The sequence below is a fragment of the Euprymna scolopes genome, chromosome 46 (genome assembly GCF_053919585.1).
Source record: "Euprymna scolopes isolate OS-2025 chromosome 46, ASM5391958v1, whole genome shotgun sequence".
In the NCBI taxonomy this organism is placed as follows: Eukaryota; Metazoa; Mollusca; class Cephalopoda; order Sepiida; family Sepiolidae; genus Euprymna; species Euprymna scolopes.
In genome coordinates this window covers 37,265,212-37,337,300 of record NC_136527.1, presented here as the reverse complement: position 1 = coordinate 37,337,300, position 72,089 = coordinate 37,265,212, and the positions used below count along the sequence as shown (strand labels likewise).

The 72,089-nt window shown below is 31.4% G+C and overlaps 1 long non-coding RNA gene across 1 annotated transcript; it reads right to left on the bottom strand.

The window, feature by feature from the left end:
* Positions 1 to 12,550: 12,550 nt before the first annotated feature.
* Positions 12,551 to 31,076, bottom strand: LOC145270519 (uncharacterized). Its single transcript, XR_013865412.1, has 2 exons — positions 30,998 to 31,076; positions 12,551 to 15,723 (listed from the first exon to the last, which is right to left on the bottom strand). It is a non-coding gene; the product is annotated as an uncharacterized LOC145270519 (long non-coding RNA).
* Positions 31,077 to 72,089: the final 41,013 nt, after the last annotated feature.

The following is a 72,089-nucleotide window of genomic DNA, read 5'->3' as shown; positions in this document are numbered from 1 at the left end:
AAACTTGTTTCCTTTATAATGAACATACATTAATAGTAAACTTTTTCCTTTATGATGAATATACATTAATAGTAAACTTATTTCCTTTATAATGAATATACATTAATAGTAAATTTATTTACTATATAAGTAATATGAATTATTAGTTAACTTATTTCCTTTATAATAAATATACATTAGTAGTAAACTTATGTACTTTATAATGAATATACATTAATAGTAAACTTATTTCCTTTATAATGAGTATAGATTAATAGAAAACTTATTTCCTTTATAATGAATATACTTAATTAGTAAATTTATGTCCCTTATAATAAATATGCATAAATAGTGAATTTTTTCCTTATTAATGAATATACCTTACTAATAAACTAATTTCCTTTATAATAAATATACATTACTAGTAAAGTTATTTCCTTTATAATGAATATGCATTAATAGCAAACTCATTTCCTTTATAATGAATATGAATTCATAGTAAACTTATTTAGTTTATAATCAATATGCATTTATATTAAACTTATTTCCTTTAAAATGCATATACATTAAAGTAAACTTACTTCCTTTACAATGAATATACATTTATAGTAAACTCATTTCCTTTAAAATGAATATGCAATAATAGGAAACTTTTTTTTTTTATAATGAATATACATTTATAGTAAACTAATTTCCTTTAAAATGAATATGCATTAATAGTAAACTTATTTCCTTTATAATGAATATACATTAATAGTAAACTCATTTCTTTAAAATGAATATACATTAAGAGTAAACTTATTTCCTTTATAATGAATATACATTAATAGTAAACTTATTTCCTTTATAATGAATATACATTAATAGTAAACTCATTTCCTTTAAAATGAATATACATTAAGAGTAAACTTATTTCCTTTATAATGAATATACATTTATATTAAACTTATTTCCTTTATAATGAATATGAATTAATAGTAAATTAATTTCCTTTATAATCAATATACATTAATAGTAAACTCATTTCCTTTAAAATGAATATGAATTAATAGTAAACTTATTTCCTTTATAATGAATATGCATTTATAGTAAACTTATTTCCTTCATAATGAATATGAATTTATAATAAACGTATTTCCTTTATAATGAATATACATTAATAGTAAACTTATTTCCTGTATAATGACTTTGCATTAATAGTAAACTAATATCCTTTATAATCAATATACATTAATATTACCTTATTTCCTTTCTAATAATTAGATATAATTAGTAAACTTATTTCTTTTATAATGAATAGTTATAATTAGTAAACTTATTTCCTTTATAATTAATATACATTAATAGTAAACTTATTTCCTTTATAATGAATATGCATTAATAGTAAACTTATTTCCTTTATAATGAATATGAATTAATTGTAAATTTATTTCGTTAATAATGAATATGAATTAATAATTTCCTTTATAAAGATTAAGAAGAAATAATGAATTTATTTCTTTTATAATGAATATAACTTATTTCGTTTATGATGAATATACATTAATAGTTAACTTATTTCCTTTATAATAAATATGAATTAATAGTAACTTTATTTCATTTATAATGAATATGAGTTATTAATAAACTTATTTCCTTTATAATGCATATACATTAATAGTAAACTTATTTCCTTTATGATGAATATACATTAATAGTAAACATTTTTCCTATATAATAGAATATACATTTATAGTAAACTTATTTCCTTTTTAATGAATATGAGTTAATAGTAAACTTTTTCCTTTATAATGAATATGCATTAATCGTAAACTTACTTGCTGTATCATGACTTTGAATTAATAGCAAACTTATATCCTTTCTAATGAATATACATCAATAGTAAACTTATTTCCTTTATAATGAATATGCATCAATAGTAAACTTATTTCCTTTATAATAAATATACATTAATAGTAAATTTATTTCCTTAATAATGAATATACATTACTAGTAAACTTATTTTCTTTATAATGAATATGAATTAATGGTAAAGTTATTTTCTTTTTAATTAATATAAATTAATAGTAATTTTCTTTCCTTTATAATGAATATAAATTAATAGTAAATTCATTTCCTTTATAATAAATAATAATTAATAGTAAATTTATTTCCTTCATAATGAATATACATTAATAGTAAATTTTTTTCCTTTGTAATGAATATAAATTTATAGAAAATTGTTTCCTTTATAATGAATATGAATTAATATTAAATTTATTTTGTTTATAATTAATATACATTAATAGTAAACTAATTTCCTTTATAATGAATAATTATTAATATTTAATTCTTTTCCTGTATAATAAATATACATTAATAGTAAACTTATTTCCTTTATAAGGAATATACATTAATAGTAAATTTATTTCCTTTATAATGAATATGAATTAATAGTACATTTATTTCATTTATAATGAATAATAATTAATAGTAAATGTATTTCATTCATAATGAATAATAATTAATTGTAAATGTATTTGATTTATAATGAATAATAATTAATAGTAAGTTTATTTCCTTTATAATGAATATACATTAATAGTAAACTTCTTTCCTTTACAATGAATATACATTAATAGTAAATTTATTTTCTTTATAATGAATATACATTCATAGTAAACTTATTTCCTTTATAATAAATATGAATTAATAGTAAATTTATTTTCTTTGTAATGAATATACATTAATAGTAAATTTATTTCCTTTATAATGAATAATAATTAATAGTTAATTTGTTTACTTTATAATGAATAATAATTAATAGTAAATTTATTTCCTTTATAATGAATATACATTAATAGTAAACTTATTTCCTTTATAATAAATATACATTAATAGTAAATTTATTTCCTTTATAATAAATATACATTAATAGTAAATTTATTTCCTTTATATGAATATACATTAATAGTAAACTTATTTCCTTTATAATGAATATGAATTAATAGAAAATTTATTTCCTTTATATGAATATACATTAATAGTAAATTTATTTCCTTTATATGAATATACATTAATAGTAAATTTATTTCCTTTATAATGAATATGAATTAATAGTAAATTTATTTCCTTTATAATGAATATACATTAATAGTAAATTTATTTCCTTTATAATGAATATGAATTAATAGTAAATTTATTTCCTTTATAATGAATATGAATTAACAGTAAATCTTTTTCCTTTATAATGAATATACATTAATAGTAAACTTATTTCTTTTATAATCAATATACATTCATAGTAAATTTATTTCCTTTATAATAAATATACATTAATAGTAAATTTATTTCCTTTATAATGAATATGAATTAATAGTAAATTTATTTTCTGTATAATGAATAATAATTAATACTAAACTTGCTCCTTTATAATGAATATGCATTAATAGTAATTTTTTATCCTTTATAATGAATATAAATTAATAGTAAATTTATTTCCCATATAATGAATAATAATAGTATTTTTTTTCCTTTATAATGAATATAAATTAATAGTGAATTTATTTCCTTTATTAATAATGATAATAAATAGTAAATAAATTTCATTTATAATGAATATACATTAATAGTAAACTTATTTCTTTCATATGAATTAATGGTAAAGTTATTTTCTTTTTGATGAATATAAATTAATACTAAATTTATTTCCTTTGTAATGAATAATAATTAATAGTAAATTTATTTCCTTTATAATGAATATACATTAATAGTAATTTTTTTTCCTTTAAAATGAATAATTAATAGTAAACTCATTTCCTTTATAATGAATATACATTAATAGTAAACTTATTTCCTTTATAATTAATATACATTAATAGTAAACTTATTGCCTTTATGATTAATATACATTAATAGTAAACTTCTTTCCTTTGTATTGAATAATAATTTATTGTAAATTCATTTCCTTTATAATGAATATGAATTAATAGTAAATTTATTTCGTTTATAATGAATATACAGTAATGGTAAAGTTATTTTCTTTTATAATGAATATGAATTAATGGTAAAGTTATTTTCTTTTTGCTGAATATAAATTAATAGTAAATTTATTTCCTTTATAATGAATATGAATTAATAGTAAATTTATTTCCTTTATAATGAATAATAATAGTAAATTTATTTCCTTTATAATGCATATACATTCATAGTAAACTTATTTCCTTTATAATGAGTATACATTAATAGTAAATTTATTTCCTTTATAATGAGTATACATTAATAGTAAACTTCTTTTCTTTGAAAATAATATACATTAATAGTAAACTTATTTCCTTTATAATGAATATAAATTAATAGTAAATTTATTTCCTGTATAATGAATAATAATTAATAGTAAATTCTTTTCCTTTATAATGAATATAAATTAATAGTAAATTTATTTCCTTTATTATGAATATGAATTAATGGTAAAGTTTTTTTTCTATTTAATGAATATACATTTATAGTATATTCATTTCTTTTATAATGAATATGAATTAATTGTAAATGTATTTCCTTTATAATAATAGTAAATTTATTTCCTTTATAATGTATATACATTATTAGTAATTTATTTCCTTTATAATAAATATACATTAATAGTAAATTCATTTCCTTTATAATGAATAATAATTAATCGTAAACTCATTTTCTTTATAATGAATTTACATTAATAGTTAACTTCTTTTTTCTTTATAATGAATATACATTAATAGTAGATTTATTTCCTTTATAATGAATATACATTAATAGTAAATTAATTTCCTTTATAATAAATTATAATTAATAATTTCCTTTATAAGGAATAATAATTAATATTTCCTTTATAATGAATATGAATTAATAGTAAACTTATTTCCTTTATAATGAAGATACATTAATAGTAAACTTATTCCCTTTATAATGAATATACCTTAATAGTGAACTTATTTCCTTTATAACGTTTGCCAGGTCATGTCTCATGTCCATTCTGTTCATAGAAGAATGTGAACATGACGTTGCCAACAACTCCTGAAAATTTTACTTAAGCGATTTGGCAGTTGCTTCATGAATGTCAGACGGTCTGCTGCGGCAGATGTTATAAAATATTGAAATTAACAAATCCAAAGTTTTACAAGAATCATATGATATTACATTTTTTCTTGGCATGTTTTTGTTTCTGGAAAGTTGTAAGCAACCTAGGAATCCATCAGATAATTTTAACAGACTCTGCACTAATCATGACCGATTTGGTGAATAGTCGAGCATGAATAGTATAGCATTTTGTGGTTTTGCATTTAAGATCATCAGATATTGTTTCCTGTATGTGTTGATTTCTTTGCAAAAGCAGAACCACATACTTCCGAATAAAGTGCTTGTCTTCCAACTTATTAACATGAATGTGGTTTGTCTCCCAAATTTTTTTCATAGGAGGTAACAAAATTACCTTCTGTGCAAAAGAAAAACCACATATTTCCCAAAAATGTAGTTACTCTCACGAATGTGTTTTTATATGACTCAACAAAGTTGATTTATCTGCAAAAGAAGAACCATATAGTTCATAAGAATATGGTTTCTCTCCTGTATGTGTTTTCATAACTCAATAATTTTACTTCCACGAAAATCTGATTGCTCTGTTTATGTTTTATTTTACTTCAGTCGAAGTTCTCCAAAATCTAAGGGCCCATTACTTGGGGCTAACACTTGGACTGTATATGAGATACATAGATATTCGAATGCTCCCTTAAATTTCTTTATCTCTCATCTCTGCTGTATGTGTTTTCATATGATTCAACAAATTTGACTTCCATGAAAAAGAAGAACCACATACTTTACAAGAATGTGGTTTGATTCCCGTGTGAGTTTTCATATGACTCAACAAATTTGACTTCCATGCAAAAGAAGAACCACATACTTCACAAGAATATGGTTTCTCTCCCGTATGTGTTTTGATATGACTCAACAAATGTGACTTCCATGCAAAAGAAGACCCACATATTTCACAGGAATGTGGTTTGTCTCCCGTGTGTTTTTTCATATGACTCAATAAATTTGACTTCAATGCAAAAGTAGAACCACATACTTCACAACAATGTGGTTTCTTTCCCGTATGTGTTTTCATATGACGCAGGAAATGACACTTCCATACAAAAGAAGAACTACATACTTCACATGTATGCGGTTTGTCTCTTGTGTGCGTTTTCCTATGAGTCAACAAATTTGGCTTCCAAGCAAAAGAAGCACCACATAAGTCACAAGAATATGGTTTTTCTCCCGTATGTGTTTTCATATGATCTGACAAAGTTGACTTTCGTGCAAAGGCAGAACCACATACTTCACAACAATGTGGTTTCTCTCCTGTGTGTGTTAGCATATGCCGCACCAAATTTGACTTCTCTGCAAAAGTATAACCACATACTTCACAAAAATGTGGTTTGTCTCCCGTATGTGTTTTTATATGACTCAACAAACTTGACCTTATTGCAAAAGAAGAACCACATATTTCACAAGAATGTGGTTTTTTTTCCTTTATGTTTTTTCATATGATGCAACAAATTTGAAGTCTTTGCAAAAAAAGAACCACATACTTCACAAGAATGTTGTTTGTCTCCCATGTTTGCTTGCATCTAATTTCACAAAAAGTTTATGCAATTACGTGTATAATGATACACACACTGATAATTTTTAACTTTGGAAAAATTTATATGAAAAAAATTGATAATTATTTTGAACCTTTTTAAATCATCAATGAAGGGAGGTCCTTTTTATCCATTAATGAGTTTCTTCTTATTTTCGTAAAATCTGGAAATAAAATAAATTTGAAAAAATACATTACATTTGGTAAAATTGCATTATGTTGATTTTTATTAAAAATATTTAAAACATTGATTATTAATGAAATTTAAAATAAAATGAGTATAATTCTTTAAATAATTATTAGTTAACAAATTACCTTGTAATTTGAAATTCTATTTACAATGTCACTGAGGATTGAAATCTCACCTTCCAGGAGTATGTAACTTACAATTGTATTTTACCAAGTACTCTAACAATAGTACCAGAGATCGTAGAAGACAATCCTAGTATTAATGAAAGGAACTATCACTATTTATTACATTATATATGTATGAGTATATAAAGTCTAAAGATGCTTTGAGTAAAAAAATATATAAAAAATGCAGTTTAAATTCCTGGAAAAAACTAAAATTACCCTATCGCAGATTTAGCTAGACTCAGCAATATAGGAAATGATGAGGGAAATTGATTGATTCGCCCATGGAGTTTTCTGATAATTTTAATAGGAAAGAAGGACAGTACTAAATGATTTTGTGTAGATTTTAAATAAAGTCAGGACGAATATGCTGGTTGAATGCATTGAAGTTTGAGTTTTTAGGAGAGGAGTACAGTCAATGCGGTTACAATTATATAGCCAGACATGGACAAAGTCAGATCTATAAAATCGATTTAAACTCAAACTACTGTGAGACAACTCAGAGCTTTTATCAGTATAATGTCATATTATTGGCGATTTATAAAAAAAAAATCTGATATCGCCGAGCCATTAGTCTGCATGATGAGGAAATATGTGAGGTTCCGATGGGATGACAAATGTCATTCTGCTTTTGATAGCCTAAAAATGAAGCTCGCAGATATTGTAATAAAGGCTCATCCAGATCCTGAGAAAGACTACAGACTGTACACGGATGCCTACAATCATCTAATTGGGGCATGTCTGTCACAAATCATATATCGGGTTTAGACTTAATTATGGAACAAGAGGTAGATAAGAAAATTTTAGATTCAAAGATGCGGATGAAGAATGGTAAATTCTCCCAAAAAAAAGGAATAGGTAGAGAACAGATAGTGTATTATTTGTCCCAACCCGACGACAAACTATTGATAAGATTATTTGTACTGTCGTATATTAAAAAAAAGAGTGTTAGTATAGTACCATATCAATAAAGGTCACATGGGCAGGAAAAAGACAAATGTCATGCAATTAAGCAAAACTATTTCTGGCCATGTTTATTTAAGGAGGTGAATGAGTACACAAGCAAATGTATTCCGTACCAAACTAGAAACCTGAGGAAGCAACAACCTCAAATGCAGGAGTTCGATCTCCCTCTTTTTTCGTTTACTAAACTGGTATTGGATATTTCTGGGCCCTAGCCTACACATTTCCGTAACCAGTAGATAGTGACGTTCATCGATATGTATAGTGGTTGGCTGGAAGCTTTTGCTGTCCTAATAAGAAAGCAACAACGGTAGTACATCTATTGTTGGATGAAAATTACCATAGATTCCAGTTGTAAACAGACAACGAACCTAAAAATATTAACAAAGTGATGAAGAACGCATTGGAAGACGTCAACGTACATCATGCGACCACATCATTTTATCATCCCCAAAGTAATGAGAAAGTAGAAAGATTTCATGATGTTATAGTGGAAAAGGTCAATGAACAGTCATTGGATGTTGCTATTTAACAAAACAAAAAATTCTTGGAAAGAAAAATTATTAATAATAAAACTGCATTCTTCTACTGATTTTAAATGTTGTACAATGTTTATTTTGTGTTAAAATTGTGTTTTGTTAATTTGAAAAATATATCGATATATGATAAACATATAAAAATATATAATAAACAAAGGAACTGTGGACTCGTAACATGTTTTTATACCGATTTTGATTGTTGGACACCTTCATTATTGTATTTGTTTTTTTTTTTAATTATATTTTAGCCCAAAACAAGGCACATTGCCACTTTGCTGTAGGGGGCTACTATCAGGGGCAACAACTACTGGGGTACTATGTTGGGATTTGGGCAGCAAGATGTCGGTTCACGTTACACTTGAACTTCTGCATGTCAGTACAGTTGGGGAAGCAGGAGCCTGGAATGGAATTCCAGAGTTCAGCGGTTTGGGGGAAGAAACTACTGGAGTAGAAAGATATTTTACATCTAGGGATCTCTACTGTGTGGGGGTGAGATTTAGCTGCCTGTCGGGTTTGTCGAGGGTGTCTACGTCGTGGGGGGCATAAGTGTCTGCAGTTCACCAGAGCATTCACCATTAAAATACTTGTAGAACAGGCAGAGGGATGCAACATTTCGTCGATGGGACAGGGGCTGAAGCTTAGATGCCAGTTCAGGGCCTATCAGATTGGCGACTCTCTTTTGAACCTTGTCTAGGAGCGAGAGACGGGGCAGATATACCAGCTCAAATGTGACAGCAATATTGCATACATGGGCGAATGGTGGCCTTATAGAGGTACAGGATACTTTCGGGTGTTAGTAGTTTTCTAGCATGGTAGAGAGAGCCTACCTTCTTCGCAGCGGCCTTGGCAACGCTTTCAATGTAATTGTTCCAACTCATGCTTCCTGTGAATGTTAGGCCAAGCAGTTTGAAAGATGTACTCTCAGATAGAAAGTCACTGGCCATTGCTATTGGTGGCAGAAAAGGTTTCTTGTAATTATTGAATGAAACCAGTTTAGTCTTGGCAGCATTGAATGTGGCCATCCATTTTTGTCCCCATTTCACTACAGATTGGCGGTCATCCTCTAGTGTTTTTGCCATTTCTTTAGCTATATGTTCATTTGTTTTCCTGGCATGCCTGTTATAGAGTGTAGTGTCATCAGCATATATACCCATCTCAAGGGCAATTTTGTCTAGGAGGTCATTAATGAATATTAGGAACAATGGAGATCCAAGGATAGCCCCCTGATGCACTCCCGCATTTATATCATATTGTTTAGATGTACACCCGTCGAGAACAACCTGGATTTTTCTCTTATCTAAGAATTTAATTATTACAAGTATTCTACCAGTGATACCGTATGATTTAATTTTCCTGAGGAGACCCTTATGCCATACCCTGTCCAAAAGCCTTAGATATATCTAGAGATACCGCTATGCCCTCCTCCGCTTTGTCCAGTGAATGGTATATACGTTCAGAGATTACAGTGAGGATGTCTGCTGTGGAACGGGCTTATCTAAATCCATATTGTTTGTCAGTCAGAAGTTTAGCATCTATAAGGTGATAGACTAGAGCATTGTTAATTATGGTCTCAAATATTTTGGCGAAAAGGGGGAAGAGGCTAATGGGGCGGAATTTGATGGGTCAGTTCTTTCGCCAGAATTCTTGAATACTGGTACCATAGAAGCAGTTTTCTAACAGCCCGGAAAGCAAGATTTATTAAGGCATTTGCTGTAGAGTTTGGAGAGAAATGGAGCTACTTCGGCCGAGCACTTTTTAATAGCGCAGCTGATATGAGATCGGGTCCACATGCTTTTGAAGTGTCAAGGTTGTTTTATGATAGCATGCACCTGAGCAGAGGTGATTTGTAGATCGTCCAGCGTGGCGTCTGTCTGCAAAGGAAAGTCAGGCAGGAGGTGGTTGGAAGGGTCCAGTGTGGATTTTGAGGCAAACCGACTAGCAAGCATATTAACTTTTATTAAGATGTATTAAATTTTATTGAGATGTATTAAATTTTATTGATATGTATTAAATTTTATTGAGATTTATAAAATTTTATTGAGATGAATTAAATTTTATTGAGATGAATTAAATTTTATTGAGATGTATCAAATTTAATTGAGATATATTACATTTTATTGAGATGGATTAAATTTTTTGATATGTATTAAATTTTATTGAGATGTATTAAATTTTATTGATATGTATTAAATTTTATTGAGATTTATAAAATTTTATTGAGATGCATTAAATTTTATTGAGATGTATCAAATTTAATTGAGATATATTAAATTTTATTGACATATATAAAATTTAATGGATATGTATAACATTTTATTGAAATGTATTAAATTTTATTGAGATGTATTAAATTTTAGATATGTATCATATTTAATTGAGATGTATTAAAATTTTATTGACATATATAAAATTTAATGGATATGTATAAAATTTTATTGAGATTTATAAAATTTTATTGAGATATATTAAATTTTATTGAGATGTATTAAATTTTATTGTTATGTATCAAATTTTATTGAGATGTATTCAATTTTATTGAGATTTATCAAATTTTATTGAGATGTATTCAATTTTATTGAGATTTATCAAATTTTATTGAGATGTATTAAATTTTATTGAGATGTATTAAATTTTATTATGATTTATCAACTTTTATTGAGATGTATTAAATTTTATTGAGATGTATTAAATTTTATTGAGATGTATTAAATTTTATTGAGATATATTAAATTTTATTGTGATTTATCAACTTTTATTGAGATGTATCAAATTTTATTGGGATGTATACAATTTTATTGAGATGTATCAAATTTTATTGAGATGTATCAAATTTTATTGTGATTTATCAACTTTTATTGAGATGTATTAAATTTTATTGAGATATATCAACTTTTATTGAGATGTATAAAATTTTATTGAGATGTATCAAATTTTATTGTTATTTATCAACTTTTATTGAGATGTATTAAATTTTATTATGATTTATCAAATTTTATTGAGATATATCAACTTTTATTGAGATGCATTAAATTTTATTGAGATGCATTAAATTTTATTATGATTTATTAACTTTTATTGAGATGTATTAAATTTTATTATGATTTATCAAATTTTATTGAGATGTATCAAATTTCATTGAGATGTATCAACTTTTATTGAGATGTATCAAATTTTATTGAGATGTATTAAATTTTATTATGATTTATCAAATTTTATTAAGATGTATCAACTTTTATTGAGATGTATTCAATTTTATTGAGATGTATCAACTTTTATTGAGATGTATTCAATTTTATTGAGATGTATAAACTTTTATTGAGATGTATCAACTTTTATTGAGATGTATTAAATTTTATTGAGATGTATCAAATTTCATTGAGATGTATTCAATTTTATTGAGATTTATCAAATTTTATTGAGATGTATCAACTTTTATTGAGATGTATCAACTTTTATTGAGATGTATTAAATTTTATGTAGATGTATTAAATTTTATTGAGATTTATCAAATTTTATTGAGATGTATCAAATTTTATTGAGATGTATTCAATTTTATTGAGATGTATCAACTTTTATTGAGATGTATCAAATTTTATTGAGATGTATCAAATTTTATTGAGATGTATTAAATTTCATTGAGATGTATTAAATTTTATTGAGATATATTAAATTTTATTGAGATGTATTAAATTTTATTGAGATGTATTAAATTTCATTGAGATGTATTAAATTTCATTGAGATGTATCAACTTTTATTGAGATGTATTAAATTTTATTGAGATGTATCAAATTTTATTGAGATTTATCAAATTTTATTGAGATTTATCAAATTTTATTGAGTTTTTTTCTAAATTTTATTGAGTTTTTTCCAAATTTTATTGAAATGTATTAAATTTTATTTAGATTTATTATATTTTATTGAAATGTTTTAAATTTTATTTAGATTCATTAAATTTTATTGAAGTGTATTTAATTTTATTTAGATTTATTAAATTAAAAAAATATTCAAATAGAATTATTAACATAATCAAAGAATCATATTATTTCTCTCATCAGACCAACATACATTACAAAAATATGATTTTTTAGTTTTTATTTTACTTTGAAGGCAAGATCGAAACTTACTTAGCTAACATGTGTTTAATGAGTTGATCGTGTTACAAAAATTGAAAGCATAAAATGGTTAAAGTCAATTGGTTTCATGGGTAACGGTCATGACAGCAATGCAGAATGTCGCCATTTCTATGCAAAAAAAGAAACAGATGAATTAAAAAAGACGTGTACAGAATAGAGGACGAGTTAAAGGAAAATGTGCTACGTATGTAGGCATGTGTAAGTGAACTTGAAAAGTGTCGAGTTTTGGAGTTGGACGTTTTGACAACAGAATGTCGAGTTGTAAAGTTAATAGTTTTGACAACAGAATGTTGGGTTTTGGAGTTAATAGGTTTCACAACAGGCTGTCTTGTGGATTTGGACGTTTTGAAAACAAAGTGTAAGTTTTTGAGTTGCAGGTTTTAACAGCAGAATGTTGAATTTTGGAATTGGAAGTTTTAAAAATATCGAATTAATCTGATAATTCGAAGTTCTCAGAAATCAGAGGGCTCCTTATCTGGGGTCAGACTAAAACTCTATATGAGATACATAGATATTTGTACGTTCTATTAAAGTTCTTTTGTATTCAGTATATTTTTGCATATGACACAACAAATGTTCCTTCTCAACAAATCTTAGTGGAATACAGATTTTCTAAGAATTACAGTTTCTTTTCTATGTCGTACATAAAAACCTGGTATTTCGTTGTATTTTTGTCACTATGTTTAACCAAATAATATTGGGGACATTATTTTCTAACGTTGATTCTTTCTCTTACTTGTCACATTTTATTATGTGAGCTTTAATAGCTCCATTTTCTAAGCATGTAGCTGTAGGAATCGTAGAGTCATAGTCGATGGTGTATGATATGTCCAACTGTTGTTCCCAGGACTTCCAACAGCATTCAATATTCAACATTTTATAGATGATGCGGATATATTTACACAATCCATTGTATTTCATTATATAGTAGCCATCCTCTAGCAAATGTCAACCCACTCAAACTAACTTCTCTGTTGCACAAACTACACTTGTCATGCTGAGATCCTTCATCTTATTAGAAGCATTTGGAACAAAATTTTGATCGTGAGCAGCCATAATAATTATGTCCTGATAATAGTGGCGCTATCATCTTTTAAGCCAGTCTATAAAACCTTCCTTATTTAAAAATTCTTAGGTAAATAAATCGAGAAAATATTTGTCATGTTATTGTTTGGCTCATGTGTCCAATTTTCTCTCATGAAAGTTCTCGAGTATTTTCAAAGATTTTTTTTGGTGATTTCTATAGTAGACTTGTTTTCTGATTCTGACATATTTATAAAACGGTCTTGTGCAAAATAGTTGGCTGACTATGTAATAGAGGTTGTCCTCCTGGCTCTCGCTTCAAGATACTTGTATACGATTTTGAGGTATGGATTTTGGAAGATCATCAGATATTGTTTCCGATATGTGTTAGCTTATGACACAATAAATCTGATTTCTGTCCAGAGGAACCACGTACTTCAAAAGAATGAGGTTTGTCGCTTTTTGTTTTCAGTTTTCGTATTACTTTGTTTTTCCTGGAGATGGGGCATTCTAGCGGATGCCAAACATTCTCCCATTAGTTAAATTACTCCAACTGAGAGATATTTTTAAGATTCTAACCGTTCCTTTAATTGCTATTATTTATATTTCTTTTGCACTTGGTTCATCAGGTATATTCGCAAGATAGTTTTTAAAATTCTTCTTCATTAGCCCGGTTGTTTCTATAATAGACGCTTACTTCCACTAGGGTTTCCATATTCTCTTTCTTGCCCCATAACACTATGTCAGGCTTTCGAATGTGTTTTCACATGACTTAAAAAATTTGACTTATGTGCAAAAGAAGAACCACATAGTTCACAGAGATGTGGTTTCTCTCCCGTATGTGTTTTCATATGACTCAACAAAGTTGACTTTCGTGCAAAAGAAGAACCACATACTTCACAAGAATGTGGTTTGTCTCCCGTATGTGTTTTCATATGAGACAACAAATTTGATTTCCATACAAAAGAAGAACCACATACTTCACATGAATGTGGTTTGTCTCCCGTATGTGTTTTCATATGATACAACAAATTTGATTTCCATGCAAAAGAAGAATCACATACTTCACAAGAATGTGGTTTCTCTTCTGTATGTGTTTTCATATGACTCAACAAAGTTGACTTTGTTGCAAAAGAAGAACCACATACTTCACAAAAATGTGGTGTCTCTCCCGTATGCGTTTTCATATGACTAAACAAATTTGACTTTCGTGCAAAAGAAGAACCACATACTTCACAAGAATGTGGTTTTTCTCCTGTATGTGTTGTTATATGACGCCACAAAGTTGACTTTAGTGAAAAAGAAGAACCACATACTTCACAAGAATGTAGTTTCTCTCCCGTATGTGTTTTCATATGAGACAACAAATTTGATTTCCATGCAAAAGAAGAACCACATACTTCACAAGAATGTGGCTTGTCTCCCGTATGTGTTTTCATATGAGACAACAAATTTGATTTCCATGCAAAAGAAGAACCACATACTTCACAAGAATGTGGTTTCTCTCCTGTATGTGTTTTCATATGACTCAACAAAGTTGACTTTCGTGCAAAAGAAGAACCACATACTTCACAAAAATGTGGTGTCTCTCCCGTATGTGTCTTCATATGACTAACCAAATTTGACTTTCGTGCAAAGGAAGAACCACATACTTCACAAGAATGTGGTTTTTCTCCTGTATGTGTTTTCATATGACACAGCAAAGTTGACTTCTCTGCAAAAGACGAAGCACATACTTTACAAGAATATGGTTTCTCTCCCGTATGTGTTCTCATATGACGCAACAAAGTTGACTTTTGTGCAAAGGAAGAATGGGGTTTGTCTCCCATATGTGTTTTCATATGACGCAACAAATGTGATTTCCATGGAAATGAATAATCACATACTTTACAAGAATGAGGTTTGTCTCCCATATTTGCCCGAATATAATTCCACAAAAATTATACACAATGGATAGTATGATGAAATATGCTAATAAATTTTGACTTTATAAAATTTATATGAAGAAATTTGATTGTTATAAACTTATTGAAATAAGAAATGACGAAAGGTCCTTTTGATGCATTAACGGAGTTCTTTTCCTTGTTGCAAATTCTGGAAATATAAAATAAATTTGAAAAAATACATTAGTAAAATTGAATTATATAAATTTATTATTAATTAAATATAAAATAAAATGATTATAGATTTAATCAATACTTCTTTGTTTACAAATTAATTTGTTTCTGTTTTCAAATATTTAACTAAAATATTTATATTCATTCGTTGTAGAGATGAGAATTGATTATTCATATTATTTGGATTCTTCAGAATACTGTTCTCATCTTGGGTGTTATTTTCACAACGTTTCTATGTTATCTTCGATCTTATTCAGGTGTATTTTGTCGAACTTGGAATCTTTCTATTGAACAGAAATCTATACAAAATTTTGATGCTTGTTTGATACTTTAACCAGCATATCGACATTCTTTGGATCATTTAATGCTGTATGTAAGGATTAAAAATTTTTATACTTTCTGAGTCGATTTGGGTATATTCAGATTTTTCACTCGGATGTTTTGGAACAGTTTATTTGATAGCATTTATTTTTATAGTAAACGTTTGCTCTTTGTAGGAAATTAAGAGTAGTTTTAGGGTTTTCTTTTTCAAAGAGTTCTTTACAGTTTCTTGTAGTAGTGTTGACGGATTTGTATGAGGTCATAGCAGTCAAGTAAAAGGTTTTTAACTGTATAAGGTTTGTGACATAGTATACATTTAGGAAGTTCTTCACTTTTTAGTATGTAGGAGTGAGTTATGTATGTGTGTTCTATCCGAATGCGTAATAAGACTACTTCTTCTTTGCATGATTTTCTAGGATTTAGTAGTTTAAAAGTATAGATTGGGAAGAGCTTGTTGCTTTGGCACTTGGTCCAGTCATCACTAACAACACAAGAGCATGATACTCTCATGTACTAAACAAAGGGTTCCATTCAAAAGTCCTACATACATTGAAATCCTATTTTCAATCTCACTGATGATTGAAAGTTCAACGTTCAGTTCAGGAGTATATAACTTATAACTGAATTTTACCAAGTACTCAAACCACACGTTCTAGCAGACAATCGCAGGAGGAATTTTAGGAATTTATTTATTTTTAGATGTTATCACTATTTATTACAACATATTATTCACTGTTCTTCTCCATCTATAATTGTTACTTTATCCCATAAAGGTAGATGGTTTCCCTTTTCCATCAATATAAATTCTGCCATAACTGATTTTTAAATCTTTCCACATATTACAGCTTTTCAATGTTTTTCTAATTTTACTGGAAGTGAATGGCATGGTCCATATTTGTATAATTTTCCATGGAATCTCTTTGTCATGAATTTTTCCATAAGTGGCTTTACATGCACAGCATGTTCTGGAGAGTCGAATCACTCTTGAATACTATCTTGACGTTTTACAGATTACAGATTCTTTCATTTTTTTCTGACAAGTTCGTCATGTATGGTGTACAAACTGTTATCCACATAACATGACAGTAACATTCAGGAGCGATTTTTGATATGTATTGTTATTAGTACATATTGCTTTTGTTCAGTATGAAACAGATTGTTACTTTCTTTACATGATATACATTGTGAGAATTGAAAGTTTGATACTGACTACATATTTAAAGATATTATATATTATTATTGTTGTGTTATGAGAGTCTTGTAATGATGTTAACCCTATGTGGCATCACATGACTTGGAAAGTAAAATCAACAAGAGTTTAATTCCTTTGTGTCACACGCATGATAGCTGGTAGCAAATGCACTGAACGATGGGGTCAGGTTGTTAGAATTAGTATTGTCACTGGTTGAAGATCAACTTTTCTGAGAATGTTTTCATGAGAATGTTTTAATGATGTTAACCCTATGAGTCAAGGTGTCAGAATTGGTGCTGTTAAAGGTAAATGACCCTGCAAAATGAAATTGAAAGGAAGCAACATTTTCCTCCTGTAGCACGTTTCATATATAGATTCAATCCAAAACCTCATCACTAGGACCAATCATGCAGCTACCAGGATATTAAGTACGTAACTCGATTAAGAATTTTACCTATGCAGTAGAGAAGAGAAGGACTTTTGATACTGATTACAAATTTAAAGGTATTATATATTATTATTGTTGTTGTATTATGAGTCTTTTAATGATGTTAACCCTATGTGGCATCACATGACTTGGAAAGTAAAATTGACAAGAGTTTAATTCCTTTGTGTCACATGTTGAAGGTGCACACACGCATGACAGCCGGTAGTAAATGCACTGAACGATGAGATCAGGTTGTCAGACTTGATATTGTCACTGGTTAAAGATCAACTTTTCTTACATGCGTAGCTGTTAAAGGTAAGCGAACCTGCAAATGCAGGTCACATGTATAGCCGAGAGAAAAAGGCAAAAGACAAGAGAGGTCTATAATCAGCCGTCAAACAAAATATCACAAGCATGGCTCAATCTATTTTACTAGTTATTCTAACAAAGAATAAAGAAGCCTATACGTAACTGTGCATACAAAATATCACAAGCATGGCTCAATCTATCCACCGTCTGGTCCACACTCTTCATCTTTAGCAGGGCGCACACATATTACGCAATAAATAAACAGAAAAAAAGGTGTGAAAATTTTATACAAAATGAAGTGTACATTTTGTTTTCTGGCTGACGAAAAATCCACTGCACAATAGCTTCATTTGGTGCCGTTTTTTTACTAGTTATTCTAACAAAGAATAAAGAAGCCTATACGTAACTGTGCATACATAATAAAGAAATGTCATGTTCAGTTAAGCTTATTTTTTCTCTTCTTTTTGTTTCTTAACAAATATTGATTTTGACTTGTATAGTGGTCGGCAGTTTTTTCTGATTATTTATTTTTTTAATTTATTGCCTGGGCGTTTGATTAAGCGATAAAAACAAACATTGTTGAAATGGAAGCAGACGACATTCGAATTGTAAAAAAGTAAATAAACAAAAAGCTAACACATTTAGTTTTCAACTCGCCAAACAGAAAAAGGGAGACACAGAAAAAAATATATGAATGTTAGAAAAAGAAATGAAAACACAAATGCATGTTGTCAGGAAAACCTGCCATCAAAACATCATCCGTTTAAGCTGAGCATTGTTCAATTATTGAAACACTAAATCGACTTTTTCATTTGTTTATGTTTTTAGTATTTTTTCGATGATGTTAAGAGGTCGACAGTTTTGCTAATTATTTTTTAATTCATTGGCTGGGCATTTGATTAGCCGATAAAAAGCGATTTCGAATTAGAAGAAAGTGAATAAACAAAAAAAGCTAACAAGTAAATTTAGTTTCAAAATTTTAAAACACAAAAAGGCAGACGCTGAAATAAATCTATGCATGTTAGAAAAAGAAGTGAAAACACCAATGCTTGTTGTCAGGAGAAGAAACTGCCATCAAAACAAATGCAAAAAAGATTGTGTATTAAGGTTGTGTATTAAGTGCAGAAAATGGATCTCCTTGTGCAGAAAATGATCGAATGTAGTTTCACATCACACTTACACTGGAAGAACATACAGTTTTTTCTTTAACAATTTTTTAGTATTCCTCATTGTTCCATTGCTCAAGATCAGAGGAAAGAGAATCGGAGAGAACTTGGTCGTTTATGGTCTCACATGTGCTAGCATAGATAGTAGTGCAATATAAATGCCTTTGAATGATGTAAGGATGTGATTTGAAAGATCATTAATGTAGATCAGGAAAAGAGTTGGGCCCAGGATGAGCCCCTGAGGGACTAATACTGAGAGCTACTGATTTCTGCCCATCAACCACTACTCTTATGAACCTATCAGAGAGAAATGATTTAATAATTGAGAAGACATTTCCAGATATACTGTAGCTGGAGATCTTGTGAAGTAAACCTTTATGTACTCTATCAAAGGCTTTTGATATGTCAAGAGCAATTGCCCTAGAAAGGTAACCTCCATCGAGAGATTCGTGTAAGCACATCTGCTGTAGATCTAGCAGAACGGAAACCATATTGTGTGTCACTAAGAATGTTATTTTTGCTAAGATTACTTCTTTATTTAACACAGATTCCAGCAACTTACACATGACGCACAGGAGACTTATTGGCCTGTACTGAGAATCACCTGAATTCCTAAATACAGGGTATACTGATGAGATTTTCCAGGGCGATGGGAAGCAATTCTCCTTAAGACAACGTTTAAATAGTTTTGTAAGGATGGACGCTAGTTCTGGTCGAAGTTTTTTGAGTACTATAATTGGAATACTGCCACAGCCAGTTGCTTTACTGAAATCAAGGTTTTTGATTAGCTTGGAAACATCATGTACAGATATTTGTATATCACATAGCGTGTTTTCTGATACAGAAAGAAATATTGGAGGTTGGCGGCCTTGGTCACATAGGGTACAATTAGCTGTAAAGTTCTTGGCAAATTGACTTTGTCTGATGCTGACGAGATTACCTCAGATCCATTTATGATAGTTGGGATAGAACACACGCTTCTGTTCAGAAATCTGTTTGCTATTTTCCAAAACTGGTGGGAACCAAGCTGCAGCTCAGCTACTTTGGACTTGACAGACTGAGCATAAAACTCTCTGGCGGTCTTTATTACTTTTTTACATTGGTTGCTGGCAGTCTTGAAAGTAGCTTTAATCTCAGTACATCTATTATGTTGGAAGCAATGGAAAAAGTGATTTCTGTGCGCAATGGCAGCAGCACATTCTGGAGAGAACCACGGCTGGCTGTTAGGTTTTGCTGGAATTTTTTCGAGGGTATGAAATGGTCTATACCTACAATTAACCATTCTGTCAGGTCTGATACTATAGAGGACACATCCTTTTTAAACATGGAACGCATAGGAAGATCTGATATAAATGTACAGAAGCTATCCCAGTGAGTCATAGAGTAACGATATACTGTACGATGGAGAGGTACATCTTAGGACTTATTACATTTCATTTTTATCTTAACTGATACAACAGAGTGGTCGGAAGATTCAAGTGGAGACAGAATGGAAGCTGAACACAGTTAAGGTCAAGTTGTGAGAAAAAGATCTAGGAGACTTGCATACTGGCTGTCAGTATCGGGCACACAGGTGGGTTCGTGAACAATCTGAGTGAGATCATAAGCAATGGAGAAGTTATGAAAGAGCTTCCCCTCATCATCGGTCTTGTTTGAGTGAGTTAACCATTCCACATTGTAAACACTGAAGTCTCCACAAACATGAATATTAGCTGAAGGATAAACAGATAGGACGTGTTCAATTTTCTCAAATATGCTTTTAAAGATAGTAACTGCGCTGTTGGACGGGTGGTAGAGAGCAAATATAAATGCAGTAGTTTGAGCAAGTGCAACCCAGAAGCACATATAGGGTAAGTTAGGATCTTCTTTGGAGATATCCCTACCACATGGAAAGCCATCTTTTATATAGGCACATATTCCATGCCCATGGCGATCTTGGGGATCAGATTTGGAAGTTTAATTAGAGTATCCTTTAATTACGAACTCACTTAGGGAAATAGTCTGTTCAATGCCAGTTTCGCTAAGAAATATGTCTGCTTTAGTCTCCTGTAATTAGGTTTCAACCTCTGGAAGGTTAGAACATAGACCCTTGATGTTCGAGAATGAGACATGTTAGTGGGGGTCTACGTTAGAAGTAAGAGATCCGGGTTTAACTGTGTATTTTTTATTGAAACTTTTCATGATAGAGTTTTGGGATTTGTGGACTAGGTCGACAGACTTGCTTGAAGCAGGGTAGAAAGGGAAAGTAAGAGAGAAATAGAAATGAAGAAATATTTTTTGTAGCACATGAAAAGGTAAAGCCGTAACAATTAGCCACTAATATGGCATCGAGAGGCCCCACCAGAAGCTACTGCATGGTCCAGAATCCAAATGGCAGACCCAGTACTTGCTGATAGGACAGCCTCCTTAGTGGTTAATCCAAGGCTTGGGTCCCTGACTATCAGGCGGATAACGTCAGCCCAGATGAAACGTTTTCCTCCAGCACCCTTACTAGTGACATGGCTACAAGGATAGACATAGAAACAGAAATTTTCCGACATCTCTGGCGGCTGTTCATGCAAAATACTGCCAACCTAGAATACAGCTTTTTCTTCTACCTTTGTCAGAAAAACCACTCATTAAAATATGAGGACTGAGTGACAAATAAAGAGAAGTGATAGTAATGGGAGCTACCGATAATGCATCTACAATGCATTGTCTACTCTCCATTAAAAAAATATATATATTAAAAGTCCATTTGGCGTGTTTAAGGGAAGGTATGGTGAAAGATTCCCCTCTCACTAAGTGAAAATGAATATAATTGCCTAATCTGTTTATGCTATCAACTTGGAAAATACGAACAACATTTATGGACAAGAAAAATCTATTATAAAAAATAAAACGATATATATTCCAAATGACCTTCCAGATAGAATCCGCACATTTTTCCATGAGAAAACCATTTACACAATCAATAAAACAATGAAATAAAGATAAAGATTAAAAATTGAAATAAATATATTAGCACTTGCATCTATAAAAGAAAAATATTACAACTTCATAACGTAACTGCTATAACACATCCTTCGTGACTGCAAATAAGAGTTGATTTTGCTTGAAATAAACTTCAGTCTTTTCATTTTTGAAAAGAAAACGATCATCACGTGATATAGCTTGCAACTTGGACAAGCATGTTCTTTTATAAGTAGTAACGTTTAAATGGGAGGGGGTAAGAGAACAGCATTTTCAGATCTATTTATGCTCTATTTCAAATGAATTTGCCAGATAGAATCGGAACATTTTTTTCACGAGAAAACCATTTATACAATAAATAAAACAATGAAATAAAGATTAAAAACTGAAATAAATAAATGCACTTGCATCTAGAAAAGAAAAATAACATTTTTAACTTTTACTGCTTTCGCGCCCCAACACCACCTCGCACCCTGCCTCCTTCGCCAATATAAACAGTAAAATATCCGAAAAATGTTAAATGGTGTTCTTATTGGTAAATGTCGGTGCGTTACTTACTTGTTTGCAGCAAATTTAAATGCGATATTTGTTTTCAGCATACCATAAAACCTATGGAAGTTGTAAGGTTAAAGATGATCGTTAAGGAGGAAAGTAAATAACAATTTACCAAAACGGCTTTCAGGCAGCCCAACAAAACATAAAAAAATTATCACCATGTGGCCAGAAAGTGGGTGCTTATTTTACATTAAATTTATATAGAAAACTGATCCCCATTTTTTGAAAAAGTAATTTACTCATATCATGAAAAATAATTCTCTGTGCTACTTTTGAAGTATATATTTGTTTTTAGCACACCCGAAAAACTATAAAATAATCCAGAGAAAAAAATGAGAAAGCAAAAGAATTTTTTTTTACTTTAAACTTTTGAAATAGTTAAAAACGTTTAAAATTTATAAAATTATTTTTTCCTTGGTAAATGATAAAGAAGTTATTTTTATGTTTAAGTCAGTATTGAAAAACAAAAACATTGACAGCGAAAACGTTTTCACCAACAAATCAACATTTTCATTAGGATTATTTGCTTAGTTAATGGAGTTATCTTCCTTACATTTTTAACTTATTCTGCAAATGCGCAAAAATCGATACTAAATTCATGTAGTAATACTTACGTTTTTGTTTTATAATCTGCTTTCGATTAACTTTATCTGCTTTTATAAATGAAACGATTTTTCAAATGTGATTGACTTTACAAACTCAAGTTAACATTCAAGATGACGAACGGAAGAGCAAGTTTGCAGAAAACAAAATTGAAGAGGAAAAATAAAAAAGAAATCATTTCGAAATAGAGCCGATCTATTTCGTGAATATTACGGATAAAATTTTAACATTTTTATATTTACATGAGAGAGAACAGCTAAAATTTTCATCTTTATTAATTCTCTAATTCGTTGCACGTGCAATTTAATGGTGAAACTGATAGGTGAACATAGTTTAGAAAGTCATTTTATCATATATTTTTTTATGTATTCCCCATTATTTCTTGATTGCGTTTGAAAGATTATTGTCTAAAGTTAATATCTATATTGGAAAAAATTACACATAAAAAAAAGTTCATAATGAAAAATGTTTTCACGTCGGCTTCTAAGATAATTAGTAAAGTGTAATGTGCATCCAGGAGACAAGCGCCCGCATGTTTGTGTGTTGTGTAGGTGCGTAAGAGAGATGGACGAAAAGGAAAGACTTACCTCGGGACTGGCTTGGCATCGCCGACCGAAAATAGATAAAGAAAGATCAAGATGGCGGCCGCCGTCTTTTGTAAAGGATGATATCTCGCAAAGTCAAATGAATTCTCGCAGTATGCAAATTTAGCCGGCCTATAATGGCCATAAAAGCGGGTGATTGAAAGACGTTGGGAGAGCAATGATTGACTTGGTCGGGAATCGTGTTACTGTTGCTTCTCGTGCCGTGTGAGCATATCTTACCATTGTTGGGCCGTTTTGAGTAACCGTTCGCGTCCGTCTAGGCACCTTGCTAGTTGGATTCCGTGCAGAACCGGTGTTTACTGGTTATTGAATTGCTTTACGTTGCTGCAACATCATACATCTACAGAGGGTGCAGTACTTTTAAAGGATTTTCCTTATACATCTACAGAGGGCGCAGTAATTTTTAAAGGACTTTCCTTACACATTTTCTACAAGCTATCTCGGCGATTTGGCCTCTAGGACTATGACCGAGTCGAAATTCGACTTAAAGCTCATACCCGAGTTTGACCGGTCCACGTCCATTGTCGACTGGGTTGAAAGGGTCGAGCTGGTGTGCGACCTTTGTGAGGTAAAAAGGGTACACACTGTGATTCCCCTGAGATTGGCTGGGGGTGCCTTGAGTGTATATCAGCAACTCAGTGCTGCCGAAAAGGGAGATGTCACCGCAATTAAAGCTGCGCTGTACAAGACATTCGCCATGGATCCTTGTACGGCCTATGAAAAATTTGCTTCCCGAAAACTTCTACCGGAGGAAAGCGTGGACGTTTTCTTCATGGAGTTAAAGAAACTCGCAGTCCTATTCGGTGGAGGGGTGTCAGAGCGGACGCTCGTGTACACGTTTGTGGCGGGCCTTCCCACTCGGGTGAAGCAGCTATTGAGAGCCTCAACCAGCGTTTCAACAACGACCATGGAACACTTGATGGAACGTGCTCGAGCCATCATCAAAGATGAGGAGAACCTGAGGGAACCAGTTGTGATGGCGACACAGACAGGCCAGATTGGTGCTCAGGAGATTCCGAATCAGAACCCTGCAAGCAATGGGAAATGTTTTCGCTGCGGCCGATGCGGACATTTTGCAAGGAATTGCAACCAACATGCGCTGTTTGAATTGTGGCGGTTTGGGGCATCTAGCCCAAAACTGTGCGGGAAACGTATCAGGGGAGGGGACGTCAGCGCCGCCCTGCTCCCCGAGCAAAATTTGAACAAGGCGCAACCAGTGATGACCGTCTACGTAAACAGGATACCCTGCTCAGCACTTCTCGACTCAGGCTGTTCACATACTATAGTGAGCGCCAGGCTGTGTCCAAGTTTGACTAAGAGAAAGATCAAAGTCACCACGATAGGAGGCGAGACCCAGACATGCTATGGAGCTGGAACTGTCGAGATCTACACGGACACCAGTGCAGCCACTAAGATCAATGTACTCGTGACCCAAGGAAATCTCCTGGGGTTTGACCTGTTGCTCGGATACGATGCCATCAAGGCGCTGGCGGGAGTCGCAATTCATCAGGATGGAAAAGTGCAATTCTTGGAGGCCCCAGTGTGTGCAACGCTCCACATCGATTGGCCGGATTTTACAGTGGACTACGAATCTCGCTGACGTATGTGCCAGCAAGTTGAGGGAATGGAGTCTGAAAGGCACTAATGTCTCGATATTGGATTTGCGAAAAGCCTATTTACAGGTGCGAGTTGATGAAACGTTGTGACCGTTCCAGACAGTTTGGTTCCAGGGGCAGAGGTACTGCCTTACACGCCTCGGCTTTGGTCTAAATGTGGCACCACAGATCATGAAGACTATTGTCAACACAGTATTGTCCCAAGAAAAGCCCATGAGGAACTCAACGTCAGCTTACATTGATGATGTATACGTCAATGAAGATGTACAGTCTGCGTCGTGTGTCAAAGAAAAGTTGGCTCAGTTTGGTCTGGAATGCAAGAATCCCGAATGTTTGAGGGAAGGAGCACATGTATTGGGATTGGATGTTTATGAAGAAGATGGCACCCTACAATGGAGGCGTGGCAGTGAAATTCCAAGCATCCCCAACATCGTTACAAGGCGGACCGTTTTTTCTTGGTGTGCAAAACTTGTTGGTCACTTACCGGTCTGTGGCTGGCTCTGCGCAGCTGTTGGTGTAATTAAACGCAGAACAAATTTAACAACCACGGGTTGGGATGACATATCCGATGATGTCCTACTAACTCTGATTATTAAAGAGACACTCAAGAGAGTGAACAAGAAGGACCCTGCCTGTGGGCAGTGGTGTGTTAACGGAGACAACGTAGGTGTGTGGATTGATGCCAATTCTTTGGCATTGGGAGTATCGTTCAAGCAAGGAGGAAACATGTTCGGCCCGTAACAGATTCTCAGCATATAAACCTGGCAGAGCTGGACACTGTTGTAAAGGGGATAAATCTGGCCCTGCAGTGGCAGTCTAAGAAGTTGACCTTGTACACAGATTCTCTCTGTGTCTACCACTGGGTGTCTGACACACTTTCAGGACGGACACGAATCCGTACCAAGGCAGCAAGCGAAATGTTAATACGGAGAAGGCTAGACACGCTAAAAAACCTGGTATCTGAGTATGGGCTATCACCGAGCGTCACTCTGGTGCCATCACATTGTAATCGTGCTGACCAACTGACCCGAGTACCTCACAAATGGTATGAAGCCGCGAAGATGGGAATGGAGATTACTGCTTGATCTTGTGCAGTTGCAATCGACCCATGTCAAATACAAAATTTCATGCACGGATCAGACATCCGGGTATCAAGAGGACCCTTTATTTTGTGAGGCGTGTATACCCAGCAGTGACCAAGATGGATGTCAGACAGATCATCAGAAATTGTGAGGCTTGCCAGTCTATTGATCCTGCACCAGAGCGATGGCAGAAGGGTCGATTGGAAGTTGAGAGTGTGTGGCAGTGGCTGGCCATGGATATTACCCATTAGAGTGGCAAGCCCTTTCGAACTCTCATTGATTGCGGGCCTTCGAGATTTGCGGTGTGGCGGCAGATGACCAGACAGGATTCAGAACATGTTGTTCGCCACCTATCATCCATATTTTCTGAGCAAGGTGCGCCGGAAGAGCTCCTGACTGACAATGATGCAGCGTTTTGTAGCCAGCAAGTCTGGCAGTTGTTAGATGAGTGGGGCGTCCAACTACGGTTGCGATGTGCACATGTGCTGTCAGGAAATGGCATTGCTGAAAGAAGCCATCGCAGCATCAAGAGAATTGCTGCCAGGAAGCGATGTACTATTACGGAAGCCACAAATTGGTACAACATTACGCCTCCTTCAACCGCACCTGCGAATGCTATTTACACGTACCGAGTCGGAGTGAAGGGAATCAACACTACACAGCCAACCTACAAGGGAACATGTAATAGATATGAAGTGGGAGATCCAGTGTGGGTGCGGCCCCCAGGAAATCGGTGCACCGACAAGTTTAAGCGAGGACAAATATCTGGAGTGATTAGCTAGCAGTCTGTTTTGGTCGATGGAACCCCACGACATGTGCGAGATCTTCGCCCAGCTACCGAGGTGCATCACACAACTACAGAAGAAAGCAGTGAAGCGTCTAGTGATGAGCTGCCGATACACGGATTCAGTGAGCCCCTTCCAGAGACTGATAGCGATACTTCATCTGATGAGGCGGAACCAGATCCAGAGCCCGAATCTGAAACAGTGAATGTACCTCTTCGCAGAAGCACACGCACTAAAAGGCCACCCCCACAATGCTCTCTATGTGATCATCAGATCAGGGGGGAGTGTAATGTGCATCCAGGAGACAAGCGCCCGTGTGTTTGTGTGTTGTGTGGGTGCGTAAGAAAGACGGACGAAAAGGAAAGACTTACCTCGGGACCGGCTCGGCATCGCCGACCGAAAATAGATAAAGAAAGATCAAGATGGTGGCCGCCATCTTTTGTAAAGGATGATATCTCGCAAAGTCACATGAATTCTCGCAATATGCAAATTTAGCCGGCCTACAACGGCCATAAAAGCGGATGATTGAAAGACGTTGGGAGAGCGATAATTGACTTGGTCGGGAATCGTGTTGCTGTTGCTTCTCGTGCCGTGTGAGCATATCTTACCATTGTTGGGCCGTTCTGAGTAACCCTTCACATCCGTCTAGGCACCTTGCTAGTTGGATTCCGTGCAGAACCGGTGTTTACTGGTTATTGAATTGCTTTACGTTGCTGCAACATCATACATCTACAGAGGGCGCAGTACTTTTAAAGGATTTTCCTTATAAATCTACAGAGGGCGCAGTACTTTTAAAGGATTTTCCTTATACATCTACAGAGGGCGCAGTAATTTTTAAATGACTTTCCTTACACATTTTCTACATAAAGTCTTAAGATACTGAATTTTTAAAAAAATATACCTTTATTAGCCCCCCCCCCCCAAAGCGAGAGTTTAGTAACAGATCTAGCTTCACACAATCAAAACAAGAAACAATGCGTCACGCATAATTTCTACAGAAGCCCCAAAATGTAAGAAAGTTGATGCTATTTTATACCTAGCTGAGGAGGGGGGGCGGTTGGATTTGGCCAGTTGTTAAACATGCTTAAATATAATATTTTAAATTTGTTCAGATTTCTTATATATGATTATAGAGTCGTGATGTCAAAAGTAAAAAAAAAACGTATTTGGGTGTCATCAGCTAGAATTGAAACCAAAATCAAAACTGTAACATTCAAAGCTGGTGACGTTACCACTGTACAAACGTGACATGCATATGAACTGATTAAAAACAAAGATGAATTTACAAAATGCATAACAATTTTTTTTTTATTCTGACCCTATAGAACTCATGGAAGTGCCACCGATTAATTAGGTGTGTCAGAAATTTCGTGAAAATAGTGAATAATTCCACCCCATCTTTCCAAGCTTATAACTCCTCGAAAAATGTAATTCAAGCCCTAATTTTTTTTTCAATTAAAGGAGCAAGGACCAAGATTCCATAAAAAAAAAGAAAAGAGAAAACAAATAACGTGGTTAAAAAAAAAGGTTTTAAACTTCAAACTTTACAGGGAAAATTCTAAAAAACACTACTTTTTTTTTTTAAATTTGAATATATTATTTATTGACCTTTTCTCTTCAATTTGTGAGTAAATTAATTATTTACTTTTCGGTGAGTAAATTAATAATTTACTTTTTAATAGACACTTGAAAATGGGTGGGGCGTGAATTTAAAAAAAAAAAGTTTGTCTAAAATATTATATTCGGTTTATTGGAAAGAACATAACATTTCACATTGACCCTGAAAATATCGTAAAAATAGAATCAATAGAAAAATTTGAATAGATTTTTAAAGTTTAAAATTTGAAAAATATTGAGTTCGGAAAATTCATTACTGTTGTTAAAAAATATATTTCTATTACTTTTAAAACAACTTTATTTTGGAAGTATAATCCATAAAGAATATAAACAACCCACTTTTAACAGAGAAATTACGAGATTTTTATATTGTATTCGCAGTTTCGTGTTAGGGGTGTCCAAAATTCCTACAAAAATTCTGATACACCTACCGATTAATATAAGGTTTCGATCAAGGCACATCCTCACATACATAAAATAAAAATATAGAAATAACTTCGGAAAATAATACCGGAAGTTATTATCTCCTTTAATAATTACATTTGTTTATATCTTAACTCTTTTAATTAACATATGCATATTGAGATATGGTAAAAAAAAATATGCATATTGAGATATGAAAGAAAAAAAACAGAAAAACACAAAACTGATAAAAACAAAGAAAGAAAGAAACAAACAAACAAAAAACATTGTTGAGAACACAAAGAGAAAAACATAAGAATCGAAAAGTTATAAAAGGCTGAATGGGGAGTCGTATGCGTAATGAAATGAACAACACAGTTAAAAGTAAGGGGTACGGACTTAGTCCGTACCCCTTACTTTTACAGTATCAGAATTTTTGTAGGAATTTTTGACACCCCTAACACGAAACTGCGAATACAATATAAAAATCTCGTAATTTCTCTGTTAAAAGTGGGTTATTTATTTTCTTTATGGATTATACTTCCAAAATAAACTATTACAGTTGTTTTAAAAGTAATAAAAATATTTTTATTTTTTTTTTAAACAGTAATGAATTTTCCGAACTCAATATTTTTCAATTTTTAAACTCAATATTTTGAAATTTTAAAAACCTATCAAAATTTTTCTATTGATTCTATTTTTACGATATTTTCAGGGTCAATGTGAAATTTTATGTTCTTTCCAATAAACCGAATATAATATTTTAATATTTTAGACAAACGTTTTTTTAAATTCACGCCCCCCCCATTTTCACGCCCCCCCATTTTCACGCCCCCCCATTTTCAACTTTCTCTTAAAAAGTAAATAATTAATTTATGTTTAATAGTTTTATATATCACAAATTGAAGAGAAAAGGTCAATAAATAATATATTCAAATTTAAAACAAAAAAAAAATCAGTTTTTTAGAAATTTACCTGTAAAGTCCGAAGTTTAAAACCTTATTTTATAAGAACACATTGTTTCTTTTTGTCTTTTTTTTTTTTTAATGAAACCTTGGTCCTTGCTCCTTTAATTGAAAAAAAAATTAGGGCTTGAATTACATTTTTCGAGGAGTTATAAGCTTAGAAAGATAGGGGGTCGAATAATTTACGCCTCTCATTTTGAAATGTCTATTAAAAAGTAAATAATTAATTTATGTTTAATAGTTTTATATATCACAAATTGAAGAGAAAAGGTCAATAAATAATATATTCAAATTTAAAACAAAAAAAAATCAGTTTTTTAGAAATTTACCTGTAAAGTCCGAAGTTTAAAACCTTTTTTAAAAAAAAAAACACATTGTTTTGTTTTGTTTTTTTTTTAAATAAAACCTTGGTCCTTACTCCTTTAATTGAAAAAAAAAATTAGGGCTTGAATTACATTTTTCGAGGAGTTATAAGCTTGGAAAGATGGGGTGGAATTATTCACTATTTTCACGAAATTTCTGACACTGCTACGGACATGTGGGTAAAGAAAATATAAAAAAAGTTCGTAATTAAGATGAAATAATATTTTTAAAAAATAATGTTAAAAATTATTAAAAAGTGTCTTTAAGAAGGAGATATATAATGTTTCTTACCGGAGATGGCTTAAAACGGCGAAGGACAACAGAAGATAAAAGACAGAGGCACGTGAGACTAGAAAGGCTGCTGACTACAATTACAGAATAAAACACCGGTCAACCTGCCGGTGTCGAGTAAAAAAAAAACTATATATGAAAAATGTCCGGCCCAAGGAGATAACTAAGGGATATAATATAGGAACGGGCAAAATGAATGTCAATGCTCAAAATGTATAAACATTTTGGGTTTTGTATTACTGTACACATAGATTCGAAAAAGTTGTCAAAAAGCAAATATATAACAAATAAATGTTATCAAAGGCAAGATAAGTTACTTTTCTACCAAACTGGATATATTTTTCGTGTTTTTATTCAATATAACATGTTTATTCAGCTCGAAAAGCATACAGTGTTTACCGATGTATTGGAAAATTCAAGATAGCGCCTGACTCTCTCTTTAACACGGTAAGTTTGGAAAAAAACTGTTATAAATAAAAAACTAGACAAAATACTGTTAAAAACTCGCTCAATATATGTTACCGAGACAATGAGACATAGGTTGACATATATTCGGTGGATTTTTAACAGTATTTTGTCTAGTTTTTTTTTTTTATTTATAACACCGTTTCCCAAACTTACCGTGTTAAAGAGAGTCAGGCGCCATCTTGAATTTTCCAATACATCGGTAAACTAGCAGTATCAGAATTTTGGAGGAATTTTTGACACCCCTAGCAGAAAACTGCGATTAAAATATAGAAAACTCGTAATTTCTCTTTCTAAAGTGGGTTATTTATTTTCTTTATAGAATATGCTTCCAAAATAAACTATTTAAGTTGTTTAAAAAATAATAGAAATATTATTTTTCATTGTTTAAAAAACATTGTTTACAAAGTGCGTGCGTGACAAACGTTGTTTTATAAATTCACCCCCCCATTTTGGAATGTCTATGAGAATTTTAATAATTAATTTTGTTTGGCACGTTTTATATATCACAAATTGAAGATAAAACATGAATAAATAAAATACTTAAATTTAAAACAACAAAAAATATCACTTATCTGTAAATTTACCGGTAAAGTCCAAAATTTAAATCCTTCTTTTTTCGATAACCACGTGTTTTTTTTTGTTTGTTTTTTTTTTTACGTGGAAGCTTAATTTTTGTTTAGAATGTTCCAGTAATTAATGGTCGATCAGTTTATATTTTTATATTTAATTCCTGGTTTCCTTTTTTCGATATAAAAAAAAAGACGAAATCGGATAATGCAGATTTATAGTATAATAAAAAAAAAAATTCAGGTATTTCTTTAAGATATTAAAAAAAAAAAATACCATTGCATATCTGCGTCATATCGTAATTCGTGTTAATGAAAAAATGAAAACTCTCAGTTTTTATGTACGATAGTGTAAAGGCACAAAAATAAAAAAAGGACAAGTTATCTCCCTTAAGTCAGGCAAAAACGTAACTGACTGCTACTGATCCTACCAGACACTAAGCATTCTTCGGAGCAGACGTATTTACTAGTCTTTAAAGAATTTTATTGGAATAATGGTGAGTTTTTTTGTTTTTTTTTTACTACCCGTATTTTTTAACTTTCTGTAACTGATGAGAAAGTTGTATTTAAATTTTATTTTGACTTTTTAAACTTTATTTGAGTAAAAAACATTAATTAAATTAATTAAATGTCAATCCTAAAGTGTTCTGTTTATATTTTTGATATATACATAAACCTTCGTTTATTTTATACAAAACGGAATAAAAAACTTATATTATAAAGAAGACGTGTTTTGGTTTGTTATTATTGTTATTATTACATTAAATATTTGTTTAATCATATAGGGTAAATATGAAGAATTCCACCCTTTATTCATATAGGGTCAATATGAAGCCACCCTCAAAAATTCCTTTAAAATTACGGCCAAATCTGTTCATTGCAATGTGTCCATAAAGTGAGTGCCCATTTGACGTCACATCATCATAGAAAAGTGACCCCCCCACTTTGTGACCATTTGTAAAATTTTTTATCTTGGAAACTACTAGTTTCGTTTGCCGTATATATAAATGGTTATTTCCGTTTTCAGCGCCTCCGAAAACCTTTAAAAGTGGAAAATTTGAAGGAATATAATCCAATATCGAGATTATTAAGGTTTCTGAATTAGTGTTTTTTTTTTACACTTATAGGCCTCCGTACATAAGTAAGAGATAATTTTTCACTTCCGGTGTCGTTACAAGTTGCTTTAAAGACACGCGTGGTCGCGATGTGTGTTGGAAAAATCCTTCCATTTAAAAATACATGGATTATAATACATAAATATGAATAAATTCTCATACAGGAAGATTAAAAGAAAGCATATCTTACTCATAGAGCAGGTGAGTGACATTTTGCCATTTAAAATATATACCGTAAGATTCAACTGTGTTACTTGTTCGACATTCCGTGAAATGTTAAGTGAAGAAATCCAAGGAAAAATAAATAAAATTGTTTATTTCTCTATTAAAGCTTTTATGATATTAAAATTTGGTCTTTGCTCGTTTTATTGAAATAAAATTTACGGGTTTAAATTACGTTTTACTATTATTAAAATCCGATAGAAATATAGGTGTATATTCAAAATGGCGACTCGCCTGAAAATGTCCCCCAAATTCTGATACTGCTATCGGTAAACACTGTATGTTTTTCGAGCTGAATAAACATGTTACATTGAATAAAAACACAAAAAATATATCCAGTTTGGTAGAAAAGTAACTTATATTGCCTTTGATAACATTTATTTGTTATATATTTGTTTTTTGGCAACTTTTTCGAATCTATGTGTACAGTAATACAAACCCACATTTTGACATCTCCATTTACTTAAAAAATCACCAAAAATCAGGAAATTAACAAATTTTAATGAAATTTTCAGTATTTATCAAATGATGATCGCGGAATATAATGAACGAATTAGTTTGATTTAAATCTTAGTGGAACTAATTATTTTGTGTAAACAAAAAATACCTTTACTAAAGTTATAACTTTCAGTAGTAAATAAAAAAAATGCAAGACTTTATTTTTTCTTTTTTTATATAAATAAAGCATCGTAATTTGTAACAATAAATAAAAATAATATCAATATTATTTCAAATCGTTAAAATGTAAATTATTTCTTGTAACGAGTGTCCGTTATGCAGGCTTAGCTAAATGAGGATCTCGTGAGAATAGCATGAAGTTTAAGATTACTGATTTTTATGAACAGAGTGTCACACGTGACTTGCAATGAATGTGAATATTTTCTGAGAGAAAAACGGTCATTAAGCCATGTAATCGAATATTTGTAATAATTTTTATCATTAAAACAACATTAAATATTTAATATTATTTTTTGTGAAAATATTGAATGAATACTGCTACTGCTTATCCTAATGTTCCTGATATATTAAAACTATTTTTAATTGTTAACATCTACAATGTTTATATATTTATATAAAAAAGTAAGCAGAAATTCATGCATTATTTTTTAATTTAAAAAGACAATAATTTGCGATTTTAGTCATCATATCGGTGTCACTGGACACATGTATCCATAAAAATAAAACTGAGTTTTAAAAGAAAGGGAAATAATAAAATCCATTCAATAATTGACATTTTAAAGTTTATTATCAATTTTCATATTAAGTTAAATGAGAGTAGATACGGTAAACAACTGAAAGCTATTATCTCCCTAAGTTCGATTTGTTTCTATTTTTAATCCTTTTAATTAACACACGCATATTTTAGCAAAATAAAATTGAGAGTAGATACGGTAAAAAAAAAAAATGACAGAAACAAATAAAAAAAAAACATTGTTGAGAACACAAAGAGAAAAGATAAGAATCGAAAAGTTATAAAAGGCTGAATGGGGAGGCGTATGCGTAAGAAAATGAACGACACAGCTATCGAAGCACAAAAACTAGGAACTCGAGACTTCTGGAAAATCTGCATCAGTGTAGTAAATAATGGGCAATCAACAATTCCCCCACTAACCAACAATCACGAGGTTGTCTCCTCAGCAACCGACAAGGCTAACATGCTTGCCAGTTGGTTTGCCTCAAACTCCACACTGGACCCTTCCAACCACTCCCTACCTGACTTTCCTATGCGGACAGACGCCACGCTAGACGATCTGAAAACCACCCCTGCTCAGGTGCATGCTATCATAAAAAACCTTGACACTTCAAAAGCATGTGGACCTGATCTTATCCCAGCTGTGCTATTAAAAAAGTGCTCAGCCGAAGTAGCTCTAGTTCTCTCCAAACTCTACAACAAATGCCTTAATGAAGCTTGCTTTCCGGGCTGTTGGAAAACTGCTTCTGTTGTACCAATATTCAAGAATTCTGGCGAAAAAACTGACCCATCAAATTATCGCCCCATTAGCCTCCTCCCACTTTTTGTCAAAATATTTGTGACCTTAATTAACCATGCTCTAGTCCATCACCTTACAGATGCTAAATTTTGACTGAAAAACAATATGGATTTAGACAAGCCCGTTTCACAGCAGACATCCTAACTGTAATCTCTGAATGTATATACCATTCACTGGACAAAGCGAGGGAGGGCAGAGTGGTAGCTCTAGATATATCTAAGGCTTTTGACAGGGTATGGCATGAAGGTCTCCTCAGGAAAATTAGATCATACGGTATCACTGGTAGAATACTTAACATAATTAAATCCTTCTTAGATAAGAGAAAAATCCAGGTTCTCCTCGACGGTCGTACATCTAAACAATATGATATAAATGCGGGGGTGCCCCAGGGTTCTATTCTTGGACCTCTATTGTTCCTGATATTCATAAATGACCTCCCCGACAAAATTGCCTCTGAGATGGGTATATATGCTGATGACACTACACTCTATAGCAGGCACGACAGGAAGACGAATGAACACATTTCTAAAGAAATGGCAGAAACACTAGAGGAAGACCTCCAATCTGTGGTGGAATGGGGACAAAAGTGGTTGGTCGCGTTCAATGCTGCCAAGACTAAACTTGTTTCCTTCAATAATTACAAGAAACTCTCTCTACCACCTATAGCAATGGCCAATGACTCTTTAGCTGAGAGTACATCTTTCAAACTCCTTGGCCTAACGTTCACAGGAAACATGAGTTGGAACAATTGCATTGAAGGCATTGCCAGGGCCGCTGCTAGAAAGGTGGGCTCTCTTTACCGTGCTAGACAACTACTAACACCCGAAAGTATCCTGTACATCTATAAGGTCACCATTCGCCCATGTATGGAGTATTGCTGTCACATCTGGGCTGGTGCATCTGCTACTAGTTTCTCGCTTCTTGACAAGGTTCAAAAGAGAGTCGCAAACCTGATATGCCCTGAACTGGCATCTAAGCTTCAGCCTCTGTCCCATCGACGAAATGTTGCACCCCTCTGCCTTTTCTACAAGTATTTTAGTGGTGATCGGATTTATTTCTGCATGCAAAATCTGATCCCGCATTTTGCTAATTCCTACCCTCTGATGAGAAGGAAAGTATTTCTTCGAAACTCCGCGGATTAAGGACTATCCATTTATCTAGTGTTTCCTTTTCAGATTAAATGTGTTTTTAACTCAGTTCAAAGTGTTTTTTAACATATTTTATTAACTGTTTGCTCATATTATAAGCTCTATTTCCTATTTGGTTTTATCGAGCTTTTACATCTGGTTGAGATAATTTTATAAATATTAATTCTTTAATATTTATAATATACTTTAACTTTACCATCTTGGATCATTTTGGTAAATGTAATTGTAATTTTTATTATATATATATAATTTAAATCTAGAATCACTAAGAAAAATTACTGGAAAAATGGTATTATTTTTAATAATGATTAATTTATTTTTGGAAATTATTAATTAAGATAAATACGGATGCGTTGTTAGATTGTACTAAACTCGGAGAGGTGGGCTAATTCTTTTTTTTTGTACAAACAAGGTGTATTTTTTAATTCAATATCTTAAGACTTTACTAATTATCTTTGAAATATTCCCAGAAAACTAATATTTATCTTTCAATGGATTTTCACATGGAATTTATTAAAATTCTAAATTTACCTGAATTTAATTTGTCAGTTTTTCAGAATAAATTTATTTTTCACGTGTATTTTTTCCGTATAGATATTAAATTTAGTCACGTAATTCTTTTTCAATATCTTCATTTTTAATGTGTCAGGTAAACTGCACAAGCACCAGATTAACTTTAGGCTTTAATCTTTCAAACACAATAATAAAAAAATAACCAGGACTCTTAAATAAATAAATGAATAAAAATACGAAAAGGCAGCTTTAAAAACTATTTCCCCCATTAAATGCAACTAATTAGAGAATTAATAAAGATGAAACTTGTAAACTGTTCTCTCTCATGTAAATATTAACATGTTAAATAAAATATTACTAATTTTATCCGATATATTCACTAAATAGATCGGCTCTATTTCGAAATGATTTACTTTTTTATTTTTTCTCTTCAATTTTGTTTTCTGCGAACTTGCTCCTAAATGTGTTTGGTAAACTGCTCAAGCACCAGATTAATTTTAGGCTTTCATCTTTCAAACACAATCAAAATTAATCAGGAAACAAACAAACAAATGGATAAATAATCAGGAAACAAACAAACAAATGCATAAAAAAATAATCAGAAATCTAAAATAAATAAATACATAAATAAATAAAAATACGAAAATACGGCTTTATAAACTATCAGTTTCCGCCATTAAATTGTACGTGCAACGAATTAGAGAATTAATAAAGATGAAACTTGTAAGCTGTTCTCTATCATATAAATATTAAAATGATGAATTAATTAATACTAATTTTATCCGTGATATTCACCAAATAGATCGGCTCTATTTCGAAATAATTTATTTTTTATTTTTCCTTTTCAATTTTGTTTTCTGCGAACTTGCTCTTCCGTTCGTCATCTTGAATATTAACTTGAGTTTGTAAAGTCAATCACATTTGAAAAATCGTTTCCTTTATAAAAGCAGATAAAGTTAATCGAACGCAGATTATAAAGCAAAAACGTAAGTATTACTACATGAATTTAGTATCGATTTTTGCGCATTTGCAAAATAAGTTAAAAATGTAAGGGAGATAACTACATTTACTAAGTGAATAATCCTAATGAAAATGGGTAATCTCCAAAAATACCGTTAGGGCTTACAACATGGCCGCCAGAAGAGTCAACAAAAAACTGCGAATAAAATATATAAAACTCGTAATTTCTGTTTTTAAAGTGGGATGTCAATTTTCTTTATGAAATTGAATTTCTACGCACGTTCGTAGACATTTTGTAAACATTGTTTTAAAAAATAAAAAATAATACTTCTATTATGTTTTAAACGACTGTAATAGTTTATTTTGGAAGTATATTTCATAAAGAAAATTGACAACCCACTTTAAAAACAGAAATTACGAGTTTTATATATTTTTTTCGCAGTTTTTTGTTGACTCTTCTGGCGGCCATGTTGTAAGCCTAACGGTATTTTTGGAGATTACCAAAATTACTTCATAACAAAATACTTCGTTATCGCTTACCAAAGGAAAAAGTAATTTTATAATTTTTAAATTTTTTTAACTAATGTTGTTTTTTTTGTAAAAAAAACAAAAAACAAAAAAAAAACCCAAAACTATAAATCTTAAATGTTTTTCATTGTTTAATGTTTTCATCTTTTTCAATTTTTTAAGTGGATTATTATCATTAATTTATTATTTTATTTTCAATACTTACACATAAAAAACAACGATCAATGTTTAGAATTTGACGTAAAGTAAAAAAAAAACATCTGTACAATGAAAACTTTTATAGTTTTTCGGGTGTGTTGAAAACGAATATATACTTCAAATGTGGCGCAAGAAATTAGATTTCATGATATGAGGAAATTATTTTTTCCAAAAGTAGGAATCACTTTTTTTTATATATATTTAATGTAAAATGAGCGGTACTAGTGCACTTATTGATCCATGCTGAAATAATAATGTTATTTTTAGAAAACTACTCTTTCAATGGAAAGAGGAGGGTGTTTTGTACCTATTCTTTACTTTCACCTTATAATTTAATAAAAGTAGATATCATAAAACTTTAATTAAACTTGAAAAAACTATTTAAAAAATAGCGTGGATCAATAAGTGCACCAGCACCAAATGAGCACCCACTTTCAGGCTACACGATGATAATTTTTTGGATGGGGTGCTGCCTGAAAACCGTTTGGTTACTTACTTTCGACCTTAACAATCACCTTTAATCTGACGATTTCTATAGATTTTTGTATGCTGTAAACGAATATCCCATTAAACTTTGTCGCAAACAAGTCATTTTCCAAATATTACACAGTGTAAAAATTGGCCACCACTGATAACATAAGGACTTACACTGCTTAATAATCAGAAAAGTACTTTGCGGCAAAAATATACATATGCTTGCACATACAGAAATGGTCATCACTAAAAACATAAGGAATGACACGTATCTGGATAAAGATTTTTCTCTTTTTTCTGTTCTTTAATGTCCTCGGGTTTTATTGAAAGATGAAATTAAAAAAAACAACTTTGCTTTTAGCCTCACTCACTAGGTTGCCATAAAGTGTATGCTCATTTTATGTTACATTTATAATTCATATCATGAAAACTATTTCTCTGCGCCACTGTTAAAGCATATATTCGTTTTCAGCACCCCCGAAAACTTGTAAAGAAGTAACCGTAAAGAAAGTTTTTTGTATTATCTAATAATATCAAAACCCAATAATAACGTAGGATGTTCGTGCGATACTGATGAGCCTTTTACCTTTTATATGACACAAACTCTATTGAAGCAAAATGATCTGAGTTTATCGCACCTACTGAGTAATTCCTACCATCTATTTCTATCAGGGGAATCCACTGTGCATAACAAGAGATCCACACAAACATTTTCCTTCTCCTTCAAGGCCCACCTCTGTATTTTCCTATTCTGAATAAGCAAGTTTATTATTAATAACATAGATGTTTGTGTGATACTGATGAGCCTTTAACCTTCTTATATGACACAACTCTATTGAATAGACGAGTTTAATATTAATATACATTAAATATTCTAGAGGTATGTAATTATTTAGAGTATCGTATATGCTTCTTTTTCTATAGTCGACCATATTGTCTGCATTTCACTAAGTTTATGGGATAAGAAGTAAATTGTTTTTCAACCTCTATGCGCCATCTGATCTGTGTACAGTCCGTTGTCTTTCTTAGGATTGGGATAAGCCAGTATAAATATATCTGCATGCTTCATTCTTAACCTGAGTGTCTACCCTCTTAAGGATTTAATTCTTTTGTTCATCAAGCATAATAATAACAGTAATGTTACAAGCCACTCTACACTTAGCTATTTGGCAACCTGTTCTCAAAGTGACTGGTTGGTATTGTTTTTTATCTTATGCGCATCACATATATGTATATTTTTTATATATATTTGTTGTTTTCGAGCAGATAGAGGAGGATTAACAAATGGAATTGTCTTATTTTTTGTTTTCTTCTTTATCGTATGTTTACAATTCGTCCAGGCTCCCTTAATATTTGTTAGAATAACTGATCAAAAACTGCAACAAATGAAATGTATGTTCCGCTGTCATTGGCTATACAAACGACCTGCTTTTGTGCTCACCCTCCACTGTAATGCGTGCGTTTCATGTGTGCACCTTCACTCTATATCAAGGAATTAGTTTTTTTTTAATTTCCAAGTCATGTGATTCCATGTGTGGTTAACATCATTAAAAGACTTTCATAACATCCACATATTTCTTAATAGCTTTAAATATGTAGCCAGTCAATTCTCACAATCTATATAATGTAAACAATTTAATAGTTTGTTTCCTACAACATCAAGCAAAATCAATCTGTACTAATAAGAATACATCTCAAAATGAGGGGAAAATTTAAGAGAAACCACCAGAGAGGTAGACACGAGAGTAAGGATGATTTGACTCTCCAGGAACATGTGCATGTACAGACGCATATGTAAAAATCATGACTAAGAGATTCCATGTATAAGTGGAAAATTATACAGCGGTGAGCCATGTCATTCACTAACAGTAAAGTTAGGAAAAACATTGAAAAGCCGTAATATGTGAAGAGATTAAAAAATCAGTTATGACAATATATGTGGATGGAAATGGGAAACCATTAACCCATATAGGATGACGTAAATAATTATAGATTGCGAAGAACAGTGAAAAGTAATTAATGTCTTGGGGAAACAAATGCTCTTTAAACCAAACAGAAAGAAATAATTACTGTAAAGAACAGAAAGTGCCGTTGGATTCTGTCAGATGCATTGAAGATCATGACACTTCATATCACTCGATAGTGATTTTTAGCAATGAACGAAAATCCAATATCCAAGGCACTGATTGCAGGCACTACGTCAGTTGAAGGGATGACGAAGAATGGTTGCGGTTCAGTATTAGTGCCTATAGTTCGTTTGCAAAGTCAAATTCATTCAACCAATTACATTAATTGTTGACTGATTATTTTCTACCGTGCTTTGGCCGAAATTTGGATGATAATCCAATCTTTATGTGGGATAATGCTTCCATTCACGCATCTGACAGCATCAAGAGGTTACTTGAAGGGTATTATATTCCATGTTTGAATTGGCCTGCACAATCTCCAGGCCTCAATTTTATCAAAAACATATGACATTACATCAAGCTACAGCTACACAATGACAAAATTTCAAATCGTGAAGAATTTTGGACAAAAATGAAAGTGAAATGTGATGCCCTTTAACCAGAGTTTCTGCTGAAGCCCAAAAAACTAATTCAAGGAATGCCCAAAATATTGCAGGTTGTCAAATTGCAGAAGTGTTATACTACTAAATATTAATTAGTTCATTGTGTTCATGTTGTATTTGTGTTACAGTAATGTTCTAAAATTATATTAAAATAAAATTTTCCATAGTGCAGAGTTTCTTTATGCCTTCTCAATTTGAAGTCAATTTTGTAGATTAATATGAACAATAGGATATTAAAAGTCAAATATGAACAGGTAAAATTATAGAGGAATAAAAGATGACTCAAATAAGGTATTGATTTTTTCAACTGTTACATTCAATTTAGCTTAAATTTGCAGCATTTGAAAAAATAAGTGCAAACTATTTTATGCCTATATATATATATATATATATATATTTATATATATATATATATATAATAAATTCCACAGCCAAACAACATCGAAGCCCACAAGAGCCATGAATGTCAACGAAACAGAAGTCCAAGACTTGAGCAGGCTACACTCATGTACTACATAAAGGGTTCCGTTGAGAATTCTGTACATATTTCTTAGTTAAAAAAGAAAGGTTCCCAGGTATGACAAAATACACCTAAGCAAGATCGGAAGTAAGATACAAACGTTGTGAAAATAATAAGAATAAACTTGAGAACTTCAAATGAAATATAATTTTTTAAATTTATTTTATATTTTCAGAATTTTCAACAATGAAAAGAAATTGATTGATGGATAAGAAAGAGCGATCTTCATTGGTGATTTAAACAGGTTTAAAATAATTATACATTTCTTTATATAAATTTTCTAAAGTTAAGATATACTAGCCTGGTTATAACCATACACTACATTATATATATTGTTGAATATATCTAACATGGCTGACAAACCACATTCTTGTGAAGTATGTGGTTCCTCTTTTGCACAGAAGTCAACTTTGTTTAATCATATGAAAACACATACGGGAGAGAAACCACATTCATGTGAAGTATGTGGTTCTTCTTTTGCACAGAAGTCAACTTTGTTGAATCATATGACAACACATACAGGATTAAAACCACATTCTTGTGAAGTATGTTATTCTTCTTTTGCACGGAAGTCATATTTGTTGTATCATCTGAAAACACATACAGGAAAGAAACCACATTCTTGTGAATTATGTGGGTCTACATTTGCATGGAAGTCAAATTTGTTGAATCATATGAAAACACATACGGGAGATAAACCACATTCTTGTGAACTATGTGGTTCTTCTTTTGCACAGAGGTCATATTTGTTAAGTCATATGACAAGACATACGGGAGAGAAACCACATTCTTGTGAAGTATGTGGTTCCTCTTTTGCAAAGAAGTCAACTTTGTTGAGTCATATGAAAACACATACAGGAGAGAAACAACATTATTGTGACGTATGTGGTTCTTGTTTTGCACAGAAGTCATATTTGTTGAGTCATATGAAAACACATACAGGAGAGAAACCACATTCTTGTGAAGTATGTGGTTCTTGTTTTGCATGGAAGTCAGCTTTGTTGCGTCATCTAAAAAGACATACAGGAGAGAAACCACATTCTTGTGAAGTATGTGGTTCTACATTTGCACAGAGGTCAACTTTGTTGAACCATATGAAAATACATACTGGAGAGAAACCACATTCTTGTGAAGTATGTGGTTCATCTTTTGCACAGAAGTCATATTTGTTGAGTCATATGAAAACACATACAGGAGAGAAACCACACTCTTGTGAAGTATGTGGTTCTTCTTTTGCATGGAAGTCAGCTTTGTTGCGTCATGTGAAAACACATTTTGTTGAATCATGTGAATACACATATGGGACAAAAATATCTCCACTTGAAAAACTGTAAAATCCTTCATATCCAATGTAGTAGCAAATCTTGTGTACCCGTACCAGAAAGAACACTATTACTATGAATTTCCTACAGCTACATACCTAGAAAATGTAGCTAGTAAGCCTGACATAGTCATATGGGTCAAGAAGGAGAATGTGGCAAGCCTAGTTGAAGTCAGCATTCCTAATGATGTTGGCCTTAACAGAGAAGAGAGGTAGAAAATAACAAAATACCACGAACTTATGTACGAAATAAAAAGAAACTGGAATCTTATGAATGTGGCAGTAATACCTCTCATTATAGAATCCCCCAGGCTAATGAAAAATTTTCAAAAAATATCTGACGAATATACTCATTGAACCACGTGCAAAATAAATACAAACAATAGCACTTGAAGGGAGGTTAAAATCTTAAAAAAGATGTGTCGCATGGAGCAACTTAATTAATAGGAGAATGTTTGGCATCCAGTAGAATGGTCCATCCCCATCAAAAACAAAGTGATAAGTGATAAATTAAAACAGAGAAAAAACACATTCTTGTTAAGTATATGGTTCTTCTTTTGAAGGGAGGTAAAATTTATAGCCTGGATGCTAAAAAGATAAGAAAATTAACAAATTTTTGCACAGATGTAAGATTTGATGCATTATATGAAAACACACACAAGAAACAGTATCTGATGATCTTCCAATATCCATATCTCAACATTGTATTCCAACCTCATGAAATGAATCAGCAGAACAACCTCTATCAAACAAGTGGCCAACCATTTTAATGAAGATTGTTTTACAAATATGAGAGAATTAGAAAACAAGTTTCCTATTAAAATCATCCAAAGGAAAAGTTGTTAAAAATACTCCAGAACTTCCATTCCACAAAATTGGGAAAATGGGTCAAACAATATTGTGACAAGTATTTTCTGGATGCATTAACCCAGGACTATACAGGTTTAAGGACTATATAAGTTTGAAATACACAGAAATAGCGAGCATGAGCCAGTTGATATTGAGCTGTTAGGTTCTTCAAGAGGAATATACAGTGGAATTTAATGGAATGTGTAAATATATCCACATGACGATCTATAACATGTTGAATATTGAATGCTACAGAAAGTCATGGGAACAGCAGTTGGACATGTTATACACAATCCGCTATGACTATAATTCCTAAAGCTACATGCCTTGAAACGGAGCTGTTAAACCTCACATAATTAGATGAGACAAGAAGTCACAACCTTAGAAGTTAATGTCTTCAATAACACTGGGTTAAAAGAGTCAGAGTAAAAATTAAAAAAATACCAGGTTTATGTACGACATGAAACACAGTGGAATTTTTCAACAATCTATATTTCAGTAACCAAGTGCAAGAGAGATTCAAATAATTGATCAAAAAGAGACATTAGACTCTTAAAATGATTTTTCGGTGGAAATGTATGAGATAAAGGTGACTGCCTAGCATCCGGTAGAATGCGCCATCACCAGCTTAAACAAAATAATTAAATTAAGAAAGAGACAAACCACATTCCTTTGACGTATGTGGTTCTTTGCATAGAAGGAACATTTGTTGTGCTATATGCAAAAACATACGGAAGACAAAAGAATTTTAATAGAACATTCAATATCTATGCATTTCATATAGAGTTAAATGTGAGACCCATACTTTGACTGATGAAAATTGAAACAAAAGAAAACAGTGTATGAAATACACACACTGGTTTAATGAAAAATCCTAAGGAATATTTACACAGTATTTGTAGAAAAGCAAACGTTTGCAATGAAGCGATAACATATGTAACTATAAATAACTGTCTATAAATATCTATATATTCTAATTAAATTATGTGTAAGTTACAGGAGGATCTCTTCACACTAACTAACATGTATGGGTAAACTAACTATTTATCAGGAGAATTCGACACTTTGTTGCCAAAATTTCCAATTCCAAAACTCGATACTTGTTTCCAAACTTCAAACTTATAAACTCAACACTCTTTCAAGTTAAGTTGCACACGACTACGTATGTAGCATGCCTTCTTCTTACACGTTCATCCACAGCGAGAACTAAAATGTAAAATGTTGAAAAAAACTAACAACCATATTCTTGTTATGTGTGTTTGTATTCTTGTGTTAAAAAACGTGTTATTCTCTCACGCAAAAAAACATGAGAAACAAATATGATACTTTGATTTTGTTAATAATTTTCTTTTAAAAACAAAGTTTTATTCTCATGTACATCTTTAAAACCACCCAAAAGAACTGAGGTCATGTCTTAACAGTTTTTTACTTTTATTTTTAAATTTAATATATTTCAATAAAACGTCTATTTTATATCAAGTTTTCATGTATAAATATCTAATTCATGTTTTAAACTTTTATCATTGTTATTTTCATAAAAATCTTTATTGTGAAATTTTTTTAAAATACGATTCACATTCAATAAGTAATGAGCCTGACCCACTTCCGTTTCTCTGATCTAATAGAAATGTTGCATATGCAATGATTTATATCTCTGTTCAGAGTTGTACTTTGTCACATATGGCAAACTACAATTCTGAACTAGTTTCTCCTGATTTAGAAGTGTTTGAAATTAGTTAAGTGTGAAATGGAGCATGTCAAGTGTCATGCAGTGATCAGTACTCTTTGCAATCAAGCACACCACAGAACACACTATAGAAAACTTTATGAAATTAAAAGAAACGATATCACATCATATTCTTGTAAAACGTTGAAATTGTGATTTCCAATATGAAAATCTGTAACAGCATCACCTTGGTCTTATTGCCTTTCATCTGTCATTAATGAGACAACTGTTAGCTATTGTGAACCTTTTTTTTAAGATCCATGCTTGACTATCTGTCAGATCGCTAAAAAGCTTATGATGGATTCATAGGTTTCTGATAATTTTCCAAAAGCAAAACCGCATTAATTACCATACTCTACTGAAGAAGTATTAAGGTGTCTTAAACTGGTATCCACAATTTACAGGAACATATTACGCTTCAATGTTAAGAAAATATATTAAAGTTATCAAAATCCAGAATCAGCGCCAGCTCACGAAATATCCCCCCTGCAAGATATGACTCCAATCCACAACACACATTGTTCGAGATCAGAAGTGCAGATGTCTATGGAATCCTCTGCCATACACTTTGCCTCGCCTTGCACCATCTGATTTTCACATTTTGAATCCTTAAAATTGTTTTTGAAATGAACGCCTTTGCCAGATGATGCAGCTTGAATTCTGATTTAAAAGATGCGAGAAATGTGTAACTCTATGATGTTCTTATCTAGAAAACAAACTAATAACTATGACAATTTTCGTTGTTCTACTTATATGAAAAATTAGACCAAGGCATTACGTACTGAACGCCTGTCAACAATTTTATATTTATTAACGAACATTTTAGTGACATTTTCTCCTTCCAAATCATACAATAAAGCAAGAGTGTTGAACAACATCCGATTATCATTTACTGTTGCAGCATCAGGATATCGATTTCCATGGACTATTGCTGGATTAGTTGAGTATAATTTTTTGAATAAAAGATTGAGGAAAACGAAATTTTATAAGAAAACATGTTTATATTTACAATTTTATAAGGATATAATAGTTAATGTCAATCATTAAGGTTCTTTATCAAAAGTCGTGTTTGGTACTGAAAGCAAAGTAAGTAAGCACAAAGCTTTGTAGATGTGTGTGTCAATATATTCATAGTGTGAATAATATGCACATGTAAGTAAAATATGTATATGTAACGACATGCAGAAGTTCAAGAGTAATGTGAACAAACATGTTGCTACTTATCTCCCTTCATTATGCCCCTGCAACCTATGTCCCCGATAGTAACCCCCTACTTGAAAGGAACTGTGCCTTGTTTGGGATGAAAATTGATTTAAAAAAAGTTTTGTTTTAAATATGCGTGTATGCTACTGTGTATGTGTGTTGGTTTACCTTGTTCTGTTTACTGTGTCTATAGCTGTGTGTAGCAATTAATTTCTGTTCCCCAGGCTCCCCTAATGTATAAGAATATCTGCATTAGATAAAGAAATCTGATTTTATTACCTAAGGCATTAGTTATACAGGATTTGTTAATTTGACTTAATGTAACATTTTAATGTTCAACAAAAGCCCATACACTTTAATAAACTTTAACGAAAAAGAATTACAGATGTAGTAAAAAATAATGAGGATTCAAATTTTTATTTAATGAAAAATTGTTTATGGGAGGAAAGACCTTTATCTAATTAACTAATCAGTTTTTCTTAACGATGGGAATGGAGAGATGCAGCTGGACAGACATATACGTCACAGTGGCTTAGATTTTCTCTACATTTTCACACGCATCTCGCATCAATTTAAACTTCTTTCTTTGCCATATCATGTGACACTTGCCGACACGTTATCCTTAGATGTAATACTCCAATCCTCGCCAAAATTCATACGAATCGCCAAAGAGGAACTGTGCCTTGTTTGGGAGGAAAATTGATTTAAAAAGTTTTTTTTTTAAATATGCGTGAATGATACTGTGTATGTGTGTTAGTTTACCTTGTTCTGTTTTTCTATAGCTGTGTGTAGCAATTAATTTCTGGTCTCCAGACTCCCCTAATGTATAAGAATATCTGCATTACATGAAGGCATGTATGTGAGTTATTAAAGATTCCTTTTTGCCTCTTTGCCGCCTTTTTTTACACAGTGATCACCACTTATCAAGGCCCGGAAGCCACTCAGGGATAAGGGTTATTGCAAGTACATTACGTTAGTGTGGAGATTTGATGAAGTGTTTACTTAAGGGGACGGTTCATTAGGAATTTGTTAACATTGGACTTGAATTTATTTTAACATCTTGCATGTCATGCTTCTTGCATCTTGCATGTAATGCTTCTCAATTCTAACTTCCTTCTTTGCCATATCATGTGACACTTGCGCCACCTGCAGCACAGTATATTTCAATTTGCCGACAAGTTATCCTTAGATGTAATACTCTAACCCCTGCCCAAATTCATATGAATTGCCAAAATTGTCATAGGCGGACGGTCCCCATATATAGCATTAAGAATGTTATTTTCCCCAGTTTAATACAATTATTTAATGGTCGAAATATTTTGAGACAACATGATCTTGTGAGAACCTACTTGTTTTGGAATTAATCACCACTAAAAAATATACGTAGGTACTGTACTAAGTCTTTTTGCGATCCTTAAATATATAACATGTGGTCACAGAGTGGAGTTGCCTCCCTTTCTTCCACTTAACAAATACGGAGGCTGAAAAGCGCCATAATTAATTATTTCAAAAACGAAAAAAAAACAACACATTAGACCAAATATATTTCCCGGTAGTAACTATATAAAGAAACAAACATTTTTAGTGATGATATCTGTCTTATCTCCCCTTTGAATTTCTTACATGTGGTTACTGTCCACAATCAAATTAGTTAACTATAATTGAAAAATGATCACATTTCACTCATCAAATTTTATTTTAAAAAGCGCGGAAAAATTTTCCATTTTTTAAAATTCTCTTTAAGAATTATATGAGTTTTTAATTTAAAATATATTTTTCTTTTTTATGCAATGATTTTTTTTAATTTAAAAAAAACAACATTGACTGAAATAGAAAAAAATAATGTAGGTTTCCAATTTTTGCAGGATGATATTTTCAGAATGTGAGGTTTAACCTAAAAAAAATATCAACGTGTTTTTTTAAGGTTTTAAACTTTTGAGTTTATAGGTAAATTTGCACATTACTATTCTTTTGTTTTAAATTATAGTATTTTATTTATTGATCTTTTATATTTAGTTTGTGATAAATAAACCTTAGATGAGAAAATTAGTAATTTACTTTTTAATAGACATCTCAAAATGTGGGGGGATTAAAAAACGTTTGTCTAGAATATTATATTCGGTTTATTGGAAAAAGCATAAAATTTCACATTGAACCCGAAAATATCTAAAAAGATTGAACCAATTAGAAAAATTCTGATAGATGTTTTAATTGAAAAAGATTTTAATCGTAAAAATCAATTCATTTCAATACGTAGAAAAAATGGCTGCATGAACGCGCGCATGCACTTTGTTTATACTTTTTTTTTAATAAAAAATATTTCTATTATTTAAAAAAAAACTTTAATAGTTTATGTTGAAAGTATATTCTATAAAGAAATTAAACAGCCGACTTCAAAAAAAAAGAAATTACGAATTTTGTATATTTTATATCTATATTTTGTTTTGTGTTAAGGGAGTCAAAAAGTCCCCCAAAATTCTGTCACACCTAGACATGTTTTTGATCACTGTGCTCTCATTAACCCTTACCCTCGAGTAACCTATGGGCCTTGATAAGTGATGACCCCTTTGTAAAAAACATCAACATAACTAAAAAAATAAAAATTCACCGTTTTGGAGAGTTCTGTTAAGGGAAGTCAACAAAAAAGTGACAAAGCAAGATAAGTTACTCTTCTACCTACCTAAAACTAATTGCAGTAATTTAAAAAAAAATACGGGAGAAATTTCGTTTCGTTTCTGTGGGATATGCTTTCATGTTTTCGTTCTTACATGAAGTTCCGTTTCTTGATGCAACTTAGAGACAAACTATAAATAAGAAACCTGGCAATATTACCCTTTATTTTACTAATTATCTTTGAAATAGTCACAGAAAACTAGTATTTATGTTTCAAGAGTATTTTGTATCAGGTAATATTGACAAGTTTCTTTGTAAACGAAAATGTGACGTCACCGTCTTAAGGGAGCGATGTTGTTCACCATTGGGGAGGTTGAGACCCCCTAGACCCCGGGGGAGGCCGGTAAATTGTCTGTTGAACGTTAATTTAATCCTGGACAGCGGCGAGTGACCTGTCAAAAGTGATGAACTTGCACTTGAGAAAAACAGACATAAATTTTATTGTTTAACGAGATTTATACTTGTTGGCCTGGAGAACAGCTGGAGATTATAGCTTTCTGGATAACAGCATTTGACCCCTTAGGGTCGTGTGAAAAGATTTCAATTTTGGTCTCAGATTTTCAGAACTGCAGGCGGTTTGCTGAATTGCACACACACAAAATGGCTGGGGGGTTCCGCTCATAACTTGTTGGATTTTAGTTGGTCTGGCAAATTGCCATACCCACCTCGTCGCTGAATATTTAAATATTTAAACAAGCGCCCAGATGGTTGGCAGCAGATTGAAGCCGAATTCTCGAGAAAAAAAAAACACGCTCCCAGAACGGCCCTCCCTCCATTTACCCTAACGATCACGACCAAACAGTTTCGATGAGGTCAGAGGATAATTGCTGACCTGAATACGGGAGCCTGCCACATTGGGTATCCGTGATTCCAGGATAGTGACCCTGAGGCTGTGATCGATTTGCCATAGAAAAAGTACAACGACGAACACAGAAAAAATTTAATAATAGAGAGAGACAGACAGAGAAAAAGGCAAAGAAAAAAATTAAAGGACGGTAGAAAAAAAAGCGCGTGATACACATTTGAGAAAATAAGTCGATCGCGAAAAAAATGAAAAAAAGATTTGTGAGACTTAAAATGTTTTGGTGATGTACTAGGTGCATCAGAATGTTGGGGGAATTTTTGACACCTCTGACACGCAACTGCGAATAAAATATTAAAACAACTCGTAATTTCTCTTCTAAAAGTGGGTTGTTTATTTTCTTTATGGAATATACTTCCAAAATAAACTATTAAAGTTGTATAAAAAATAATAGAAATATTATTTTTTATTTAAACAAAAACAGTGTTTACAAAGTGCCAGCGCGCTTTCATGCAGCCATATTTTACGTAATGAAATCAATTGAATTTTACGAGTTATTTTTTTTTCAATTTTTAAACTATAAAAATCTATCAAAATTTTTCTATTGGTTAAATTTTTACGATATTTTCAGGGTCAATGTGAAATTTTATGATTTTTCCAATGAACCGAATATAATATTTTAGACAAACGATTTTTTAAAATTCACCCCCATTTTGAAATGTCTATCAAATTTTTAATAATTAATTTACTCACCAAATTTTATATATCACAAGTTGAAGATAAAAGATCAATAAATAATATATTGTAAATTAAAACAAAAAAGAAGTGTTTTTGGAAATTTACCTGTAAAGTCCAAAGTGTAAAACCTTTTTTTTTAAAAAAACACGTTGATTTTTTTTTAATTGGAAGTATTGGATGCTGACGACAATTTTTTTTTATTTCATTCAATGTTTTCTTTTTTAGATATTTAAAAAATTCACTCAATAAACTAAAATATATTAAATCAAATATTTATGTGTTTCTTTGAGAAAAGAAAAAAACAATTCTTCGACTATCTTTTTTAAAAGGAAAAATCTTATAAGTAAAATTTGACTATTTTTAAACTATGGGAACACATATTTCTTCACGGACAAGGCTAGACGACTAACGCGAATGTGTGGTTTTTACTGCCTTCTGTCCATCCATAGTTCACAACAATAAAAAACTACTTTCGGTTTTTTGATAACAACGTAAAATGTTTACGTTATGGCGCCTTTTTCAAATAGACGTTTGAAAAATTATTTTTTTAAAAATTAATGGAATTTAAAATATAAATATGAATAAATTCTTAACAATGAAGAATGGAACTACACATTGATTAGTAATTTTTATAGGTAAGTGATTTTCTTTAATTTGTATTGATTTTTTATAATCGACGTAAGTAAAATTTCGTTGATTTTATTCAAATCTTTTTCAAAGAAAACCGATTCAAAAAACAAATATTGCATAATTTGCTATTAAACCTGTTATTTTCTTTTTAAATTGTGACTCTGCTCCTTTAATTGAAAAAAATTTAGGTTTGAAGTACATTTTTCAAGTAGTTATAAGCTTGGAAAGATGAGAGGTCAAATTATTCAATATTTTTTCACACATTCTTATGATCAGTTTCTGACACACCTAGTGATGTACACATGTAAAATCACGGACTATGGAAGATGAGATAATAAATAAACGTGGATTTATAAGATCAAAAAATCCAACCTTGATCGCCCTTCGAGACCCATGGTACAGTTGATAGAGACGTTGAATCTCTACGTTTTCAGATGGACATTGTCTGAAGATAGTGGTTCAATCCTACCCAAAGCGTGCCAGAGGTTTACTTGGCCAAAACGTGGTGAGACGACAACAACTACGGATGGCAGTGATTGCTGAGAATGCAGTTAGGAGATTCAAAGTTCCTATCAGTCGTGGTTACCACCTGAAAAACAACAACCAATAAAGATGAAAACAACTAATAAAGATTAGAGTAATAGTCCGAAATAAAAATAAATTAATATGTAAAATCACTTTTCATAGCTAGACAACTCTGAATGGCTCTCTTCTTTCTCGACGTGCATGAAAGCTTTGCTTTTGCTTTTCAGAAAAATCGCCACGAAACCTGAGATGATTAGAAATTATGTGAAGACATTCCTGAAGATAGACGATCACGACCAAACAGTTTCGATAAGGTTAGAGGCAAATTGCTGGCCTGAGCACGGGAGGCTGCCACAAAAATAAACTTCTTCCATTTTTGTTAAATTATTTTTTTTCTGTATCTTCACTTGGAGGGGAGCAAAGATAGCGGTATTTGTTGGTTTCGGAGGTCCATCAAAATAAAAACGGATAAAGCTGTTTGGTGTGATTTCAGTAATAAATCTGTGAGAAAAAATAAAAAATAAAATGGGGTAAAAGTGCAGTATCTTCCACCCTAAAAAAAATCATTTAAATTTTTATTTAAGTTTTTGGTTGCACTGAAAACGAAAATAATTTTAAAATTCCAGGAAACAAATAGTTTCTAAAGTATGAAGAAATTATAGTTTCAAAATGTGGCTGATCATTTTTCTATATTCATATAACGTACAATGAGCACCCACTTTATGGCCACAATTTTTGGAGAGAGGGAGGGTCTGGTAATTTTTTAGGGAGGTATTTAGTAATTGTGACCTGGTAGACAAAACCTTTAAAAACTTGTTTACTCGGTGTTTTCGGGTGTGCTGAAAACGAATATCGGGAAGATAACTCAATTCAAAATGCCGACACTCCCTCCCCATCTTTAATACTAGCTTTTCTTCCGAAAATCGAAGCTTTTGCTCGGTATCATAACAAATTGGTTTACATTTTTCACTGTAAAAAAATTAATAAAATAAAAAAAAACTTGATGAAATTCAGTGAATTTTTTTTCGGATACGTACAATTTTTTCGATATTTTCATTTTTTAATATGTTGATTATGCTGTACAAGTACCCGCACATTTATTAATAAATGAGGAGAAAACTCAGTTCGAACTATCGAGGCTTTATAATGGATAAAATAAAATTTTCACGCTATTGAAAATATACTTTTCCGCATGTTTCAAATAAAAGCATTAAAATACATAACTTATTCAGGTAGGTAGAAGAGTAACTTATCGAACCGAATAAAAGCATTAAAATATGTAACTTATTCAGGTAGGTAGAAGAGTAACTTTTCGAACCGAATAAAAGCATTAAAATATGTACCTTATCCAGGTAGGTAGAAGAGCAGTGGCGGCTCGTGCCTAAGATTAGTGGGGGTGCTGTTATAAAGAAAACACCTATTTTTTTAATATTGTGTAAAAATAAAACAAACATAAAAATATACATAATTTATACGTATGCACACGTATAAAAATACAATAACTTAAAGGAATCCTAAATAGATGTAAATATTTTAAATATTTTACTTATTACATTCATTTGAAAGTAAATTCCATTCTTCTTGTTTTAATTTGTGAGAAAAGATTGATAATTTTCTCCTTAACTTCTGAATGATTGCTGAAGAACTTTTTTTTCAATTGAAAGCACTGCAAGTGCATTTAGTCTTTCGCAACCCATGGTGCTCCTTAGAAAAGTTTTTATTCTTTTCAGAGTTGAAAAACAACGTTCTATCTCTTATGTAGTCATGGGAATTGTCAAGATAATTTTTATGGGTTTTGTGATTTCACTAAGAACATCGTTTAAATTGTTTTCCAAAATAAATTTCAGATCAATTACTTTGCAATACGCATGGATATCTGACCTACTATAAAATATTTCTAGCTCAGTTTCAAACTTTTCTTTGTCAATCATGGGATATGCTTCAGTTGTCAAGGATATCTCTTCTGTAGGTAGTTTTTTTTTCTTAAAACTAGCAAAGCTTATCTTGTAAAACAATTTAGCAAGTATTAAATGTTTAGTTGAAGAATATCTGTCCGTTATATCAACAGATATATAGTCACACAGTTCTTTAGCTTCGCCCTTGAGTGTTTGTGAAGAATTTTCACAGTATTTGGTGTTTCTTATCTCTAAAATAGCAGTTTTGAAATTTGTTACGTATTCATTGACTTTATATATGCTAATTTCCCGAGAAATAATTTCAACATGAGACATAATTTTATGAAATAGCTCAAACCAAAACATGAAATTTTCATCGTTTAAATATTTCAGGATTCCTGTCGCTTCTGCAACGGTCTCATCTACATATGATGTTGACTGAATTTCAGTGACAGTTTTTTTATGCGTGAACATTTTCATGAACTCTATTTATGTATGTTAAAGTTCCACCTTGTGGCGGATACACGTAGAATGCTTACATCCAGATGCTTCTTGAAAAATGGACAGACGCTGTGGTGATCTAGAAAAGAAAGTCGGAATAGCCAAAATGTTAGAAATAAATATTCTAGCATTTCGTGTAATGCTTGCTGCATTCCTCATTATTAAATTAAGTTGATGCGCATAACAGTGAGTGAAATGTGCATTACTATAAACTGCTTTTATTTTCACCTGAGCACCAGCTTTTTTGCCTTTCATGACATTTGAATCATCAAATGTCTGAGCTTCCAGTTTTTGGCGATTCCCTTGAAGGATTATATCTAATTGTTGTAGAATACATTTTGATATCCTATTAGCGGTTTAGTTTTCTGGAATAAAGAATCCCCAAATGCGTTCAAGTATTTTTTCATCCAAGACGTACCGTAAAACAATGATCATTTGTGTATGTTCAGACACATCTGTTATTTCATCAGCCATGACAGCTACAAAGGAAGCTTTGCTAATTTCTGCCCTTATTTCATTATGGTATATTTGTAAAAGACAGTCAAGTATGTCATTCTGAATAGTCTTGGAAACACATTTGAAGACATTACTGGTTTCTAAGTGATTCTTTAAATCTGGATCTAATTAAGATGCAAAATTTAAAAATCCTCTAAATACACTTGGATTTACTGAATCATCTTTTTCATCATGTCCTCGTGAGGGAGTTTCAAAGTTCCCACAAAAGAAAATACAATCTATTATTTTAGATAAAATTTCACGGTTCTTCTTAACATTCATGTTATGATGATTGATTGAAAGTCTGCAGGCCTCACTAAGTTTTGCTTTAATATTTATGGTCCCCAAAATTGATAGGGAAACTACATTGTCAACGTGCTTCTCATGCTTTTCAGTTCTATCTTTCATTTTGCTAATAGTTTTGAAACTATCTTTTGTCCATGTTACATCACCCCCTAACAACAAACAAGGAAAGCAGAACAATGCCTTTTTTAGTTCACAGCCGCAAAGCTAACTTTTCCGTTGGTACCATTAAAGCTACGAATATACACTTTGTTGTTACTAATGCCTGGCTGAGATATTTGAATATCAGGCGTTGAACGGCTTCTTTTCTTAATTACAACTTTATCATGGAGAGACTGCTGTGAAAACTCAATCTGTTGAAGTTCATTTACCGCCGCAGAAGTTATTTCTTGGGGGTGCAAGTGTTAAAGAGCATCTCTCCCCCCCTCTCTGGCTTTCTTACTCTTTCTATTTTCTCTCTGTGTGTCTCTATTAGAGAATAGAGAAAGAGAGAGGGAGAGGGAGAGAGAGAGAGAGAGAGAGAGAGAGAGAGAGAGGTGAATAACGTGGACAGTGGACACGTTTGCAAAAGAAGGGTCAGCTGACCAGATGACGTGGTATCATGTGATGAGGTTAGCTGATTCTTTCTTGGCAGTTGGGTTTTCGGGTGTTGAATAAGACAGACGGCTTTTCAGCTGTCCCCCCCCCCTGGGCTGGGGAGGACGCTGACGTGTATCATCAAACAAGCAAGGTTCACCTCCATTCTGTGTCGACCTTTGGAAGGTGAATAAAAACTATAAAACCATTTCATCGTCTTGGAGTGAATTCTTCATCCAACAGGCCAGCTCCCCTCCAAGAGACAATGAAAACCAGAGGAACAACCGACGACACATGAATAAAGGTATGTTAAAAAAATACATGCACACAAACACACACCCACGAAGACATCAAAAAAATAAAACCATTAGAAACTAGACGATCACGTACACGAATCTCCTTGACAAAATCTCCTTTATGACAATCCCGAATATATAACATATTCGTTTTGGTGCTCGTGACTAAGTTCACATCATCGATGTGAAGTCGAACCTGTGTTTAAGAAATACGACGTGGAAACAGGTCCTTAAAAGGGAAAGGAGATTTTAAGACAAGAAAAAAAAACAAAAAAAAAAAAAAAAAACTATACAACACAATAAAATGTCTGGAAGAAAAAAAAAAAGAGAAAGAACATTAGTAGAAAAAAAAAAGAAATACAAATCAACACACACACAACGTAGGGTCCATTAAAACACTAGGCGAATTAGAAAAATAATTAAGAAAAAAAAAGAAAAAAAAGAAAAGCAATACACACGTACAACCTTTTCACGAAGAAAGAAAAGGAAGACATACAGACACACAGATGTAAAACTTTATATATAGAAAATAGTTAAAAAAAAATATTTATCGTATTGGGAATTAGCTCGATATGAACGAAGAAAAATATCACTTAATGTCAAAATTAGAAGGGAAAACGAAAAATGACCTTATTTTGTAAATTTTTAACAACGGCCAGTGAGAAAACCAAAAAGAAACGAGCCTTACCACAAAGATAAACATGTCAATCAAAAATATGTGTTATGAATATTTCGTGTCATTTTTAAATTGTGAACTAAATGTAACTTTTAATGAAAAACAATATGTACTTTTGATGAAAAACAATGGATAGGTTCTGAAATGTGATTTTTTTTTTCCTTTTTTCACTAATTGAACGATTTTATTTCTTAGGAATTTTTTTTTTTCTTACATGGACAATTTTAGTTCCATCGAGTTGTCTGAGACTTTATAAGTGAGTCGTTTTATTTTATTTTAGAAACGACTGTATTTTAATTGTAAATGTCTAGGTATTTTTTTGTAAACGACTGTGGTTTTTCTTTAATTTTGAATTCTGTGGAATGGTAAAAGATGATGCACTATGCAGCCGACCTACTTGCTGACGTGGACAAAATTTTGTTGTTTGGATTTTTGTTATTGCTAAGATGGGACTTTGTGATTGCTTATAGGATTTTTTGTATTTTTTTAATTTATTATTTTTATGTAATTGATGTGTTGTCAAACGGTATTGGCAGAATTTTCTTGTTCTTTGACATGTATTTTTTTTCGCAGAATGGTGAGGTGAAATCTTTGCTTGTGGGGTCTATTGAAAGAATGATTAATAAAAGAAAGAACGTGCTGTTAATTAATAATCATAACAGTAATAATAAAATAGGGAAAAAGAGAAAGAAATAAGATTTAAACAGTGTAATAAATAATAATAATAAAAAAAAAAGTTTCGGAAGAGTCAAAGGTTCAGTCGGTATTAATTTCAATTTTCGAAAAGTAGAATAAATGTTCTATTCGACATGAGTGACGTTTTGACCACATAAGTAAGGTAGAAAAAAAAGGATAAATATAGGGTTAAATAAACTATATGAAGAAATGAAAGAAAAAAAGTGGGGCGTGAATGGAATTTAATTTCTGTGGCAAGCATGTTAGAATTTTGGAGAGGTGTTGAATTACATGGGTAGTTATTAATTTCATTATTCTCGGGAAATGATTCGAATTTTATTTTTTTTTATCGTGATTTCTGTTGATTTCGAGTAGAATCAACATGGAGCAAGTTTGAGTACTTCATGTGTGGAAATCCGATGTTTTCCGTGAAGCTATGTGTCTTCAAGGCAGGTTGCGCTTACCGACTTTGGAAAAAAAAAAAAGAAAGTTTTTTCTGACATAGCAGTGAACGGAATGTATTCTGTCCAGCGTGAGCGGATCTAGTTGTAATCAACTTCAGGGAGCAAATGAAATGCCCTCTGACATGGTGTAAGGGGCAGAGGGGGTGCAATGGCTGACGTGGCCATTATGTTACGAATCGCTCAAGAGAAGATGAATGGAATATGTATGCAAGTACTTAGGAAAATAAAATGTTACCATATTGTGAATTAAAGGTACCAAAATTAAAAAAAAAAAAAACATGCTGGGTGAATTTAATTGGTATTATTAAATTAAATTATTTTGGAATAGATTTGGTTGGTTTAGTTATATTTTAGGGACGTTTAGCGCGTAGTTGCATTTTTTTTCATGAGAATTACAAGGCGATTAGGCTGTAGAAAGCAGTTTTTTCTGTTGTTTTATTTTTTTTATAAACCACGGTATTGTCACAAATTAGAAAATTTGGCAGGGGAAATACTATTTTAGAGTAATGAGAACCCTGTTAAAACAATACTAGTGGTTCCAGTGAGTTGGAAGATGCCACGTAGGCCCAAGCAACGGCAATAAGTCTTGTCCAACAAAAGTCTGGCGTGCGAGGTCGCGATAATTCCTCAGGGTACGGAGCGACTGGACAGTCGGTACCAAGCCTAATCACGGGGAGATAGAAGAAAGGGAAAGATGCAGATTACGTAAGGGACAAGATAGAGCCTTATTATTTTTTTATTTTTTTAGAGGAATGTGTGAGGGATATCTGGGTTGGAATCTTGGGACTTGCTGGGAATGCGGAAAAATCACAAAGGGAAAACTACTTAGTTAGAAATCGATGGCGCATTAGTTAGGGAGTGATGATTCCGTATCTTGTCGGGTTCCAGGAACTCAAACAGGCTCCGAGTGAATCAGTGTGAAGGCGTATCTTGACTTAGACCAACCAAGGGAGTTAGTAGAAGAGCTTTGTGAAGTCCCGAAGTAGTAGATTGAATAGAACAAAGCTCCAGTAATAGGACCACTCAGAGAAAGACGTCAGGGCATTACAGTAAAGGAAAAAAAAACTGGGACTTAGGCCTATGCTGAAAGTCGAGAACGCGAGTGGGATGGTTGGGTCGGTAGAGCATCAGACTTTTAATCTGAGGGTCTGGGGTTCGAGTCCCCATGCGATAAAGCTACCACCAACATGGAGCATCCGACGTTCTGGTCGTAATTGCGATATGCTGGCCCCATTTCGAAAAAGTGATCGAAAATGGAGTCTCCATTTGTTTGGCCAAGTGGTCCAAATAAAGAGCAGAGTCAGTGGAAAATATCCAACAATGCGACCGCCTAGACAAGATGTATATCTGCAAAGCTGTATCTTTGTCTAACTTGGAAGCAAGTTAATGTCTAGGAGGGACTTTTGAGAAGCAGCAGAAGGGTTGATAGTGTTGTAGAAGAGTACTGGTGCCTGATCTTTCTTGGAAAAGGGGTGAGTTCGGAAAGTGAAAAAATAAAGATGTACTTCGGACATAATTATTTTTTTTAGTTAGTTAGTTATTAAAAATGTATGGCTTGCCATACATTTTGATAAAAAAGGGGTGGAGGAATGTTAAAGAGCATCTCTCCCCCCCTCTCTGGCTTTCTTACTCTTTCTATTTTCTCTCTGTGTGTCTCTATTAGAGAATAGAGAAAGAGAGAGGGAGAGGGAGAGAGAGAGAGAGAGAGAGAGAGAGAGAGAGAGAGAGAGGTGAATAACGTGGACAGTGGACACGTTTGCAAAAGAAGGGTCAGCTGACCAGATGACGTGGTATCATGTGATGAGGTTAGCTGATTCTTTCTTGGCAGTTGGGTTTTCGGGTGTTGAATAAGACAGACGGCTTTTCAGCTGTCCCCCCCCTGGGCTGGGGAGGACGCTGACGTGTATCATCAAACAAGCAAGGTTCACCTCCATTCTGTGTCGACCTTTGGAAGGTGAATAAAAACTATAAAACCATTTCATCGTCTTGGAGTGAATTCTTCATCCAACAGGCCAGCTCCCCTCCAAGAGACAATGAAAACCAGAGGAACAACCGACGACACATGAATAAAGGTATGTTAAAAAAATACATGCACACAAACACACACCCACGAAGACATCAAAAAAATAAAACCATTAGAAACTAGACGATCACGTACACGAATCTCCTTGACAAAATCTCCTTTATGACAATCCCGAATATATAACACAAGGAGACCATGGTTAAATTCTTTTTATATCAATTGTATTGGGAAAGGTAAGTACTAGGTAGTCTATTAGTAGAATATCAATTAGGGTAGAAGGAATACAATGTTTATGTGATCCTCTTTTTGCGATTCAACTGAACCGGAAGTTCTAACTGAGTTGAATCATACTTTTATAACTTTTAGGTCACAGATTTTTATTAACGAAAAAATTTTTACTATTTAACAACAGTTTTATTTATAAAAAGCTTATTGTTAATTAAAAATAGGCGTATAACAAAAAAAGCTTGTCATTAAAATTGCTTTTTTTAATACAAATATTTTTAACTTTGCCATTATAAGCCATCGAAAAAGGGGCAATACGCAAAAACATTTTAATCAAAAAACACTATTTTAAATTGTATACACTTTACAGAGTAATAAAAAAAATATACAAATATATTTCTTTTAAACTTTACAGATTAAATAAAATTTTACCGCAGGCAAACAAACGAAAAACATTGTTTAAATACATTTTATTTACAATTTTTTAATAATTTATTTTTTCATGAAAACAAAATCTTTGCCTGCAAACGATGGTAAAGTTAGGAGATTACCATTTAAAAATGGTTTTATTGGATAACAGTTTTATTTAAAATTTAAAAATGTGTGTTTATAAAAAAACCTTGTAAATAAAATATAGAATAAAAAGTTTACATGTTTGTACTATGAGCAAACAAACAAAAATTAAAGATACATAATTTTATTTACAAATCTTTTTACAACTTTTTATATAAAAATAAAAACAAACTTTGCTATTTACTAAGCTTATTATAAAAACGATTTTACATACTCGTCTCGTTATTGCACATTTTAATTAAAAAACTTTGTTCAAAGTGTAAAACTTCTTGCTTTGTCCTCGTGGGATGTAAATAAATGCTAAAGCTTTATATATATATATATATATATATATATATATATATATATATATATATATATATATATATATATATATATAATGTGTGCGTGTATATATATATAATGTGTGTGTATACATATGTGTGTGTATGTATATATATGTGTGTGTATATATATATGTGGGTGTGTATATATATGTGCGTGTATATATGTGTGTATATATATGTGTATATATATATCGTGTGTATATATATGTGTGTGTATATATGTGTGTGTGTATATATATGTGTGTGTATATGTGTGTATATATATATGTGTGTATATATATGTGTGTGTGGGTGTATATATATGTGTGTGTGTATATATATGTGTGTGTATATATATGCGTGTGAATATATATGTGTGTATATATATGTATATGTGTGTGTGTGTATATATATATATATATATATATATATATATATATATATATATATATATATATATATATAAGGCAAAAACATTTCTAACTAAAATGTATTTTAAAAAATAAACTTTTCTTCGCTTTTCTATAAAAAAATGTAAATATTTTTTATTCTGTAAAGTTAAACTACTACAAAATAAATAAATTTTAAACTACTTAAAAATACAAATAAAATAAGCCATATAGGTAAAATAAAAAATAACATTTGTAACTTCAAGGCTAAAAGCCCGAACACTTTTAATTAAAAAAAAAAGTTTGGCATATTATATATTTTTGTCTGCTTAAATCGCATTTAAAAGTGTGGGATTTTTTTTTTTTTTAAGGTGGAGATTTTATTTACAAGAACACGTTACACTTTTAATAATAATAAAAAGAAAACATTTGTAAACAAAGCTTCTTAAAAAAATAAATAAATAAATAAATAAGCGAAAACGCGCAAACACCGCGTTTGAAACTGCGAAAAATACAGTTCCAAATTGACTCATATTAACTGTTCTAGATCGGGCATGCGCACAAGCGAATTTCACTAAGAATGTGTAACTGTGAATTTCGCAGTCCCACGCAAAGTTTTGCTTTTATGCTTATATGAGTATGGGGACAATTATCGACATTAAGCTTCAGAATTATATATATATATATATATATATATATATATATATATATATATATATATATATATATATATATATATATATATATATATATATATATATATATATATATATATATATATATATGATATATTATCACATACAAAGAAAAAAATATATAAACGTATTCTTTTTAACGTGTATCGATAATAATGAGTAGAAATGACTTGGGGGTGCTGCCTGCACTGCTGCAGTTCCACAGCTCTAGGCACGAGCCGCCACTGTAGAAGAGTAACTTATCGAACCAAATAAAAGCATTAAAATGCATAACTTATCCAGGTAGGTAGAAGAGTAAATTATCGAAGCGAATAAAAGCATTAAAATACATAACTTATCCAGCTAGGTAGAAGAGTAACTTATCGAACCAAATAAAATCATAAAAATACATAACTTATCCAGCTAGGTAGAAGAGTAACTTATCGAACCGAATAAAAGCATTAAAATACATAACTTATCCAGGTAGGTAGAAGAGTAACTTATCGAACCGAATAAAAGCATTAAAATACATAACTTATCCAGGTAGGTAGAAGAGTAACTTATCGAACCGAATAAAAGCATTAAAATACATAACTTATCCAGGTAGGTAGAAGAGTAACTTATCGAACTGAATAAAAGCATTAAAATACATAACTTATCCAGGTAGGTAGAAGAGTAACTTATCGAACTGAATAAGAACATTAAAATACATAACTTATCCAGATAGGTAGAAGAGTAACTTATCAAACCAAATAAAAACATTAAAATACATAACTTATCCAGGTAGGTAGAAGAGTAACTTATCTTGCTTTGTCACTCTTTTCTTTGTTGGTTTCTCTCAACAAAACTCCCCAAACCGGTGAATTGTTATTTTAATTATTTTGAATGCAACTAATATATTTTTTATTACAAAATATTTTTCTACTTCATTTTTTGTTGCGGTGAAAAATGAAGATACAGAAGAAAATAATTAAAACTAATTATTGCTGTATATTTAAAAAAAAAAAAAAAAGAAAAAAGCAAAAAAACGGAAGCAGTTTCATTTCGTTTCGTTTCCGTAGGTTAGCATTTCATGTTTTTGTTGTTATTTCAAGTTCTGCTTTTTGCTACAACTTTGAGACGAACTATATTACCTTTTATTTTACTAATTATCTTTGAAATAGTAACAGAAAACTAGTATTTATTTTACAAGGATTTTTTTGGTTTTACAAGGAATTTATTTAACTTCTTAATTTAGATGAATTTGTCAGTTTCTTCCAACGTGATAACAGTTTTCATTATAACTTTTTTTTTCACCTGTAATTTTTTACATTTAATCTCTTTAATTAATTTTTCCTCGTATAGATTAACTTTAGATTAATCTTTTAAACACAATCAAGAAATAATCGGAAATATATATTAAAAGAAATAAATAAATAAAAATACGAAAAGGCGGCTTTAAAAACAACGAATTAGAGAATTAATTTAAAAAAAATGAAACTTGTAATCTGTTGTCTCATGTAAATATTAAAATGTTAAATAAAATAAAACTAATCTTATCCGTGATATTCACCAAATTGATCGGTTCTATTTCGAAATGATTTTATTTTTTTTATTTTTCCTCTTCAGTTTTGTTTTCTGCGAACTTGCTCTTCCGTTCGTCATCTTGAATGTTAACTTGAGCTTGTAAGTCAATCACATTTGAAAAATACTTTCCTGTATAAAATCAGATAAAGTTAATCGAAAGCAGATTATAAAACAAAAATGTAAGTATTACTACATGGAACACGTATGTGTATTTTTTATTTTCATCTTTTTTTTTTTCATCGGATTATCATCGAATGGTCACTAATCTATCAGATTTTGTTTTTCAATACTGACTTAAACATAAAAAACGGTCAATACGTAATTCATTATGTTCTCAGTGGTGGCCAGTTCTGTATTCGCTTTTACGTACAGAATTGATAACATTTTTCTTGAATTTTGTTCTTTAATCTCCCTGTTTCTAAATTTTAATATGTTTTTAAATGTTTCACAAGTTACAAAAAAATCAGATTTTGATCTCACTACTGACTTAAACAAACAAAAAAGGCCAATTTCTAAAATCTTTAAAAATGACAAATATTCTTTACAATGACGACTTTATTATTGTCATGGTACGGTACTGTACTAATATTTATTTTTAAATACATATACATATAAGCCTATCAATAGTTTGTTGTCAGGTTGGGACAAATAATACACTATCTCATGCATCACTATGAACTTTTCTGTTTTGCATCCCCATCTATAAATCTTAAAATGTCATTATCTGCCTCTTTTTCCCTAATTTAATAAAAACCCAACAACATAGGATGGTCGTGTGACATTGATGAGCTTTCAACCTTTTTATACAATGAAAATTATTTTGGCTCAAACAAAACGATTCCAGTTTATTGCACCTACGGAGTAATTCCTATCATCTACTTCTACCAGGAATTGTCATTGTCTTGACTAGAGGTCCACACAAGCAATGTCCTTCCCTTTCATGTACCATCTCATCTGCATATGACTAAGTTTATGAGATAAAAATTAAATTTATTTTTAACAAAGATCATATCAGATTATAGATCATTTGTGACAGAATTTTTTTTTATAAATCAACAATAATATGATGTTTCACCATTTAAGCCCATTCTAGCGTTCTAGGACAGTTAACTAATTTAATTTTTTATGGGAGATAAATTATTTGCACTTTTCTTTAAGGAAAAATCTTTTTTTTTAAGTTTATATGTAGCTTACCGAAGAATTTTGTGACCTTACTCTAACAGAAAATGCAACGTTTGGAAAAGTATTAATATTTTTATTCAACCTATTAATATATTTAAAAAACAACTTTTTATTAAAGCTATTTATATATTTAAAAATTAATTTTTTGTTAAAGCTATTTATATATTTAAAAAACTTTTTGTTAAAACTATTTATATATTTAAAAAGTAAATTTTTGTTAAAGCTTTTTATATATTTAAAAAACTTTTTGTTAAAACTATTTTTATATTTAAAAATAATTTTTTGTTAAAGCTATTTATATATTTAAAAATATTTTTTTGTTAAAGCTATTTATATATTTAAAAAACATTTTGTTAAAGCTATTTATATATTTAAAAAAAACTTTTTGTTAAAGCTATTTATATATTTAAAAATAATAACTTTTTGTTAAAGCTGACAAATTGTTCTCATTATTATTTATAAATTCATTAAAAAAACAAAACGGTGGTATTTTGACGATTTAATATGCTTCAGTTTGTAAAATATGACTATTTTAGCGGAATACCCTTGGAATCTTTGATTATCCAAAGGGCTTTATCGTTCATATGTATTGCTACGAATAAAAATACATATCAAAATAAGGTGCAAAATATAAGAAAACATTCCGCCAGAGAGCTAGACACAATATATTATTCAAGAGTGATTCGACTCTACAGAAACATGTCATGCATGTCAATCCACGTATGGAAAAATGATGATTTAAGAATCTGTTATGGCGGAAATATATATGAATGGAAAAAGGAAACCAGCTACCTTTATGAGATGAAAATGGCATGAAGTAAAAATTATCGATGGAGAAAAACAATGAAGAATAAGCTTAAAGAAAAGCGCATATTCTGGGTGATGATCAACTACTAAGCATACCTAGAATAGTACTTAACATGATATAGGAACCATTAATAACAAATAACACACACACACATACACACACACACACATATATATATATATATATATAGTAATATGTAGTAAAAACTATCAAGACATCCATATGATATGTAGTAATGAATGCTGATAACATCTAGAAACAAAATATTTCCTCAAATTCATACAATGATTGTCTGCTAGGACCCGTGGTGCTATGATATGTTGCTATAGTTAGAGTACTTGGTAAAATTTAGTTGTAGGTTACATACTCCTGAACGTTGAAGTGTCAATCCTCAGTGAAATAGAAAGTAGAATTAAAAATTAATTAGGAATTTTTACCCAGTCATCGCTACCAATACAAGGGCGTGCTAATCTCATCTATTAAATAAAAGGTTCCATTCAGAATTTTAACAGACTTTTTAGTTCTTCGACAAAATATGCCTGAATAAGATCGGAGGTAAAATAGAATCAGTAACAGAAATGTGAAAATAACACCCAAGATGTGAACAGTATTCTGAAAAATGCAAATAATATGAATAATCAATCCTCATCTCTTAAATGAAAAACGTAACAATTTTTAGTTAAATACTTTAAAATAAAAACACATTAATTTAGTTAACAAACCAGTATTAAATAAAGCTAAACTCATTTTTTAAACAATTTCATCAATGATAGATGTTTCGAATATTTTAAATAAAAATCAACATAATTAAATTTTACAACATAATATGTACTTTTTCAAATTTATTTTATACTTTCAGAATTTGCAACACTGAAAAGAAATGCATCAATGGATAAGAAGCACCTTTCTTCATTAGTGATTTAAAAATCGTTAAAATTATTATAAATTTCATCATATAAAATTTCCAAAGTTAAAATTCATTAGCGTGTCTATCATCATACACTTCATTGCATGTATTTTTTCTGTAATAATGCAAGGAAACATGAGAGCCAAACAACATACTTGTGAACTTTGTGGTTTTTCTTTTGTATGGCAGTCGGATTTGTTGCGTCATATACTAACACATACGGGAGAGAAACCACATTCTTGTGAAGTATGTGGTTCTTTTTTTGCACTTAAGTCAACTCTGCTGAGTCATATGAAAACACATACGGGAGAGAAACCACATTCTTGTGAAGTATGTGGTTCTTCTTTTGCACGAAAGTCAAGTTTGTTGAGTCATAGGAAAACACATACGGGAGAAAAACCACATTCTTGTGAAGTATGTGGTTCTTCTTTTGCACAGAGGTCACATTTATTGAGTCATATGAAAACACATACTGGAGAGAAACCACATTCTTGTGAAGTGTGTGGTGCTTCTTTTCCATGGAAGTCAAGTTTGTTGAGTCATAAAAAAACACATACGGGTGATAAACCACATTCTTGTATAGTATGTGGGTCTTCTTTTGCACACAAGTCAACTTTGTTGAGTCATATAAAAACACATACGGGAGAGAAACCACATTCTTGTAAAGTATGTGGTTCTTCTTTCGCAGAGAAGTCACATTTGTTGAGTCATAGTAAAACACATACGGAAGAGAAACCACATTCTTGTGAAGTATGTGATTCTTCTTTTGCACAGAAGTCAAGTTTGTTGCGCCATATGAAAACACACACTGGAGAGAAACCACATTCTTGTGAAGTATGTGGTTCTTCTTTTGTACAGAAATCAAATTTGTTCAGACATATGAAAACACATACGGGAGAGAAACCACATTCTTGTAAAGTATGTGGTTCTTCATTTAAATGGAAGTCAGTTTTGTTACATCAAATGAAAATACATACGGAGCATCCCTAATGATGCTGAGCTGAACAGAGCAAAGAAGAGGAAAATAACAAAATACTAAAGACTTATGTACAACCTGGAACAATATCTGATGATCTTCCAAAATCAATACCTTAAAATGGTATACAAGCATCAAAAACAAGAGGCAGCAGAGCAACGTCTGTCAGAAAACTGGCCAATAATTTTGCATAAGACTTTCTCACAAATGTGATAGGATCAGAAAACAAATCCACTACAGAAATCACACAAAATAATATTTAAAAATACTCCACACATTGTATTTCAAAAATTGGAAAATGTGCCAAACAATAGCATGACAACTATTTTCTATATTTAGTCACCCATGTCTCTATAAATAAGGAAGACTATATAAGTAAGGATGACTTTATAGACTGGCTTTAAAAAGGATTTCTTCGCTTTGGTTAGAACCGAATTATAATGACTGCTCACATAAAAAAACTTGATTACCACTGCTTTTAAGAAGATAGAAAAAAGCTGGAATGTTTTTAAACATTTCTATGTCAGTAACTATAGGAGAAACTGAAATTAGAAAAAAGAATTAAAATAAATGACAAATATATTTGGCGAAATGATTTCTCGGTTGAAATGTATGAGAATTAATTTCTCGATTGAAGTGGCATTAAATTAAAAAAGAGACAAACAAAATTCTGTAGGTCTTTGAATAAAAAGAAAGATTTGTTGTGTCATATGCAAAAATATTAGGCATACAAATAATGGAACGTTACAATATCTATGACCACGTTTCATATAGAGTTCAATTGTGGGCCATAGGTAGGGAGTCCCTTGATTTCTGAGAACTTTGAAGAAAATTGAAACAAGAGAAAAAACTATATGAAATCTACAAGCTAGCCTCATGACAAATCCTTAAAATTATGTTTAACACAATGCCTAGAACACCAAATTTTGCAACGAACCAATAACAGGGATAAAAACTGTCTATAAATTTGCCCTTGGATATGAATTCATATCGTAATAAAATCATGTGTAAGTTCCAAAAGGATATCTTCAAACTAACTAAAGTATATGGTTTAACTAACAATTTATCAGGTCAATTCGACATTCTGTTGTGAAAACTTTCCACTGACAAACTGAAAACTCTGTTGTCAAAACATCCAAATTCAAAACACGACAGTATTTCAAGTTGACTTACACGCAACTACACACATAGCAAACCTTGTTCTAACTCGTCCTCTGTTTACATTTTTTATTCACCTTTATCATTTGCATAAGAATGTGACAGTCTACGTCGCTTAAGTGACCATCTAACATAAAACCCATTGGAGAACTGTTTTAGTCTTTTTTTCTGTTTTTGTTACAAGACTGACAATTTGAAGCATGCACACAAGTATATTTCGATTTTTATGACAAAGTAAAATAAGAAAAACCGAAAATCCATATTTTTGTAATGTGTGTGGTTTTTCTCTAACGAGACAAAATAATATGATCCTTTGATTATGTTAATAATTTCTTTAAATAAACAACGATTTTATTCTCAAAGTTTCATGGTATTATGAAATTAACAAGCAATCTCCTGTTGTATGCATATCCCTGTCAGAGGAAATTATGACATTAAGTTTTCACAAATCTTGCAGGGAGGTGGCAGCGTCCTTTTACATATAACGTATGCTATTCCTAAATAGTCACTGATCTGTTACTGACCAGGTTCAACGTTGCTTAATTATTATATAATTAGAACTTGTGTGCGACGTGATTATGACATGTATGTGTCGATTGCTCTAGAATGAATTTGAAGATGTGCTAAGAATGTGAGTCAAAAGTTTTCAAAAGAATGATTATATATGATGAAACCTGAGTCTATCACTGCAATTCAGAGACCAAAGCCCAGTTAATGCATTGGAAGCAGAGACAACATACAACAATTTAATTATTTTTCAAAATCTGCATTTGTTCACGTGCCTCACAGATTGGCAAATTCATACATAAGTACTATGCTAAGTTGTTTATTCTGCAATACTCAAATATAGCACGCTCCATTAAACACACAAAAAGAAATGTAATCACCTGAATAAACTCCTTGGTAATAATTTTGTGGTGGGATGCGATTAATCATATATAGTTAATATATAGTTAAAACCTTTTGCACAAACAACATACAACAATTTAATTCCATTCAAAAATCTGAATTTGTTCAAATGCCGCACAGAGTTGCATATTCATTTGTAATTGGAATCTATCTTTCCGAAAATTGAATAAAGACTGCAATAGAAAAATTACACATTCAAAGGTTTTATCTGCGAGCAGATCCTTCTAGGACAGAACAAACACTACATTGAAATAATACCACGAAAGTCTGATTTGTTCATATGCTTTCTATGGCTTAAGTTATATACAAGGTCAATAAATATCCAAAGCTTCATTCAAGTTTCTCTCACTGTCAAAAGCAGTTTTTTTTCTCGTGTAACTGGTAGGGAGCAACTGCAGTTTTAGTCTTTAATCTACGCTTAGCCACACATAAGGCTTAGAAATACATTTAATCGAAATGAAATGACAAATTCTATTAAAACAATGTTACAGATGTATTCCTATCTTCTAGTTAATTTTTTAACTAGAAATGTTTCTTCTCTTAATACAATTATTTGTTTTGATTTTCTAAGTATTATATATATATATATATACATATATGTGTGTGTCTATATATATGTGTGTATATATGTGTATATATATGTATATATACATGTACATGTATGCATATATATATGTATATATAATATATATATGTGCATATATATGTATATATATATGTGTATATATGTGCATATATATGTATATGTGTATATTTGTGTTTATAGATATATGTATATATTCATATATGTATATATATGTGTGCATATATATATGTTCTAAATCAGAGAGATTTGGATTTTTAATTGCACAATCTGTAGATAATGGTGATTGTGGCAACGTTAAGCGGGAGACCAGTACTCGCATTAAGCTGGTCTGCAGTTTAACTTGTTGCTGGCTATCTTGCTCTTGCTTGTAGCTGAATCTCAACATTTTGAACCGAGAGAGAGAGAGAGAGAGAGAGAGATTTAACTGTCGTACAAAGCTAAAACTCTATAACATCATCTTTGTAAAGATACTCCCTCAGGTATTTGTCCATAAAAATAGTCCTCTGGCAATGGAAAAGTTGTGACGCGTGTATGCTTGAAATGCTGGAAGTATGTAATAATTGATCTGCCATGATTATATGTATCTCTGTGTGTATGTATGTATGCATATATATATATATATATATATATATATATATATATATATATATATATATATGCGTATGTATGTTTATATATGTACATGCTAGGTATATGTATGTATAGCTATGTGTTTATATATATGTGTGTATATATGTTTGTGTGTTTGTATATATGTATATATATGTGTGTGTATGTATTTGTATACATGCATATGTGTATGTATGTGTATAAATGCATATATATGTATGTATAAACATATGTAGCTAAATGTATGTGTACGTGTATATATGTGTACATATTTGTATGTGTATATGTATGTTTGTATTTGTATATGTGTGTATGTATATATGTATGCATGTGTGTATGTATATGTATGTGTATTATGTATTGTGTATGTATATATGTGTGTATGTGTATATATGTACGTGTATGTATATATATATATGTATGTATACCAATGACCGTCTTCGTTATAATGTCTGCTTGAGCGTGTGAATTCGCAGGTAGGACTAAAAAAAGTAATTTTTGAGCTCATGGAGTGTCTGGTGGCGGGGCACCTGTCTGACAAGACGTTGCAATCATCATATATATAGGTTGTCCACAAAGTCT